Raw genomic sequence first — 72,089 nt, 5'->3', positions numbered from 1 at the left:
CGAGTTGCAAATCAGGCAACATCGACTGATTGCAACTGTCACTAAAAGACGGAACTTTATGAAATTAGCCACTGTTACTTTCGGTTTACTCTAGATCTTGATTATTTGGTACAAGTTTAGATATATACACAAAGTGTGCGGAATTTTAGTAATAGTATGAGATTAACCTGTAATATATCGCCAACGTTGATAACGAGAGCACCATGGATGGGTGGAACCTCGATCCATTCTTCATTTCCTGGTGACAATATTTCACCTTTTTTCACGTATAGTCCACCAATGTCATCTTGTAGAAGCACTGTTAGCATGCCAATATCAGAGTGCCTCTTTACGCCTACGGTTAGCTCGGGGTTTGGACAGGTCGGGTAGAAGTTCATGATGACTGCTCTTGAGCCTATAAGTGTATCAAGTCTTGAATCATCAAGTTTCACACCCAGGTCTGCGATTAGTGCATGTAGTAGCTTTTTCACCGTCTCCGTTGAAGATTTTATGTACTCCAGCGCTACTTCTCTACAAATTAAAATTACCAGTACACAGAAATAATAATCACTGCTAGCTACTAGCTAGCTAGCCTTTTGACCTTTAGCATTAACAGATTATTTAATAATTACGACTAATTTGAGGTGGGTTCTTACTTGCATTCATTAGGCCAAAACTCAAGGGCATCAGCATCATTGGTGTATGTCATTCTAAGAAAGTCTCTCCACCGCAAAACCTCATCTATCTCCGGAAGAAAGCTCGTCCCATACATGACCACTGGTGTAGGGCTCACCCCCTGAAGATACGCTGCCTTCTTTTCAGCTGGTTGCCCGAAAAACTGATGTGCTGCAGCTTTAAGCGACCCCAGAAGTTCCAACGGCACACCATGGTTCACAACCTGAAAGAACCCTAGAGTTTCAGCAGCATGGGCGATGGTCTTTGCCACTTGAGCATGGTTAGGACCATCGAGCTCTGATAGATCAATGGTCATCATTTCAGTTGATGATGCTGTTTGTTGCTTGTCGATTCGCAGGTGGAGTGGTTGGATGTACAGACTTGGTACCTCTGTGAGCCCAGAATCCACCAGACCTTTGATACCGTTGCCTTCCTTCACGACGAAGTTGAAGAGGGAATTATCATCATTGAGCTTTGGAGCCATTAGTGAGTCGTAAATGTACTTATCTCTTTGCACTTGACTAATTATTAACTAAGTACCTCAAGCATGCCAGTTATAAATAGTCTAGCAAGGTAGCTTGCATTGTAGAGATTTGGTGGTGAAAAACCTTTTTAATAAATTTTGGGTTTTTGAATAATAAAAAAGTTTCACAAATATTCATATATAAATGGGGAACTTTTTAGAAATCTTATTTATTTGTCCTACTAATATCTATTTAAAAAAATAAATAAATAATATTAAAAATGTGAAAATTTTGTATTTATCGAACTTGTAAATTTACAAGCAATATAAAGAAACCTTTGGAATAAAAAATGCTTATGCCACTAAAATTTGAGCCATCATATTCTATTTGACGCTAATATTCAACCAATAAGCAAAGTATTATCAACGAATTATAGATCAATGGACGTTTTCCTTGAGAATGTTAGGTCGTATAGTATATATATACCGTTGGTGATTTTAGTGTCACCATGTCATTTTAAGTAACTGGAACTAACATGTGAGCTAAGGAGCTTCAAAATTTGTATTTTATTATATGTACCGGGTTGTGCGGAGTGCACGCATGTATAAGATCGAATTAGAAGACGGTTCAACGACTAGTCGGGGGTCCGGGGGCAGCGCCCCCGGGTCCGGGGTTTCCAAAGGGGCAGCGCCCCTTTGGCGGGGTTTAGGGGCAGCGCCCCTAGCGGGGTCCAAGGGGCAGAGCCCCTGGCTGGGGTCCCGCTAAATCCTCATTCAATCCGGATTAATATTACTTGCTTCCAAAGCAACTAATGACGGCCCAACCTGATAAAATCCTAATATCGTTTATTATATAAACGACTCTTCTTTTCAGAATAGGGTGACGATCTTAAGCTCTCGTTTTTCATCATACTTTCACAGAATCCTCTAGCATTTTGACTTACGATTTCTGTGCCTAGAATCGTAAGTGTTCACTTGGATTATCCTACGCTGAATTTCTTGTAACCTAGACATAGGGTAGAAATATCAGTTCGTAAAGTGATATCACGATCCAAGTCGGTATCCAGATCTCCACCACAAACCCTAATTTTTCCCAACATATACAAGTCATGAGAAACTCGTGGTCAAATGGAAGGTGCACCATGGTCGTTGTGGCATCCCCATTTTTCACAGCAAAAAAAAACCGATTTTGTTTATGCTTTATAAAAAATCAGAGTACCCCTTTTAATAAAAATGTTGCGGAATTTGTTCCCAGAAAAACACGATAAATACGTTATCAAAGCATTTCCAAAGAAATGTATTTTTATCCATTTTAAAACATTTGGGATGTCATCGGCAATACAGAAACATAAGCATAAACAGAACTTACATTCATTTACACTAGTGCTCTACATCTCTTTTAAATCTCTCAGTTTAAAGTAGCTTCATATCGACACCTGTGATACAAATAAGCTTGAGTGGGTCAGGTTAGGAAACCTGGTGAGTACATAGGGTTTTCAACCTACAATAATGTAATTATTATGTTTAAACATCAAACAATCAACCCAATTACCCATCCCCGCTATCTTCTTTACTCGTAAGGATCTATCCTAAGAATCAGTTATTCATCGTTCATTCATTCCTAAAGATTATCCTAAGGAATAGGCACGAAGGCCATCGTTGCCAATGACACAGTTGTCAAGCACGACTGCTAATATTATCATTTAGGCGCAGCTGCCATAATTGTGACATTCTCTATGAGGCGCAACTGCCGGTATTGTCCTTTAGGCGCAACTGTCATGGTTATGATGTTCTCTATTAGGCACAATTGCCGATACTATCATTAGAGCGCAGCTGCTAGGATGTTTAGAGTACATCGTAGATTATAAACATCTACATGTTGTGGCGCAGCTGCCAATGCTCGTCAATAGGGTACTAAGTCCATTGTTGCCAATGTTCACATATAGGGCACTATGTCCATACTGCTAATATTCCTCTATATTAGCTTTCATCATTAACCTACATTTTAAATCATTAAAAACATGTATAAAATTGTTCATCCAACGTAGATAACAAGTATACAGATAATATGCACACATAACATGTAATTTATATAAAATACTTCATATCTATGTGTAAGATGAAAGTAACTATGCACTCACTTGATAAGGTGGTGACTCGGTACACGGACAACGCTTCGTTTACTTTAAAATAATTTCCTTCGACGAAACCTAGTATTATTACCACTAGATTTTAGTCTAATATTTACCGTGACTAATTATTAGTCTTATTATTATTATTATATAAGCGTTTAAACAATACTTTCCAACCACTATGTACAGACAGGGGCCAGACATAAAACACCGGATGGCAGGACCATTTTGGCATATAGCACTTCGGAAATCCAACAACCCTATGCGGCCTTTTAAACCAGATTCCCCATACCGCGAGTAGTTAAAAAGATATTATAACGACACTTATATAAGTCATAATAATAACTCAAATATTTATTATAAGTTCATAATAACAATACTAATTTTAAATATAAGCTATATTAAAATAGGTAAGCATAACTTAATTACAAGGGGGTTTTATCTAGGAGTCGGGCTCTGCAGGGACAGAACTTCGTCGCTGAATCTTTCTAAGAAAGATTCGTGCAGCGCTTCAGCGCTCACCTTACTATACTAAAACTACAGAAAGAGAAGTCGAATCACGAGGGACCGAAATGCTCGGAGGATAAGAAGAGAAAGACTCTTGAATCAAGAGAATGGTGCAAGAAATATGAGAGCCCAAGTCTCTTATTTATAGTAATTGAATTTACAAAAACTACCCTCCATAATTACTTAATGACCTTATAGTTATATAAACGACTAAACACCCCTTCATAATACTATTTTAAATAGATTTAACGATATTTTTACTAAACTAATGTCGAAAGTACTCAAAACTAGTCTTATAATAACCGCATCGTCGATACCTTTCTAATGATATATACATTTGTATATATATGTGTACGTATATATGATTTATACTTTATTTTAATACGTAAATATGCTATTATAATTTGTAACTCGTTCATACGAACTCCATTTTTGACGTTCTTTATATCCACGCGTTGGTATTTACGAGTACTACAACTTTCATTTAGACGCCGTCAGCTAATTCTCATTCTATCTCAGATTTACAAAACTGTATCGAATTTATCGCGCTCGAAGAGTAGGGACCAAGTTTCGTCCATATCTTTAACATACGAGCTCTACTCTCGACATTCTTTATATCCACGCGTAGGTAAAAACAAGATATACAACTTTCATTTAGAATCTGTCGGCTAATTCTCGACCGATCTTATATTTAATAGTAGGAGGAGATTATACTGTTAAATGTCCGCGTAAAATTCATAACTTCTACATACGGACTCCGTTTTCGTCTGTCTTTTTACCGTTGAGTTCCTATTAATGAGATCTTCAACTCTCATTTAGGTCGCGTAAGCCAAAAACTGCTCGAACTCAAATTCGAGTTTCGGGTCGTGCATTGCTCTGCCAAATCTTAGAAAATTCATAACTTCCTCATACGAAGTCAGATTTAGGCGTTCTTTTTTTTGTATGTTCTCAATTTAACATATACTACAAATTTTGTTTAGATCACTAAGGCTAAAAATTCTTCTACCGTAAATTCACTATTTACGTCTCCCGATGTCGTGTCGGTTTTGCCGTAAAACTTCGACGGGCCATAACTTCTTCGTTATAACTCGGATTTCGGCGTTCTTTATATGTACGGAACCCTTGTAACATATACTACAACTTGGTTAAGATTAATCCTTCTAAATAATCTTCCATAAAAAACTCATTTTTGATGCTCATCGTCTCTAAATTGACTAGCCCGTATCTGCGGGCGTTACAGTCGTGCACACCATCCCTGGTTCCACGACCGTGGTGGTTCATAAAGAATGAAACGATACTACTAGAAAATTGGTGTAATAGCTACAACACAATCCGTAGCTATTCCGTAGCTATAAGCAGATAGCTACAAAATTGATACGGAAAAATGTTTGTAGCATAATGGCCTGTGGCTAAATTATAGCTACGGATTAGCTACAGAATTGTTACAGAATAGCTATGGAATTTTCCGTAGCTACCATAGCTACGGAATAGCTATAGAAATAAATAGCTACAGATTTACTACGGATTACCCACGGGAGTCATGTTTGACTAAAATTGACTATTTCCTACGGAATAGCTACGAAATTAAATAACTACGGAAAGAAATAGCTACAAAATAGCTATGGAATAGCTACGGATTGAAAGAGTGACAGATATTGCCAACGGATTTCCACAGAACCTGTTACCTATGGAAATTCCGTCACTAATCTGTCACCAAAATGAGTAAAAAAAAAATTTTAAAATCCAATTTTTCTGCCTAATATGGTGCAATAGCTACTCGCGAGTGGCAACAAACGAATATGAGAAGAGCTAATAGTTTCTAGTGCATTGAGCCAATCTGCTTCTACCTCTCTCCTCTTTCCATGTCAAGGTTGTGTGTGCTTGAAGTTCATATCAATTTATATCCACATATTAAGGTATTCTTTCTTTATAAAGATATTGCAATGCATATAAGGTGTTTGATAAAAACCGTGAAAGAGTTCTTTGTTGAAATCTAGTATTTTAATTTCTTTCTTTATTTTTTTATTGAAATTGATGGTGTGTTGTGGTTGGTACACCAAGGTCAATGTGGTGTGGTAGTGGTGATGAGTTGATGCTTAGGTGGTGGTATTTGTCATATGGTCATTTTGTGAGTATACCTCATAGTCTTAGCAACGAACTAATATTTTCATTGCAATCAATTGCTAATTTGTAACATTATCGACGACTATGCGACCAATGTGTGCGGAAATTTGTTTATGCCAATATTATGTCTCTAAGTCCTATTAAATAAAAAAAAATATTTTATTTTGCAAAAATGAGTTTTTGATTATTTACATTCTATGTTTTTTTCACCCCCCCCCCCCCCCCTCTTTTTATCTCCCTTGTTGTGTTCCTTCACAAACATAAACACAGAGACGTCATCTCCTTAGAATTGGCTCTTCACGCCCACAATACCATCTTTGGTATATTCCTCTCCCTAAATCCTCCCTTGGTATTTTTCCCATTTTCATGCCCTTTCATTCGCTATATCCATTTTCCAAGTATTTTAGAAAAGTTTGCATGATGTCTCATTTTTAGTTTTCAGTTTCAATCATTTTAATTTTCAATTGTGATTTGGGTTTGATTTTTCTGTAGGAAGGTTTGGAATGAAGAATGGGATCTATTGGATTTGGGTTTCACTTGGGACTTGGGCTTTGGTTTTAATAAGTTTATTAAAAGGTAATATGTTATGTTGGTCCCTAACCAACAAATTCAACAAGCAGTAATGATATGAATAAAAGCACTAACAAGAGAAATATTGAAATCAAAATATATATTGATTGATAGTTTTCAATGAACAAGAGGTAATCAGAGAACATACTCTGATTACATACACACTCTTAATCGATAACCCCTTACATAAAAAGGTATCGATATATATAACAAAAGACTAAAAGATATATCCTAACATACATGATAGATAAACATCGAAGCGCAATCACATAAAAAGTGAGAGTCTTCTGTTATGGTAACCAGATCTTCAAAACAATCCTTGACAAATATGGATGTTATCTTCACTCTTCAGGGCTTGGACATATACGGATCTTCAAGAAGCTTCCTGATGTCATCAGGGGATGTAACCTCTGACGCCCATCAGTGGTACAGATGCAATCAATGACAAACAATAATTGACTTATCAAATCAAACAATGGTCCTAACAATCTCCCTTTATTTTATATTGTCAATACTAACTACTAACTATAGTACTTCTTTATAATGTACATAAACTAAGTATACACATATACAAAACTTAAATATCTGGAGCAATGCAGAGATAATGATTAACTTTACACTTCATCAGTGTTTGAATACCACCAAATTTCAGTGGATGCTCCCCTTCAGATAAACAACCATAAAATTCTGCAATGCTCCCCCTTACATAGGAGATTCTCCCCCTTGTTGACATTATCAGCAAAAAAGGAGGACAAGTTACTGTCTAAAACAATAGTTCTTTGTCAATTACTTTTAGTATAAAGGGATGATATGTTATAAGTCATACATTAGTCTATGGTGATAATAAAAGAAGTCAAGGACTTCATGTGAAATGTAGTCTCACATCACCTATGTTTTAATAGGGAGATCATTAACAAGGAGTTACAGTTTAGAACATAAGTTCTCCATCAGTTCATTTGGTACAAGGGAAGGTTGTTCGATGTCTCACAGTGACTAAGTTAGCAATAATAAAGATCACTGTCATCTAGGGTGTGTCTCACATAACATATGTCTTTATAAGAGATTTCTGACACAAAGTTACTATCTAGAACAATTCGTTCTCCATCAGTGCAAGGTATAAATGTCAATGAATGAGCAATTTCGTCGGTGAATCTTGTCATTGATGTATGTTTCAGTTTAGAACAAATGGTTCTCCGTTAATTCATACAATTCGGGAATAGATTGTGTAGTTTCATAACTCAATCAATGGTATCAATAGATGAGATCTACGAAACCAAGTGCAATTTTGTATCATATCCAATTTATGGTAATAATAGATTGGGTCAAGGGTACTAAATTTCATTGTAGAACAATTGTTCTCCATCAATATCCTTGGTAGAGTTCATCAGTTGTCAAGATGACTCATATTTATGAATGAAACACTGATGTAGTTGCAAACTAGAAGAATTTTTTCGCCGTCAATTCATAAATTATACCATCAGCGAATAAAATTTAACCATCAGGGGATGATCCACTGATGCTCACCTTTTAAGAACATGTCATTTCATTTGCAGAGGAGAATCTTTTCAGAACATGTGATATAATTTTTAGGGTTACCTTTCAAAGAAAAGTTGTTGGGATTTTGAGTATTTTCAAGAAAAAACGGTTGGGCCTTTGTGTCTAAAAAGGAAATATGGGGTTTTTGAAAACCCATAACTCTTTTTTCAAGTGTATTTTACAGCAAGTAACTTTTAGATAATCAGGGAAGAAGATGGAGTATGAGATTGGAGACCGGGTTGAAGTGGTGAAGAAGGAAATAAACTTGAAGGGTTCACATTATGCAGCATAAGTCATTGACAAGACAAATGGAAGATATAGGGTTCAGTATGAGACTAGGATAGATGGAAGAGGAAGACCATTGTTAGAGGAAAGTTTATCACAGAGAAAACTTCGACCCTATCCTTCAATAATATAGATTGATGGATGTATAGAAGGATGAAGGATGGTGGGTTACAAGGTTCCTCTGGTGACTGGGTGATCGACATTTTGTTGAGTTTGAGGATGAAAGGGGATCACATGAGTACCCAAGAGAGAAGATGAGGATTCATCTGGAGTGAAAGTTATGCCCTTTTTAAGAAATCAAATCAGTTATATAACTGAGTTTTCTGTAAATGAACGTTGAATCGATTCGTTGGGTTAGTTACGCATCTCCAGGGCCGGTCCAAAGATATAATGGGCCCAATGTGAAAAAAATGGCCCCCAAGTCATAAATATAATAAAATTAAAACGAAAACAGACACACCATTATAAAATTCGCTATTAATATTAAAAACACAAATATGGTCACTACATTACAAAAACAACTAATTTAAAGAAAAATACTTTTCCTAGCAGTTATTAATTTTTTTTCTCTAAATATGTATAACATATACTCTAGGAATTTTGGACCCCTTAGAAATATGGGCCCTGGGCGACCGCTCGGTTTTCCCACCGTTTGGGTCAGGTCTGGTTATAGATAATTAATGAATAACCCTTTTTTTAAAGTACATCAAATCTTTTTTGGAAGAAGTTTAATCATGAATTCCATTTCTACAAAACACGATATTGGTGACAAAAATTAGCATCATAATTAAAATGTTGGTAAACGAAGATGGATTAACGGCGTATATTCCACAAGCATCGATTCTCGATTTTTTTTAAATACATTTTAGACGAATTCTGAAATTAGTGATGGATTCATGAAGATTTAAATTACATGGGTAATATGAGGATAACCACATAAACCACACATCTATTACTATTAGGGTTGTAAAAAATATATCACTAACACCAACCAACAAGTTACCAACCAAACCAAAAAAGTTGATAGCAAATATGTTTGATTGCCAACATATTTGGTTGGTAGTACCTTACCAGTTAATTAATCTTGATATGATAATGGTATACAATTTTAAATATCATGGTACTAACGTACCAACCAATTTATTTCTTATATATATATATATATATATATATATATATATATATATATATATATATATATATATATATATATCCCTTTCTAATAAATGAATAGGGTTAATCTCATTCTGCCACATGTCATGTCATGTTTCAAACTATTAAATCAATATTATGTCATGTGTCGTTGTCTTGCTTCTTCAATTTGAATTTCATTTGATGCGTCTGCGTTTTTAACTAAGATCTATCCCATAAAATCAGTAATATCTTCATCACAATCCCAATAAATCAGGATGAAAATCGATTGAGATATACCTCCAATTTCTCTTTTTGAAAACCCTAAAAGTCATTCAACACTCTTTGCAATCGTTGCTTTTGATGGCTGCTGCCTTCACCTCCACAACCACCATCGGCTATTTCCTCCCCCTTTCTCTCTACCCCCAGGTTTCTATCTTTCTCAATCCAAAGATCTCAGGTAGTCGCAACTTCATTTTCACCATTTTCGCAAGTTTACACAACGAGTGAAGGTTCATCAGTATATTTAACTCCCACACGAAATGATTGGATACAAGTCAAGTTTGTTTTTTTTTTTTCGGGTTAATGGTTATATGTAATCCAATTAAAGGTTTTGTTTTGGCATCGGTGAATGGTTAGAGAAAGTATGATTGAGATCGATTGAAGCACATTTTTTCTGTTATAATTTTTTTTCTACTTTTTCGTTTAGTGTAAATGGGTTTTACATAGTTATTTTCCATTCTTATTTCATTGCTTTATTCAATATTCCAGTTACTTTTATCAATATATATGGGTCTGTGAAATTACTAGATTTTGGGTTTGCGATTTTTACTATTTTTCTAATGATGTATAGATTCGGTGGGTGATTTCACTGAAGCTATTGTCAAGTATGCATCGTATTTGAAAATAAAATTGGCATGGAAAGATGTATGTGAAAGGACAGTATATAAAGGTATCATAATTTGATTTTTAAAGAATATATAAATCATCATCTCATCTCTCAACTATCTATTGTAAATTTATAACTATTGTTTTTGATGAATTTGTACCTATGATGGAATTGTAGCTAAGATTGGATATTTAGAACATCCAAGATTTAGAGGTTCAACTTTTTGTATGATTATCTATCAACTAATTTCTATGCTTTGTATATATAACTTACACAAGTAAATCGCAGGTTGAAAAATGATATCAAACGCTTTCTTGACTAAGACCTTTATATTGTACTGTTTGTAGTGGGTCTCACATGAGAATATCGAACAAAAAGGTAAAAATATTTGATAATACCGTTAACTTGCACTACTTATGAACTTTTAGTATATGATATTCTACACTGTTTTAGCCAACATTATTTCATTGGATTGAAATTTAATCCCTTACACACCTTTTCAATAAAATAAAATAAAAATCTATTTATGTAGGTTCTGGATGCACCAGAGATTCTGGTAGTCCTGGGAACATTATTTCATTGGTGAGTTTATGATACTCCATTTTAATTTTTTAGTTTTGATTTCATTGATTTGCAAGCAATTCATCTACAATGATTTCGTTGAGTTAGAAAGATGAAAACTTAGGGGTTGTAATGTACAACAAAATAATTATTTTTATTTCAGTGTAGCTACTATATATGATGAGTGGAATCTTCATTTCAAGATTAGTAAAGTAGCATGTGTTATGGAAACCAATCGTTGAGATGCAGAGATTCTTTATCAACCAACTATTTATTAAGCAATGAATTTCTTGCTCAATTGAATTCAGCTGCTCTCTTATGTTATCAAGGTTTTAGTCTCTAAGCAACATTAAGTTATGCTTTCATTTTCCTGAGTTCAAGACTGTTACCATTGGATGTAATTTTAAGATAAACTTGTCTTAACTCATACATATGTCTGTGATGGTTATTTTCTGTTCACATGTACAAGGCTCATGTTATTTTTAAGATAAAGTTTTCTTTATCTGCTTCATTGATAACTCAACCATGTTCATGAAAATGTGATTCACTTGTTTTAATATCAAGTGGTACATGTGATCATTTATGAGATCTGCTAATCTCTTTTGTAGTTTGATTGCTAATTTTTACCATATTTAATATCTTTTTATCTTAGACCAACTGGATCACTGTTATTTTTAGACGATGGAACATACATGAAGCAAAAGTAAAAGGCTAAAATCACAATAAATGAAATTACCTACTTCCTCCAATTAAATTAAAAGAAATTTTCAATAAATAGAAATACAATATTATTAGTTAGATTATGGTTATTTATGATTAAAACTATGTTTTTTTATAGTATCTGTGTTACTTAAATTTATCACCAGTGTAGTACACGGGTTATATCCTAGTGTGTGTGTATATATATATATATATATATATATATATATATATATATATATATATAAAGCTAGGTTCAAATGTGGATTGACATTTATTGTGCGGACGGGTGGATAGTCAGGGGGGACGCAGGATTTTACAGTAGGGGTTGCACGGGAGAGTTAACAGTAGTAGAAAAAATAAAATTTTCGAAAATTTTTCCCCTGTGGCCGGAAAAGTTAGGGGTTGCCGGTGCCACCGTGGACCACCCCTAGGTCCACCCCTGTGGATAGTGCAATTCAGTGAGAATGACAAAGAAAATATGTTGTTTGATAATATGAATACGTTCAATCTTACATAACTATTGTCATTATCACACATTCTCACTAATTAAATCATCTATAAGGTTATTATAGACTTTTTATTATTATTCTCATTCTATCAGGATGTTCTCAGAATGTTTATTGAGTAATATTCTGTAAGAATGAAAATAAGTGAAAAAAGATGTTTGAGAACAAAAATGAATAAGAATTAGTAAGAATGCATGAAAATAACGATATTTGTATGAAGTTAAACGTATTCGCAATACTAAACAACTTATTCTCTGAGTAATTCTCATAGAATAACACTCTCCACACGTCCGCACAATAGTTGTCCATCCACATTATAACCTAGTCCTATATATATATATATATATATATATATATATATATATATATATATATATATATATATATATATATATATATATATATATATATATATATATATATATATATATATATATCAAGGTTGTAAAAATCGTTCGGCGGTCGAATGGGGTCAAGCGATTAATCGGTTTGGCGGGGATTAATCGAAGAATTAATTGGGGACCATAAATTACTAATAAAACTATTTTAAAACTTAATATATCCTAAGAAAAAAATAGTATTTGAAAATTTAAAATTTTTAAATTTTGAAATATTTGGTATAATATTTGAATATTTAAAAATTTAAAATTTTGAAGTTTTGTAAATTTTGGTGTAATATTTGAAATTTTGAAATTTTGAATTTTTTAAAATCTTCCTGCCAAGGACCGCCGAGGACCGTCTTGTCCGAGTTTGACCGATATTGACCAATTTCCGCCAAGCACCCCTAATCGTAATCAGTTGCTGACCGCCTAGCGCCTACGCCGATATTTACAACACTGATATATATATATATATATATATATATATATATATATATATATATATATATATATATATATATATATATATATATATATATATATATTTTAAGAGCTTGATACAAGACATTTAGTATTATTAACACAATTATTAACACGTTAAATTTTAAAATTTTAAAAGTTATGTCAATAGAATTCTTTTAGTAAATTTAAAGACTTACGTAACTAGTTTCTTTACAAAGCATGAAAATCATCGATGTCCATGTTGTCTTTAAATCTTACAATAGATTATTAGAAAAAAAATTGGTATATACTATTATCAATTTGTACTAATCTAAATTGTCGGCAGCCAAAAGAAGTTGGTATCAAGTATATATTTGTTATACTACTGGTAACAAAACATTTGTACCAACAATAATTTGTACTCTACGTGGTTTGAGAAAAGAAATAATCGGTATGATACTCTGTTTACCTTTAATCACTAGTCCATTCACTATTAAAACCAATATGTCTTGTCACAAATTCGTGACAATTATATGGCTATTTGGTTGGTTTTGAAGTTCGAGGTAAACACAATGTATAATATTGATGACGGCTTCTCCCATTGATGAATTTAAAAAGAAATATATATGTCATTAAACTTGTGCCATGTTGTTTTATGCGGCAGATTTGGATCCGTCGCTAAACCCCATCAGACACGAGACGTACACATATTCACAATGGATTTGATTTTGTGGCTGATAAATAATATTCTAGGAATTGAAGTTCCATTTTGTCTACTTACTTACATAAAATCAGGAAACTATATATAGCTTGTTGAAAAAAAAATTATTAAATCATTATGTTTTTTTCGAACATTAGGCCAACCCTAAAATTGAAACTTGTAGAACTCAAACCTTAGTCAACTCCATTTTGGAGTGATCACACTTGACCACCTTCGTAGTGATTTGAATTTTATTCTACCTACGTACCTCAAGTTTTCAAGAGATTTAAACAGTAAAGTTTAATTTCAGTTCCAATTATTACTTTTTTTTTTTTGGCAACGTTCACTATCACTATATGTCACCTAACTATACAACAAACTAACCTAAATCCAATAATCAATATGTAAATCTGAAAACCAAAAATTATCTTCAATCAAAATCAAACCAAAAATTAATGGAGTTTCAAACAACCAACAAGAAACAAAATGTATATCTAATTCAAATCGATGTTTGGCTCTTTAGAAATGAATGTCCTTTTGCTTATAGTTTACATCATCCAAAATGGATTAAAAGACAAAATATCCAACTACTTACAAACACAAACACGACATCTATGGAGAGTCGGAGATAACACGCATGATGACTGAAAGATTGCCCCAACATTTTAATTTTAAAGAATACGTCTTCTTTGTGGGTTTTGCTCTTGATTATTTGTTCTATGGTTTCTCTCGCTAGAAATTAAAAAAGAGGGAGTGTGTTTTCTGTAGATGGAGATTGCATTTTTGTGATGATGTGTACTATTGTTTCTCTAAGATCAAATGAAAGACAAAGGAAACAGTTAATAGTAAGGTAATTTGGAGACTGCCATAAATTCTACCGATAAATAGTTTTACCAATGAAGGAGTGTGGGAAGTCGATGGATGGCAATGATTAATCTCTCACACAAGTTTCATATGAGTGTTGATTGGGGATCATGAAGCTACCATCCTTTTTATTAGGGCTCATGTTGGAGTTTTGGGGTTCGGGGGAAGATTGCACTACAAGAAATTAGGCCATTAGCGGCGACACTAGGTGTTGCTAAAGGCTTTAGTGATGACTTGTCACCGCCATTTCCTCATAGCTGGTACTTAAGGAACATCGTTAATGTTGTTGTCACTAATACAACACAATCGTTGCGAATGTCGTCGCCGCTAACAGTGTTGTTGGAGTTGACATGCCGACTTTGACGTCGTCGCTGCCGTTGACCATGTCGTTGCTCGTACATTTTGTCGCCTCATAACAGTGGACGCTCCAATAACAGTGGACCATCAGGATCATCTGTAACCTCTTGAAAATCAAAATATTGGTACAAAAAAATTACAAAATTAAAAAATCAATCAAAATTCAACGTATAAAATATAATTATATAAATAATTTACCTGAAAATGCTCGAACATTACATTCTTTTCAACGTCAGACACTGCTTTCCAGCAATGTCTATCGAAAATGACGTCCTGTCACAAATAGTTGGCAACCTCATGAGTGGAGTATACTGACGGCCCGGTCCTTTCAAACACAAATTTTTAAGGTTGCTTCTTGTTTGCGTCATACACCTTGTGGAGTTTAAGGCTTTTAGCGTTCCCTCTTCTTTTTGGTACATCTACATTAAAAAATATTAGTTATGATAATATATTATCAAAAATATATATATATATAGTAAATAAATAAATCTTAATTACCATCTAACTCATGGGCATCACGATTTCTACCGAATGAATGTGGTGTATCATAATCAAGATTGTCCTCATCATAATCAATCTCGTCCTCAGACACATCATTAACAATACCCATTCACGGACTAACTTTAATGTCATCAACCGATTACAGACTTTGAAAGTACTAGCTGAAGTCGATTACAAGTCTGTAGTTGGAAGAATAGTTGTTAACAATGTCGACTTTATCAATAGAGCCATTGTCGACACTTTCGACAGGATCATTATGGATATCGTTCATTGGTAGATCTCTAATTCTTCATTGATAGATCTCTAATTCTTCTATGATTAACATTCTCAAAACCCACCAATGGTTGTTATTTTGTTCTCTTTAAGAAGGTTCTCAGATGAAGAATACTTGTTTGACATGTGAAGCAAATATGAATTGATCTGTTTTTAACACTCGTGTTGCGTGTCAATACCGGTACAGTATTCAGATAACATAGAGTATTTACATGGGTAGGCTTCAAAACCCACTTTTTGAATATATTACCTCATATGTAAATATGTATTACACGATTGGTCGTTTAAGAAAAAACTGATAGTATTTTCCCTTACCTCCCAAGTATATATAGAAATATATACCCGATGAACAAAGAGAAAATGACAACCGAATTTTTCTTAAACAATAAATCATGTAATACGCATTCACGTCCTAAATAAGATAAAGTATTTAAAAATTATTCCAAAAAACGCGGACAACTTGAAATTAATTTCTAAATCAATTTTTGACTGGTATTTATAGACTTTTGATGATTAAAACAAAGACACTTATACTAAAAATCGATGATTCAACGCAAAGACGGCTCAACCAATTTAGGGGCTCTAAGCGAACTATAATTTTGGGGCCCTTTGGTCATTACTATTTGATTAATAACAACAATCACCAAAACAACTATAAATGAACAATCATAAACTAGAAGTAACAGATTATATAATGAAATACCTGAGAATAGAAGATAATGGAGAAGGAAGAATAGAGAAGGGACTGAAGGAAGAACAATAAAACAAAGGTTGTGTATATCGATCGTGTTTTGTGGAAATTGAAGCGTCGACGGTTTCTCTTGTTGATTGTGGTGTCAAGCGTGCATATTGTTGCTCTTGTTGATTATGCGTAAGAGGTTGCATACTATCACCGATTTTTAAAACTGGGGCCCTTTACAATTAGGGGCCCTAAGCCATTGCTTAATTTTTTACATTGTAAGGCCGGCCCTGATTCAACGTACTTTCATTCTTTTGTGAATTATAGCATTCCTACATTCGTTTCTTCTACTATAGCATTATATTAAAAATATGTAATATCATGGTTCAAATGTAAAGAATTAGCATCGTATATTTATGGACTTTGTTTTTTTTCCGGTTATATTATAGCATTCTACTTTTGTTTTTTTATTATTTTTTGAGTGAACCTCGAATATTATATTAATATATGGGATCTTTGGTGAGAAATGTTTGTTTATCGAATTAAGTCGTTACTTTATAGATTATCTAATTATGTTATTAAACACATCAAACCACAAATGCATTAACCAAAATAAGAAACATCATATACATAGTATAAATGTAATTAAGTCGTATCTAATTTAGGATTTATTTAATCATATAATTTATGGCTTATCTAATTAATTCCTTAACTATTAAGTCAAAACAAAAACATTTTAAGGGTTATCTCACATGTAAGCTTTTACATTGTAATGTGATCGTATATTGCATATATTATCTTGTATGTCTTTTAATTTGATTAAAGTAAGAGATTTTATCAAATATTTTGTTTTAAGACAAAACCTCATAAATTGTAACACTCCAAAAATCACAATAAATTTAAAATTTTCAAAACCAACCATGAATCAATATTGTTTACAAAAAATGTCATTGTCAAAAGTATTATTTCAAATCATAGTTTTCCCAAGACCCGGTGACATAAAACATGAAGTTATGTACGATCACGCATTTGTCTTCCCACGATCCTCTGAAGTACCTGAAACGATAAACTAAAAATTGTAAGCTAAAGCTTAGTGAGTTCCCCCAAAGTACCAGCACACCTCATAACAAACAAGCATACAATATGAGCAGTCAGCCTGACTGGACCGCCTCACAGGGCCTACAACCTATCTGGATCGCTCTACGACCCTTCGGCATGATTGGACCGCCTCGCAGGGCTTACAGCCTATCCAGACCGCTCCACGGGTCGCCGTCCTGACTGAACTTCCTCATAGGGCCTACAGCATATCTCATTGTCCCCTGGTGTCTTGGCCTACAACACAAAGTAGGGCTGCCTCAACCCAACACAACATGTCGACATATGCAACAAATAAACAAAAACACAGAGCTAGCAAATACAGGTAATCATACGGATCTACTGAACAACTACAAACTACCATAACAGTATCCTAACCATGATAAATAATCTAGTAGGCCGGCATTGGTGCCTTCGACCCACGGGTACAGTAAGGAAAACTCACCTCTCATTCTGAATGCAAGCTGAATAAATCTTGGTCCCAAAAATCGGCTCAACGATCACCTAACCAAGACTAAGGACCTAATCTCAATTAATCAGCTCAAAATACCTAAAATACCCCTAGGTCAAACTTGGTCAAATGTTAAGGTCAACGAGTCAACTCAGCCCATTCAGCTGAGTACGTGGGGCGTACTCAACTCCTACGTTGGGTGTACTCAGACTTTGATCGGAGTTGGGCGGTTGACCCCGTACGCACGACATACGCTGGGTTACGCACGGTGTACACACAAGAACCCTCTTTCCTCAATAAGAGCTTAATGCATTAAGCTCTCATGTCCCAATTTCAGATCCAAGGCCAAAATACCACTAAGAGTCATAAAGTTTCCAACTTTATGACTTTGCATGCCCATTAAGTGCTTAATACACAAAATCCCAACTTCTTAACACCTTAAGACCTTCTAGAGCATGCACGGGGAAGAACTAAGCATCAAGAACACATTTTTATGACTCAATACCCCTCATTAGGTCTGAAAGGACGACCTATTTGATTAAGAGCATGCCACGCTCAAGAATCACCATAGCTGGGACCAAAAATGCCCTAAATGAAGAAATGGCTAGATCTAAAAGATAAGATGATCAAGCTAGGAGCTTTTGACCTCCTGGAGATTGCTAGCAAGGAGAGAATCCCATATCCAAGTTGCTTCCAAGCTCCAAAGTCCTTCTACCACCTTCTTCTTCTTCTTCAAGAATACCACAAAAACACAGAAATGAGCTCAAAATGCACTCTTCTCACTTAGGGTTAGTTAGAGGGATGAGCTTTGGATTGAGGTTGATTAGGGTGAAGGTCTTGGGGCCATAAATAAGTTTAAATATGGTCTAAACCCTAGATTTTAGGGTTTGAAACCCTCGCATGTATGCCCTGCGTATGCAATGTACGCCCAGCGTACAAGGCCCCGCGCATGTCTGCCCTGCGTATGAAGCGTACGCCCAACATACTAAGTCCTTGGCCAAAATTACCAAAATGCCATTATAGGCCATTTTGCACACCTCCTCATGCACAAGGGCCAAAAATGCAATATTCTTCACATAAAGGGGTTTAATTCGAAGTTACCTCATCATTGGGATGTTACATAAATGGTCCATATGGTTTCCCAAAAATTTGAGATATAGTCTACTCTAAGTTTAAAAACTTCATAGATGGTCCCTATGGTTTCAAAACTTTTAACAAATAGTTCTCGTGGTTTCAAAACTTTTAACTAATAGTCCATCACCCACATAAAAAGACTTATTTACCCATTTTAATATATATTTTGATTTTCTTCATTTAAATCTATTTTAAACAAAAAGGAAAAAGAAAATAAACAACTTGGGCCCATAACTATTTCTCTCTCTAACATTCTAGTGATAAAGATTGATTAGGAGGAGCTGGACAGAACATCGTTACCATCTTCAGTATGGTTGCAAATGGGTCGGGGATTACCCGCTACCCCTGAAGACCTTCCCCGAATGACGTGAGGATTCCCCGCCTCCATGGATAATGTATCGGGGATGGTGTTTGGTTTTCTTACCCGAATCAAAGATGGGGAGGGGATGGGTATAGTGGTATCCGCCTAGTTTAAGACCCGATTATATCATATATATATATATATATATATATATATATATATATATATATATATATATATATATATATATATATATATATATATATGTGTGTATGTGTGTGTGTTACATATATAATATTTATCATTTATCACATAGTTTATAAGAAATTGTTATATAATTCATATGTTGTGATGTCGTCTAATAAATATCCTCAAGTTACGAGCCAAGAGTTATTGAAAAGTGTAGGGATTTAGCCTCAAGGGCATGCCGCATGCGTATGTTCTGCAATAACTCTTCAGTTAAGTTATTCTGCAACTCTGCGAGAATAAGACTGCAAGCAACTGAATCACCAAAGTATTCTACCTTTAAATATGATGCCTAATGTGTTTTTGAACTCCCATTCTACCTTCGATCATCCACAAAATCGACGTTTAAGAATCAGTAAGCTAGTACTCAGGCTTGTACGTTGGTGTCGTTGATTTGGTGTTGCCTTCTCCACTCTCGATTTGGATCAAGAACCTGCAACAATCAAGCATATTAATGGAAGTTCCTACACATAAATCCTATCGAGTAAGTTTATTTGATTGATTTTCCGATTTTGAATCTTCTATTTGTCACGATTTTGTCAATATGAGTATCATCTAAAATCGATTTTTTTGAATGTATTACATTATTAATGAATCGATTTTTGTTAAATCTTTAATATTGGATTTCTGAAACCATAATCGATATTCTAAAACTATAATCGTACAAATGTTTTCTTAATCTTGATTTTGTACAAACCTGTGTTTATTCTCTTAATCAGATTTTAATACTTTTTGGACTCAATCTGATTTAAACCTTCATAATCTTGAAATCGGTTTTATGCAATATGTTTATGCAGTTCTATGTTTATGTATATATACAAATATTTTCTTAAGCTTAACTTTGTACAAATATCAGTTTTATGTAATCTGTTTATGAACTTCTGTATGAACTTCTACTATATTCATGTATGAAACTTTTGATATTTGTATACATGCAGTTCTATGTAATATGTTTATGAACTTCTATGTTTATGTAGTTCTGATTGTCAATGTTCAATGTTTTTTTAGTGAGACTCAAGAACAAATTCAGCAGCCCCCACAACCAGACCATGTTGTTGCTGGAACAACGAATGTAGAGCTTGTAGGTAGGTACAGGAGTTGCACAAACTACATAAGTTGTTGGAACTAATAATGCTACATCTTTTGGTACAACTAACGCACATGCTGAAGGTACATATAGAAGACTGACTTCTGATGTTTGGAATTACTTCAAAAGGAGAAAGGTTGAAGGTCAAGATAAGGCTGTTTGCAACTACTATGGGAAAAAGCTAAGTGGAAAAAACAAGAATGAAACCACACACTTGCATGATCACTACAACATTTGCATGTCAAGAAAGAATCAAGACATCAGGCAATCAATCTTGAATCCATGCCAAGAGACAAAAGATAGACATGTTTCACTTAGTACACATACCTTTGATCAAAATGTGTCAAGGAAAGAACTTGTGAAGATGATAGTGCTCTATGAGTATCCACTTAAAATAGTGGAACATATTGGATTTCGAAGCTTTGTTAACTCAGTTAACCCATTGTTTAAACATGTGTCACAAACAACCATTAAGAGTGATATAAAGGACATTTTCGGCATTCAAAAGATGAAGATAAAAAAGAATTTGAGTGCTAATAAATGTATAGTGGTGGTGACAACTGATATGTGGACAACCTCCAACCAAAAAAGAGGCTACATGGTGGTCGCTGCACATTACATTGACGATTCGTGGAAGATGTGTAATAAGATTCTAAGGTAATTTACTACTTATTTATTTTATCATAATATAATCTAGATTACTTGTGTACTAATTAGTTTTTTTTTAATTGTAGATTTATGTATGTTCCTGCCCCTCATAATGCTAAAACGCTAACTAAAGCATTAATGGAGTGTTTGGTTTCATGGTCAATTGATTGCAAGTTGTCTGCCTTGACATTAGATAACTGCAATGTTAATCTCTCTATGATTGAAAAAATTAAAGAAAAGTTGAGACCTGATAATCTGCTTCTGAAAGGGGAATTGCTTCATATGAAATGTTGTGCTCATATCTTGACCTTAACACCTTAACCCTCCAGCCTTATTGCTACATCCAACCATCATCTTCTCCATCCACAACACCTTCAAATATATCCAATACTCATCATCTTCACCACCACCCAATACCACCCCTATTCCTTCATTACAGCCACTGTTCACCCACCTCTATAAACCTTCAATAATCAACATCCATGTTACCATAAAATCAAATTGATTACTTTTATCTCCATCCCCTGTTCTCATTTACTACACCAACAAAAAATAAAAAACAAAAAGAAACGAAACCTTAATCTCATTTTATTGTTGCATTACATATCGATCAAGGAGAAGGGGGTGGGTCTCGATTTTTCATTCTTCTCAACAACTAAATGCACTTACACAAAGAACTGATTCTTCTAGAGTTGGAGGGGTGAATGCGATGGTCGGCGAAAAAGCCCTCTCCGGTGACCTCTGAGTACAACTACGACTGAAGAAGAAGCCCTCTCCAGTTTCCATGCTTTCGACACTCATCTTTCCATCTCCGATCTGTTTGATTTCTTTGACATCATACCTATAAACATGTTCATAGATTCCACCATTAATGTCGGGTTTGCTGCTTGACCTGCTGAAGAAAATATATATGTTTTTTGTTCTTTATCCAGAATCCTGAAATCGAAATCCATCTCGAAAATCAGAAAATGGAAACCTACCTTAAAATATATAGGTTTCCATTTCAATGTTATTAACAATACCCATTTGTGACATCCCCATTTTCACGGCCAGAAAATACCGATTTGTTTATGCTTTATTTTAAAAATCAGAGTATCCTTTTAAAGAAAAGTGTTGTGGAATTTGTTCCCAGAAAAACATGATAAACATATTATCAAAGCATTTCCGAAGAAATGTATTTTGTTTATATTAAAATTTTGGGATGTCATTGTCAATACAGAAACATAAGCATAAACAGACCTTACATTCATTTACACTAGTGATCTACATCTCTTTTAATCTCTTAGTGTAATGTAGCTTCGTACCGACACCTGTGATACAAATAAGCTGAGTGGTTTTGGGATGTCATTGTCAATACAGAAACATAAGCATAAACAGACCTTACATTCATTTACACTAGTGATCTACATCTCTTTTAATCTCTCAGTGTAATGTAGCTTCGTGCCGACACCTGTGATACAAATAAGTTGAGTGGGTCAGGTTGGGAAACCTGGTGAGCACATAGAGTTTTCAACCCACAATAATATAATTATTATTTTTAATCATAAAACAATCAACCCAATTACCCATCCCCTTATCTTATTTATTCTTAAGGATCTACCCTAAGAATCATCTATCATTCACTTTTTCATTCCTAAGGAATAAGCACGAAGTCCATCGTTGCCTATGGCAGAGCTGCCAATGCTATCTATTAGGCACTAAGTCCATAGCTATCAGGGTTTTCAGAATACATCCAGTGAACACGTAGTTCAAAAGTTAGGCATAGTTGCCAATATTATCCTTTAGGCGCAGCTGCCAGGATTATGTTATATCTATTAGGCACAACTGTCAATAATATCCATTAGGCGCAGCTGCCAGGATATTTAGATTACATATGGTGAACACGTAAATCAAAAACACATATGGGTTATGGCGCAGCTGCCAATATTCATCTATTTCATCTTTCATCCCTCATTATTTATCTACCCATGTTCTACCCAACATATTCGTATATATAAAATACATACACAATTTAAATCATTTAAAACATGTATAAATCATTCATCCAATATAGATATCAGGAACACAAATAATATGCACACATAACACGTAATTTATATTAAATACTTCATATCTATGTGTAAGATGAAAGTAACTATGCACTCTCCTTAGTAACGTGATTTGATAGAATCCAACTAGAAACAGTCAGCGGTTCGTGATCGGCGGGCTTAGGATGCGGAATGCCTTCAGCAAACGAGAGAGAGAGAGAGAGAGAGAGAGAGAGAGAGAGAGAAAAAAAAACAATTTGGTGTAAGGAATGAAAGGTTCGAACTTGCTATTTATAGGCTGCCCAAAACATGTCCACGTCGTGGACTTATATATCCACGTCGTGAAGCATAGTTGCATCACCTCGTAGACTTGTCATTTGAGTCCTAGCTTCGGAAGGTGTCGAGATACTGACTTCACGTCGTGACCTTTATGTACACATCGTGGAATCTTAACACATCACTCCCGTAGACTTGCCATCTGCATTCTATCCTTGAGAATTTTCCTAGATCACATTCACGTTGTGGACTTAATGTTCACGTCATGGACATAAGGCGGCTACGGTTTCTGCTACATGTCATGCCCTCAGACAGCTACATCTTCGGAAGCTCATAACTTTTGCATACGAGCTCCGTTTTTGATGTTCTTTATATCCACGCATAGGTGGAGACATACTCTACAACTTTCGTTTAGATCACTAAGGCTAAAAGTACTTTATCGTAAACTCACTTTTTACGATTCCGGGTGTCGTGCCGGTTTTGTCGTGAAACTTCGACAAGTCATAACTTCTTCGTTATAACTCGGATTTCAGCATTCTTTATATGTACGGAATCCTTGTGACATATACAATAACTTAGTTAAGACTATTTATTATAAATAATCTTCCATCAAAAAGTCATTTTTGACGCTTATTGGCTCTAAATTGGCTAGACCAAATCTGCGGGCGTTACACCATTGACAGGCTAACTTCAATGTCATCAACCGATTACAGACTTTGAAAGTTCTGGTTGAAGTCGATTACAAGTTTGTAGTTGGAAGAATAGTTATTATGAACAATGTCGACTTTATCAATAGAGCCATTGTCGACATTTTTGACAGGATCATTGTGACATCGTTCATTGGTAGATCTCAAATTCTTTTATGATTAACATTCTCAAAAACCACGAATGGTTGTTATTTTGTTCTCTTCAAGAAGGTTCTCAGATGTAGAACACTTGTTTGACATGCGTAGCAAATATGAATTGATCCTTTTTTAACACTCACGTTGCGTGTCATTACTGGTAGAGTGTTCGGATAACAGATAGAGTATTTACAATGGGCATCCTTCTAAACCCACTTTTTGAATACCTTACCTTATATGTGAATGTGTATTACATGATTGGTCATTTAGGAAAAATTTTATAGTATTTCCCCTTTACCTCCCAAGTATATATAAAAATATATACCCGAGGAACAAAGAGAAAATAACAACCGAATTTTTTTAAACAATAAATCATGTAATACACATTCACATCCTAAATGAAACCCACCTCGAAATTTTCTTAAACCTGAAATCGAAACCCACCTCGAAAATCAGAAATGGAAACCAACTTGAAAATATATAGGTTTCCATTTCTGATTTTTGAGGTGGGTTCGATTTCAGGTTTCTGGGTAAAGAACAAAGAACATATATATTTTCTTCAGCAGGTCAAGCACCAAACCCAACATCAATGACGAAATCGATGAACATGTTCACAAGTATGATGTCCAGGAAATCAAATAGATTGGATGTGGAAAGAGGAGTGTCGAAAGCATGGAAACTGGAGAGGGCTTATTCACCGGTCGGAGTTGTAATCAGAGGTTACCGTAGAGGGCTTCTTCGCCGACCATCACACTCACCCCTTCGTCTCTAGAATAATCATTTCTCTATGTAAATGCGTTCGGTTGTAGAGAAGAGTTAAAAAATCTAGACCCACCCCTTTTCCTTGATCGATATACAATGCATCAATAAAATGTGAACATGGCCTCGTTTCTTTTTCTTTTTTGATTTTTTTTTTCCGATGTAGTAAGCGAGAACAGGGGATGGAGATAAAGGTAATCAATTTTATTTTATGGTAACAAGGATGTTGATTATTGAAGGTTTATGGAGGTAGGTGAATAGTGGTTACAATGGAGGGATATGGCAGGTATTGGGTGGTGGTGAAGATGATGATTATTGAAGATGGAAATTGGTGAGGCTTGATGGTGTTGTGAGTGGAGAAGACGATGGTTGAATGGAGCAATAAGGCTGGAGAGTTAAGGTATTAAGATCAAGATTGGAATGAGTTAGGTGAAGATGGTAACAATATTCCGTCCAGTTCCTCCCGGTTAATTACTGGAATGTTAGAGATAGTGATGTGGGCCCAAGTTATTTATTTTCTTTTTTCTTTTTGTTTTAAAAAAGATTTAAATAAACAAAATAAAAAATATTATAAAGGGTAATAAGTCTTTTTATGTAGGTGAGAGACTATTTGTTAAAAGTTTTGAAACCATATGGACTATTTGTTAAAAGTTTTAAAACCATATGGAGCATCTATATAGTTTTTTAAACTTATGAACTGTATCCTAAATTTGGAGAAACACAAGGATCATTTATATAAGGCTGTGTCAATATAATATGATAGTCCTTTCGAAGAGGACCATTTTTGAAAGACTAATAGATATACTTAGTTTTTGTATATGTATTATGGATTATACATTTAACAAATGTTTTTGCGGACCGTATTTTGTATTTAAATACAAAAAGACCGGAGTGTTACAAATCACCTATATAACAAAATACAAAAGCGAAGTAAAGTTGTGAATTTTTTGAAACTATATGGATTATTTCTGTAATTTTGAATATTTATAAGAGAGGAGGGAGTCATTCCCTCCCAACCCACTGAACCCACAGTCACATCAGTTTTTGTCTCTCTTTTTTCTTCATCTTTCCCAACCCACAACACACGGAAATCCTATCTTTCTCAACCCACTCAACTCACTCAATTAAAAAAAAGTCAAAATTGCAAAAATGGTCCATGTGCTTGGCAAAATTATGTGACTTTGGTCCAAAACGATACCTTGGTGCACCACTGGTCCAAAATTTGATATTTCTAATTTTGGTCCCTCATACTAACTTCTGTCCATATGTTCCGTTACCTACAATATAAACGAGGATATTTTCGTATTTCCACCTTTATGTCATCAATTACCGCCATATCGAAGGATACACACAGTTAATGACCCTTCACTCTCTACCCACTAAACCCAATTTGTTGATCAAAAACACTAATCGTTCCTTGAAATCCTGCATTTGATCATCAACTTCAATCGTAAGTTCGAATCCACGAGTATGCTCCAAATGTGGGAAATCAGGCCAAGAAATCAGTGTTTTGATGCAATCCGGATTTACGGTAACGTACTCTGTTTATTACATATTTCTTTGAAACAAAAAAAAGCTTTTACAATCTGTATAAAGTAATGTTTTTTTGGTTTGGTTCATGATTTTTACAGAAGGATATCCCACGATGTTCACTATTGAGCTCCATCATGGAGGGAGGTGTCACAAAATTCCGGGGATAAGCTACATTGAAGGAAAATTAGACCACGTCAACCTGGTATACATGGATGAGTTCTCTATGCATGAGTTGGACGAGGTGATGCTAAAGCTTGGTTATGAGGTACCACCAGTCATTTACTACCACTATCAACTGCTAAATGGAGATTTGGACTTTGGTCTTAGAGCTCTAGGGAATGATGTTGATGTACTTAGTCTTGCACAGTACATTGAACATCATAAGATCATCAAGGTATACACTGAACATAATGAATCTAAGTTACTTACATACTTTATGTCTCCAAGAGTTAAACCTAGGGTCATAATTGAGGAGATAGCAGATGATGTGCCCTTACCAAAATCAAATTCAGCAGTGGTTGATTTGCATCCAGTAAACTAAAACCAAGAAGATGTCCCAAATCTTGAATTGTGTTTGGTAAGGTATGAGACACCATAATACAATAAGAATATGAGATTGAGGTTAGTTGAAGGGAGTCAATCATGTAGTAAGAAATTGTGTTTCAACTTGGAACACACTGCAGCTGTTGGTGATCAAGATGCACATGTTGAAATTGGTAATGAAGGTGTAACTATTGGTGATCAAGGTACAGAAATTCATTATCAAGGTGCACCTGTTAGTGATCAAGATACATAAGTTCATGATCAAGGTGCAGGATCAGATATATTGCTCAACAATTTGTGTGAGGTTTTCAACAGTAAGCTTATTCATGGTAGGAATAAGCCCATCATAAGTTGTCTTGAGTACATCAAGAAGTACCTTATGAAAAGGATCTGCAATGTGAAGAAAGTGATGTCCAAAGCTCCAGGTCCACTCACTCCAACAACATCAAAGTTACTTGAGAGAAATAGGGAAGCTTCAGTCCAATATAGGGCTAGATGGAATGGGACTGCAAAGTATGAAGTTTATGGTCCTTGGCATGACCAGCATGTAGTTGCCATGACAAATATGTCATGTACATGCAGAAGGTGGGAGTTGAATGGGATTCCATGCAGACATGCCATAACTACAATACATGAAATGGCTGATAGTGGAGACAAAGTTGGGGAGCTTTACACTTATGTCAACAAAGTGTATTAGCTTCAAACTTGGAATGAGGCTTACTCTTACATTGTGGACCCTATAAAGGGTAGAGCCATGTGGCCAAAAAGTACCTATCCATTTCAATTAACACCACCACCACACCACATTCAACCTGGGAGACCAAAGACCAAGAGAAAGAGAAGTACATATGAAAAATATGATAGTCAGATGCATAAGCATGGTGCAAGTGAACCTGAAAAACTTACCAGATAGTTTGTTAGTGTCAAGTGTGGGAAATGCAACAATAGGGGTCATAACTCCAGGACTTGCAAGGGTGAAGGAGGGAATGCATGAAGCAATCAAGGAAGGAATGCATGAAGCAGTCAAGGAGGGAATGGAGGTGGCAGTCAATGCAGGAATTTTTTGGTTTTGTTTAAAAACTTATCATTTGGTTTAGCACCACTTTTGTGCATTTGGATGTAATGGGTTTAGAAGTAGTTTGTTGTCATGGTTTTATTTTGGTCTTTTAGCCCTTTTGGTCAAGAAACTAATGTCAACCTTTTGTGATTGTTAAAGAATGATGTTTGTGGTTTATAACAACTTTGTGATTATTAAAGAATGATGCTTATGGTTTATAACAACTTTGTTTTCATGTTTATGGAACACATTTATGGTTATAACAACTTTGTTCTGAAACAATAAATAAACATTAACATTAGGTGATAACTGCATTACATTGTCATTACAATCATGAAAAGGGTACCTATTTCTGAAGTTGGACCAAAATAACCCTAAATTGATATTACAATATCAAATAGCAAAAAACTACCACATTCCCCCGTTACAATTTCATAAGACAAAAACACCCAAAATTACATGCAACTACAGGGGTCCCTAATTCCTTAATCCTAAATGAAAAACACCCAAACCACCACAAATAGTAACCAACTTGCAAACAAACACATTTTCAATCTTGCCACTTGATAGTTTGCATTGTTGATATTCCTCAATAATCCGGGTATTATCAACATAGATCTTGCACACATTGGAGGATCAATCCATCCTAAGAATCTGCATCTGGAACCCTTCACGTAAAAAAAACCTTAAACATGAGGGTAATTTTCCAAAATGAGGGTAAAATAGCAAAATGGAACACTTACCTGTTGAGGGCAGGAAAGAAACCTCCGACCAGGGTTTGCTGATGTCCAAGAGGTGCGAACCACCGCGTCCCTACCACAGAAACACATCACCATTTGAATTTATGATGTCTAAGAAGTTGCGAACATAGAGTAGGAAGAATATGAAGCTTTAATGAAATTGAAGATGGAAGAGTGATGTAGCTCCTGCTTTTATTTTGAATAAGGTTGCAAAAAAGGTCCCTGTAGGTGGAAAGACGAAAATACACTCGTATTTATTGCAGCTAACGACACAAATGGATGGAGGTTAGTGTGAGGGAGCAAAATCAATAGAAAGATCCATTTTTGGACCAGTGGGGCATCAAGGTAGCGTTTTGGACCAAAGTCGCATAATTTTGCCAAGCACAAGGACCATTTTTGCAATTTTGTCTAAAAAAATACAATACAACTAAGGTACAAGTCTGAAAACACATGGTACAAGAGAAAATAAGAGAGAGAAAGTAGAGAGAGGGAGAGGATGAAGTGAGTTAGTAAAACCAATTAAACAACTCGTTGAAGAGGAAATGGTACCGGCGATAACTCTATTGTTAATTAAGATTTTACCTTAATTGTTTTTTATTTTTTTTAATTGAATGGGTTGAGTAGGTTGAAAAAGATAGGGTTTCCGTATGTTGTGGGTTGAGAAATATGAAGAAAAATAAAAGAAAAAACTAATGTGGATTGAGTGGGTTGGGAGAGAATGACTCCCTCCTCGCTAAGGTAAAAAAACAGTTATTATGAATAACTAGAAAGGTTACCCTCGCTACGCGGGGGCCAAAAGCTTTCAATGTTGTTTCCGAATTGATAAATATGACAGACATAGAAAGTGCAAGGATGAAAAGTCCGGGCTTTGCCCCGGACAAAAAATGTAAAAGTTTTGACTGCAAGGACCAAAAGTGTGAAAATGGCTAAAGAATTAAAGGGGTAGGAATTAGCAACTTTTTAGAAAATGGATCAAAGTTGTCAAACCGTTAAAGTTTTGTGGCCAAACTTTAAATTTTAAAAGGTTCCAAAAAAGTGTAAAAATATTGATTGCAAGGACCAAAAATGTCAAAATGGGTAAAAAATAATGAGCAAAGTTGTCAAAAAAAACATCCAAATTTAGTATTCCTAACTTCCAACAATAATACAGGGACCAATTCTGCCCAAAAAATGGAAAGTTGAATGGAATACAAACAAAAGGACATGAATAAATTAATTAAAGAAGTACAAGGACCGGATATGTAAATCAAGGGGCCAAAGCTGAACAAAGTATGCCAACTTTACTATTCATTTCTTCCACAACTTTAATATATATATAATAATTAGATATACACTTCAAAGTATAAAACTAGAAATATGTCATAATTTGATTATTAGATTAAAGTAAAAAGATTAAAATCATCTTTTGATAAAAAAAAAAGTGGAAGTAACTTGTAGATTTCTCTTTCCCATCTACAATCTTCTTTCACTACGATTAACTTCATGTTTGATTTTTCTTTCTTGCACTTTTTTACTTTCTTTATTTGCTTTTTGTGCATCCCGAGGTCAATCAATCAATGGGGGGCATTGCACGAACATAAACAAAAAACAAGTCCAAGATTCTCCCTCTCTCCCCAATTTCCATCAGCTTATTTCTTCATTTGATGAGCCAGAAAAACCAGTAATTTCAGTTTCAGTTTCAAATTGCAATCAAGATTGCGTGGGGCAATCGATCAATCAAAAGGGGCGTGATTGTGGGTTAATTTGGGTGAGAAATGACGAGAATGCCAGTGGGCATCGCGTCGTCGTCATCGATGAAGATGATTGATCTGTGGTCATCGGCAGATTGGTGGGAGTCGATAAACGAATCAAGAAAGTGGCAAGATGGAATCTTTTTCGCTCTTTCTGCTTCGTATGGCCTCGTTTCCGTCATTGCTCTTGTAAGCTATTTCTTCATGTCATTCACACAAACGCACACTTATTTAAGCTCATTAACTTGTGGTTGATTAGACAAATCATCAATATTCAATGGAACTTGTACTTGAATCTCGATTTGGCTATTGTAACTCCCCTAAATTAGGTTTACCTAAAACTTAGGGGTTTTCATTTGAAGAGCTTATCTTCTAGAAATTGTTGAAATGAGGTGCTCTTATGCTATTATCTGTTAGTCGCAATAATCAAATTTGAATGTTTGGGTAAAAGTGATTATGACCATGGTCTTTTTATTATTTAGGTCAAAACAACTAGATAAAGTTGATTATTGAGAAACATGTGGAATTGACATGCATATCCTTAATGGGTTATCATTTATCAATCAAAATATGGATTGAATTTTTAATGTAACATTTGTTTCAACTTCAACCATGGCTCTACATAATTGCAGATTCAGTTAATTAGGATTGAACTAAGAGTACCTGAGTATGGTTGGACAACACAAAAAGTTTTCCACCTCATGAATTTCATCGTTAATGGAGGTATTACAATTATATTAATCATTAATTAAATAATTTTGTCTTAAAAAGTTTGTAGTAACAAATATACATCTCTTGGATTCTTGCAGTTCGTTCCATTGTCTTTGGGTTTCATTTACAGGTGTTCGCTTTGCATCCCAAGGTGAGTATACCCTTTCAAATTACTTTTTCAAAGAACATATAAAAATTCAAGACAAAATGGAGAATCTATAATGAGGACAATGAGGGCATTTATGTCTTTTACATAGACAAGAGATCGGGAACGAGTCTTTGTCTCGCCTTTTTGGGCCGGACAGATAATTTCAATTTTTGTCCCATTGACAACATGTCAGTCCAATGTATGCCAAACACAGTACAACATGTCTTGTCATGTTCTGCAAACATGCCTCAAGGGGCCTCATGTCATTTGACTCATTTCTATTACAAAACTTATAAATTATAATTTTGCTTATTAGGTTTGCATTTGGATGCTATTGGAAGTTCCCGGTTTACTATTTTTCTCAACATATACTCTTCTTGTCCTATTTTGGGCTGAGATATATCACCAGGTAAGTAAAATCCACCTACCCATCTTTGATCATATTTATTTATTTATTATTATTGTCCATCTTCATATCTTATTGTTTTTCTTATATGATGAATAGGCTAAAAGTTTACCAACAGATAAACTCAGGATTGTTTATGTATCGGTTAATGCAGGAGTTTACTTGATACAAGTAAGTTACTTATATTCTTGCCCAATAAGTCCTCACTTATTACAAATTTGCCATCTTTTTTGAAAATATTATTTTTAAATCAGTTATTGAATATTGATTGAGACAAGTTGTTTGCTTTAGGGTTGTCTTTGGATATACCTTTGGTTGGATGATAGCAGCATGGTGCGATTCCTTGGAAAGATTTTTGTTGCAGGTAAAAAAGAATTTAAATTCAGAAGGAAAAAAAAAAAAAAAAAAAAAAAAAACATTTATTGTTCTTTCAACATATGATTAAATAAAAAGTCAAGAAAAAACAATCTTTTTTTTTTTTTTTAAAGGAAAAGCACTCCCTGGCTCCCTCCATGCCATGAAAGTTGTAATGTTTGACACATTGTTGTACCGGATTGCTTGACTATTTTTCAAATGTCTAAAATACCCTTGACAAAATAATGGAATCTTATTTTACATTTATTGTGCAGTTGTATCCCTTATGGCATCCATAGGCTTTCTGACATATGGAGGAAAGTAAGACTTTCTAGAACCTTTTGGCTGAAACTTGAATTTTGCATTTTTTTTCTTCCCACTTTCTTAAATTGTTGTATTAAATGTTTTTAGGTTATTTGTCATGCTACGAAAGTTTCCTATTGAATCTAAAGGGAGACAAAAGAAACTTCATGAGGTCAGTGATTACTGAGATAAATGTGAAATTACCTAACTACCCCTAGCTTTAATCAACCGATTATCTAATCTATGCTAAATGTTGCAGGTTGGATCCGTGACAGGAATATGCTTTACATGTTTTCTTATAAGATGCTTTGTGGTAAGATTTAATCTATCTTTTTAGAGTATGCATTCATTTATTTGCAATCTTTGACTTTATATGCAAGTGTTTGACAATCAATCAAATGTCTAAAACACCCTTATGTATTTGAACTTGATTTGTTGAATTGCAGGATGTTTTATCTGCTTTTGATTCACAAGCTTCATTAGATGTACTCGATCATCCGGTTCTAAACTTGATTTTCTACATGGTACTTCACTTTTTGTACATTTTTTTATTATTATTTTTGCATACTTGTGACTTGTTTATTTATATATATTTTTTGGATGTGAACAGCTAGTTGAGATTCTCCCCTCAGGTCTTGTGCTTTACATTCTCAGAAAGTTGCCTCCCAAGAGAGTATCTGCACAATACCACCCGATTCGTTAACCATTATTCACTTTTGACATAAAAGTTTATGATCGATTTAGTGTTTGATGAATATTGGATTCAAGATGTGCAGATTTATGATGCTATCTTGCTTCTTGATGTAGAATTAACAGTTGATTGGGGAAATGTTTTGATCGATTTCTTCATGGGGGATTTGTGGATTGAATATTTGGAACAAAAAATGGTGTCATTCCATTTGGTTTCTGGCTTGTTTTGATAAATGTCAGAATGAGTAATGTTAGACAAATTTGATTATTTGACGATAACTATGATAATCTTAATCGCTTGACGTTTGTTTTGTTATATTTCACTTTTATTTTTACGTTATAATGAGTATAATAGTTAAGTTCTGAGTGTGTGAAAACTAGGCAATAAGCCAGTAACTATATTTTGACTTTTTTTTTTTGTTTTGTGATTTAACCACTATAATTTATTTTGAACAATACCTGTTTCAAATAAATTACAGTTGTGACCCTCTATGAATTAACGGAGAGGGTCATGTGATAAATAACAATTTAACACCTACATCGGTTTACCAGATGTTAACATAGACATTGCTTCTTATATTTACCTATATATGGCAGTATATATACTTTATGAAATAGCATTTTATTTGGAAGAGAAATTAAATTGATTCCTACTTTTTATGCCTACAAATGTTCCTACCCAATAAAATTATGACAAGTGTCATCATTCCATATTTTTTAACTAACTCTTTAAGGTTATATTAGGAATATATCAAATAAAATTAAATCGAATGATAATTTGTCATAATTTTAATGGGTAGGAATAATTGTAGGCATAAAAGTTAGGAGGTAATTTAATTTCTCTATTTGGAATAGCTTCCCATTTACCGTTTTAAGGGCATCTCCATCCCTACCCCATATCTCATTTTCACACTAAAACAGTAAAATGGTGTAAATTTATCCCCAATCCCACTCTATTTTTTACACCATTTTGGTGTAAAGGAACATTATAACACTAAGTTTGGTGTTATGTAATTCTTTTGCACCAAAATGGTATCCAACTTTCTAATGTCACTTTTAGTCCCCTATGCAAAATGAAAAAAACATGAAAAACGTGCAATGAAAAACAAACCACGTTTATTAAACTGGAAATAGTCAAATAGGGGGTCACAATGGTTGAAATGTAATATATATATTTTTTTAACAAGGATAGTTTCCATTAACCGAAATTTTGTTTGAGAAATAACCCGGATGAATGGTATCACAAATCGATTATTGTATTATTAATGATAGTTTGTGTATTTATATTTAATACAAAATCAAAAAAATTGACCAAAAAATGTTTTGATGTGTTAACATAACACGTTTTGATGTCTTAAACATTTAGACATAAACCTGTTTTTATCCATTATAAAACCTGCTAAAAGAAATACAAAACGAAATGGAACAAGGATAAATGATAAATCTGTGACTGAAAATGCCTCATTTACCTAACCTTCTCTATTAAGTTATTCTTTTGATTATATAAAAAGACTCTGATACATAGCTTATCTTACGATATATTAAATCAATTTAGTCAAAAGCAAACAACCACCTAACGATTAAATTTTTTTTTTTTCTCTTCACACTAAATCCACAAAATAAAGAAAATTCAAAAAGAATAATACGAATATACTACTACTAAATCTCAATATTTCTTCTTTACACAAACAACTTACAAAACATCAAGTTATGTGCAATTTGAGAAGTATAAAGCTAACATATTACCATATAGCACCTCTAGTAAAAAAGAAGAAAAAAACATTTAATATCTTGCTTGATCATCTTCTCATTTCTTCAACGGGTGGTGCTGCAAATCTCACTTCTTGAGGTCGTGCTACCACAACCGCCTCGTCAGCAAATAGTGTCTTGATGAACGAAGGCGTTTTTAAAGGTCGGCGTCCCGTCATTTTTGGATACACATCTTCTAGAAAATAGTACGCGTGACCAGCAATCATTCCCTGATAATTTTTCAGACAGTTCATTCAGTCAAAAAAGAAAAGTGTCTTTATGTGTTGTACAACACTTAATACATCTTTTACTTTATCTGTACAATTACTTTGGTAGTACGGATCCCATGTTCTTTCCAACTTGTTTGTACTTTTAGTACAATATTTACCTAATTATTTTTCTATTTTTACTTTCAGCTTTATTGTTCGTATCAAATTTGGATATATTCAAAAAATAATCAAGCACTTGATTGAGGTGAAAATACCACCTAACTACAAGAGAAGTTTACAATAAATAGTAAAAACTTACAAGTAGATCGACCCAAGCACTAGCTCCAACAAGAACAGAGAAGCCTAATAAAACCTGCAAAAAACAAGAAAGATGTCGTAATTTTATATTTTATACCATTTTTCGATATTTACCACTTAATAAATTAGCGAATTTTAGAGATACTATAGATGTACAAATCAACAAGAACTCACCCATGGTAAGTAAGCTGCTGTGAAGGTAAAGAGACCCAAGAAGCTCATATGAATGAATGGGTTTTGCTTGCTCCAAACATAAACCTACAAACAAAAAGAATGGGAAGAAAATCAAGACATTTTAAATGTAGAAATAGAATAAAATGGGTTTATTACTAACTCAATAAAATGAAAATAGGATGCTATGTTTCTATTTTGTTTCAATTAGCCTTAGAATGTTTTAAATCATTTGTATATATAAAGAAATTAACTAATTACCATCATAAAAGTCAGTGAATTGCTCAAGAAAATTATTTTGGCAAAAGATTCCGACACGTATGGTATCATCCCTCCAACAAGTACAATAGTGGTCAAAACAGTCGCACCAAATAAGAGCATATAAAAGAAATCAGCAGTCTTTCCCCTGAAAGAATTTTCTTCTAGAAGTTTGCAGTATCGAGCCAGAAAGAACATATGAAACAGAAAGTCCAAATCTGTCAAACAAAGATGTTAATCATTACTTTATTCCAAGAAAATGAAAGATAAACATTTTGTAAAGTCAATATAAGCTTCTATATGATGATTTTGGCTTGAAATGTCAAAATTAGGTGTAAGAATGCTTACCCATCTTGCGAAAATAGAGGAAATTGGTGATCAATCGCCAGATTTGATACTGCTTAACAACAAGTCTGGGATTCAAGTACAAGTTGTAAGGTGAAATGATCTGCAAAATATAATAAATAACCAGGTTTAATCACTAGTTTACTACCCTCAACTGAATATAATTATGATTTTTTGAGTCACAATAACCACTTTATAGTACTAGCTGAATAAACCTATAAAGAAACAGTACATGAGATTCTTTACCCTATACAGACGCCCAGAAAGCAGTGGGAGATAAAAAAAAAATTGTTTAATTTTGGAAAAACAAACAACATGAATGGGAATCAATCCTTCAAAGGAGCCCTTTTAGTTTTTGATGTAATTTAAATCTTTAATCCAATGCACAATAGCAACCTCAAAACGAATTTATCTTAAACAATCCAATTGGGAAATCAAGCATACGATCGAACACTTCAATTTCACGTAACCGATCCCTTTCACCAAAATGTGAAAGATTCAAATTATTGTAACAAAATAGGCCTGGATTCTTCGTCTTTGATCCATTTACATAATCAAATAATCCAATTGGGGAAAATTCACATGTTCTATCTTATAATACAGACAAGAATAAACAAACAATCAAACCCTTTTAAACTCATCAACACCATCATTTAACCATTTCGATAAGCTATAAGAAATCGAAAGAAAAAAAATACCTCAAGAGAACAACCGATTGTTGTAACAATTGCAGCTGTGAGATACGAACGAGTGATAATAGGCATCTGTTTGTACCAATCCTCCACAGCTTGCGCCATTTTTAACCCTGATTTCTTCAAGAAAACACTAAACCAAGCTTCAACAACTTCTAATCTCGACAATCAGCGATCTGGTGTATATAAGAACTCGAAGAATCTAGAGAGAGAAACAGACGGATCTGGGAAATTTTAGAGAGAGGGACGTACAAGTAGAGATGCACAACGTACTGCAAGATTAAAAGCTTTCAAAGAAAGTGTCTATTACAATCGTTAACTAGTTATTCCTAATTTAGTATCTCTCACCAAAGACAGAGCGCGTGAAAGATACGTACCAATCAGAGATCGCTGTGACCTGTCACAACCAATCACAGGATTTAAGTTTAAGATAATGATCTCCTATGGACTTGTATATTATTTATAACTAGGTGTAATACCCGTGTTATACGGGTTTCTTGAAATAAATAATATAAAATTTTGAACATCAACCAATTATTAAAATAATACAACACATATAAATGAAGAGTTTATTGAATAAGTATGTAATTGAATCCAAAATACAAAAAAAAATCATTAATGAAATATTCTAAATAATTTTTACAAATCACAAATTTCCAAATACTTCTTTGAATACAACATTAGATGTCTTATTGGTAGGGTTTCCTTCGTTGTCTAAAATTAATATTTTCAATCCGTCTCTGCTTTTAACTCTAGACAATGCAACATACAACTGTCCATGAGTAAATACTGGTTGTCTCAAAAACAAACCAACCTTTGATAGCGACTGTCCTTGACTTTTGTTTATTGTCATCACAAAGCATACAGCAAGTGAAAATTGTCTTCGCTGAAATGTGAAAGGAATCCTTTTATCCGACGGGGTCAGTGACATTCTTGGAATAAACGTACGTTTTCCTATATTACTTCCAGAAATAATCTCTGCTTCTATAACACGCTTACCCAATGCTATAACTCGCAGCCTTGTTCCATTACACAAACCGTATTTCTGGTCAATATTCCTCAATAACATAACTGGAACACCGACTTTTAATACCAATTTATGAATTGGCATACCTGAAGGTCTAAGGCCGTTTAGAACATCAGGAGAGTATAAAGATTCGTCAAAGTCATCGTGTACAAACTCCGATTGACAAAGACTGTCTGAACTTAAGTATTCTTTTTCATCTCCAGGAAATAATTTTAACAAACGATTGTTTATTTCTTGAACAACTTCATTTTTCGGTGCAAGGATTGCTCTTTCTTGAAAAAACATCGGATTATTGGCATTTTCAACAATAGAAGGATAGACAAATGTAATTAATGAACCAATAGGATCCGATGAATCTGTAATGAGAATATCATCTGGTATATCAACATTTGCCTCGCCGTCGTTTAAGCCACCAACCTTTCCTTCACCTATATTCAAAATCCAGTTTGCAAATGTGGTTGTTTCTTCAATATTAGATGTATGAAGACTTAACCTCATGTTTTTTTGTTAATCTTAAGACCTTGCAATTTGACCAAATATAGGAGGAACTTATTGAAGCATTGACGATGTCTTGTCTACTTCCATTAGGAACAACAGGTAGAATTTGTCTAAAATCACCTCCAAAAACAATTGCTTTTCCTCCAAATGGCAATTTTGAGTTGCTACGAAGATGACAACCCAATATATCCTTCAAAGATCTATCCAAAGCTTCAAATGCATGCTTATGAATCATGGGTGCCTCGTCCCATATAATCAATGATGTTTTTTTTAATAATTCAGCAACATCACTTTCCGGCGTTATAGAACAAAACGAATCCTCGGTAAGATTTAAAGGGATTATAAATCGAGAGTGCGCTGTCCTACCTCCTGTCAATAATAAGGAAGCAATACCACTTGAAGCAACATTTAACACGATTTCACCCTCCGATCTTAAAGCATCAGATAATGTTTTCTAGAGAAATGTTTTCCCTGTACCTCCGTAACCGTAAACAAAAAAGACACCTCCTTTCTTTTTTTTAACATTTGTGATAATATCGTCGAAAACACCTCTTTGTTCATCTGTTAATGAACCAAGTAGCTGATAAAACTCTTGTAATAGAGTCGTCCTGTCAAAATCTAGCTCCTCCGTAATCAATCGATTATTTGAAGAAGATATAGACTCATGATCAGGGTAAGGCATCCCATCAAAATCTTTGAGGCTTGAATTGTTTTGGAGTAAAATTTTTTCAATCTCATAAAGTGTCAAGTTCTTAACTTGATCCTCATCAAGCGATAAACCTGTAGAAATTTGCAAGTTAATTTTTATAGATATATAACTATATAAAATTAAAACTTAACGATAATAATAAGGTTAATAAGTTTTAGTTAAATATATAAAAATATATAATAAATTTTATTCAATAAATATAATATATTATGTAAGAATTATTAAGTAAAACATTAATTTAAATAATGAAAAATAACATATTACCTGGTGCCTTTAATCTTAGTTGTTGATTGTAGAGAATTCCATCTGATAAGTATTGCCATGTTTTTTCCCAGACAAAGTACGGTATCGACAAACTATTAGACTTCAGCATAGTTGCAAATAAATAACGCAAATAATATCCAGAACCTGAATGACTTGCTTCCTCAATTGCATCAATATATTCCCTATCATCTTCCAAAAGTCCAAGAGCATAACACGCCTCTCTAAAAGTAGCACACACATGTCCATTAACCGTACGAATGTCTGCAAAACATTTCGGACCTTTGACTTTATTTAAAAGGATTCTTAAAAAATATGCTTCACCAACATTAGGAGAGACGGTGTGAATTCGACCGATAGAAAATCCTTTTTCTCTTGGCTTCCAACAACGATCCTTCAATTTCCAAACAAACTTGGTAGGAAATTCAACATAAGAAAGCTTACGTGCTTCCTTATTATGTTCATTACACTCCATCCAAGCTAAGAACATCGAAGAAGAAACAGACTATTTATTGAGGACATCTTCAATATCATCGTCAGCACCGTATACAACATTTTGTTGTCCAAGAAGATGAAAAGGAAGCCTCACAACAGAAGGAGTCCTGAAATGAACATCAAATTTGAATATACGCCACGAAGCTTCACATGCAGACAAATATCTACAATCGTAGTAGTTTTTTATTTCGTCAACTACATCGTCATTATCATATGCGTTGTTGTTTGGTACAACCGCAACAGTAGCCCTATCAGGACCCTTGTTAATATATTTGAACAAATATTTGATGGAAGCACCCTGATTGCACCACTCAACATTAATGTGAGCTTGGTATCTTTTCAAAAGCAGTTTGTGATATGGAACCACACTTCTATTGTCTAACTTAACACAAGACTTTTCAACAAAAGATCCATCATTACGTCTCTTATATATTGGATAACCATTTTCATCAACCGAAGTATGCTCTGTGAATGTCTTTGGGAAGTTTTTTGAACACTTGTTATCAATCATGCATGGGCATTTAGGATTATCACTACCACAAGGACCATGCATCATGAACTCGCTGACAAGTGCATACAATTCTGGATCGTCGTCTTTGTTTGGAATTTCAGCAGAAATAACACGATCAATATGTTCAACGGTTGGGAGCTTGTAATCAGAGTGCATGAATAGACATATATGAGCATGAGGTAGGCCGCGCTTTTGAAACTCCACCGTATAAACAGCTGACAAATTATTTACATAGAGACGTATTATAAGATTTTGAAAAAAATAAAAAAACATATTAACAAAATATATAAAAACACTTTAACAATGCATTATTAATATAAATTATCTGCTTCGACCGAACCCAATAATGAATTTTTCTTTAAGTCTTTAATCAATGAATCTAGCTTCATTTTGAACAACCTAGATAGGATATCTGGTCTGTCTTCGGGTTTGAGGTTTGTGTCAGCAATAAACCTTTGAATCTCGGGCCACTTTGGATTGCATGTTACAGTTATGAAATAATCTGGGTAGCCAAACCACTTACAAAGTGACATGGCATCTAAATAGTTTTGCATCATGTAGCGTGCACCACCAGTAAAAGAAGAAGGCAATATCACACGCTGTCCAATATTCGAAATATCTGTATTTCCATTGTTTTTCACGCTGCGTAATGTTTCATAGGACTCGCATCGAAGAACTTTTTGTTGGTTTCGTATGTAATATAGCCTCTCGCTTTCAATCATCGTATAAGCATCAACCAGAAATTGTTGAAAAAGCCTTCTTGAATTCAGAATTAATGAGAAAATATTAACTCTGTCTTGAATCCTATAAGAAAAGAATTCTCTCATTGTACAGTTACATCGTTTGTTATTCGTTGAACACGTAACACCTCTATGAGGGATGTCAACTCGATATCCATCATCCCCATAAGGAAAGAGCAGTGGGTATTGAAGAGCAAGGTAAGCAGGATGCAATTCATTTATACGTTGTAGACTGCCTGATTTAGTTTTTACGATGATATCTCTATTATCAATTGAATTACCAATGTCACCAACAATTAAAGCAGCAACCTCAGAAGCGGTAGGTAGGTTATATGTCCTTCCATCATGTTGTCTTCTTCCTATAAGACGTAACTTTAGATCTATATTAGGACTTGCATTAAAACAATCTCTTGCCATTCTATAACACTTAACCAACTCATTTGTTGAATCCAACATAACCTTCAAAAATCTTATGATTTCGATATCAAGTTGCTGAGAAGTTGAATTGCACCCATCTTTTTGTGTACTGTTAATAATGACGATTATATTTAATATTTAGTAGGTAAATAAGTATAATGAAAAAAAAGGATTGTTATAAAAAATAAACATGAAATATACCTGAAAGCGTGTTGTCTATTTGAAAGTTCGTTGTCGGTATCATATATGTATAGTTGAGAGAACTTTGGTTTTGATCCATCTATAGGTAGAAGGCTGCCCATACAATGGTAATTTTGACCACTAAGTCTGAAAATATATGGACCTTTGCCTTTGTTAACGGAAGAATCAACTTTTCCACCCATCGATGTAAATGAAAACATCGAATTGAACAGACGAATGTTGTTCAAAAAATGTTTCCCTTTGGGATGAATAGAACGATAAAGATTTTGGTAATCTTCAGGTGCTTCTTTTAATTCAGGAAGCTCGACCTTTCCGTTACCACAACACATTGAAAAAGATGTTTTGTTGACATCTTTATTGCCTTTAAGGGCTTCATTTTGCCATAATTTTGCATGACAACTCGTACACACAAAACTCTGATCACCATGGTCGAAATAATCTGTTTAAAAAAACTTGATTAAAGATATACATATATTATTCTTGAAATGAGTAATAGTTTAATATAATCATTAGTGTTACCTTTTGAGATACCCGAAATCAATTGAACATGATTATGCTGAACATTTAAGTGTTCATCTGATGTTAAGTCTATGGGTATATGAGATATATTTGAGATTTTCCTTTTTGACTTTTTGTTTCTCAAAGATAAACTGATAGAATTATCTCGAGTGACTGCTAACGAAGATGTGGCTGTCATATCATTAGACAATATAGAATATTGTCTATTTCCTGACACTGAAAGTATAAATGTTAGTATTGAATTTTGAAATAAAAATGATAATAGTATGATTTAAATTGTATAAAATACATACATAATATTTTTTGTAACTTATATAGTAGGAAAACTGATGTGAAAAGAAATTAGATATATCATTGGTAATGTTAGATAACGGTGTTGTTGTCGTATAATTGGAAGTAGATTTGAAACTTTGCTGAGCATACTCCATACACGCTACGAAATAAAAATATTTTAATTGATATAAAAAATAAAATAAACATAATAAACATTGGAATTTATTATTAGACAAATAATTATACATTAGATGGATGAGAAATAAATTATATAATATATAGCATATTACCGTTTGGTGTGGTGCAAGTCTGAATGGATCTTCTATTATCCAAATATTTTTTTCTTTGTTTTCGTTTATCTTTATAAACGTTTGGGTTGACATTTTGATTGTCACCGGTAACATTATTGAACTTGCTTGATGACAAGGTTTGACATTTGCTACTGTCATTAGTAAGCACTGAGAAAATTATATAAGAAAAAAGTTATTATAACCCTCAAAATATTTATAAGTTAACATATATAGGAAGAAAAAAAATATATGCATACTTATATCATCGAAAACGAAATATAAGAAATTTGTTTAAATAAAATATTAAAAAATGAAAACAATGTTGATCGTTATGACCATTACTTGTGAAATACTCAGAGTGTTATAAGGAAATATGCATTATTTATGTCGCAAAAGGTTAACACAAATAAAAACTAATAAACAAAATTAAAAATATTATGTAAAAAGAATACTCTCGTAGCAAACTAATTATAAAAGAATGATAGAAAAAAAATATACCATTTGGCGTGGTGGTCATATCTTTACATTTTTTGTTATCCAAATATAACTTTCTAAGTTTTCTTTTATCTTTAGCATCATTGGATAATGAACTTGTAATATTAACATCCAAAGTAGATTGAAAAGTTGTATGCTGATATCCACCTGAAATATTTGAATTTATATTTTCATTGTTACCTGCAAGATATATAGAATAATTTGAAGTGGTTAGATGTTGATAAGGATAAATGATTTGTGTCCATATACTAAAAGTATAAATGTCAGTATTGAATTTTGAAATAAAAAGGATAATAGTATGATTTAAATTGTATACAATGCATAGATATTATTTTATGTAACTTATATAGTAGGATAACTGATATGAAAAGTTATTCGATATACCATTGGTAATATTAAATAACGGAGTTCTTGTCGTATAATTTGAAGTAGATTTGAAACATTGTTGAGCACACTCCATATAATCTATGAAATAAAAATATTTTAATTATTACAAAAAAATAAAACAAACATAATAAACAAATGAATATATTATTACACAATTAATTATACATTATATGGATGAAAGATAAATTATGTAATATATAGCATATTACCGATTGGTGTGGTGCAAGTCTGAATGGATCTTCTATTATCCAAATAATCTTTTATTTATTTTCGTTTATATTTATAAATGTTTGGGTTGACATTTTGATTGTCCCCGGCAACATTATTGAAGATGGTTGATGGCATGGTTTGACTTTTGCTAATGTCATTAGTAAGCACTGAGAAAAATATATAAGAAAAAAGTTATTAAGACCCTCAAAACATTTATAATTAACATATATACGAAGAAAAAAAATATATGCATATTTAATTCATCGAAAACGAAATATAAGAAATTTATTTAAATAAAATATTAAAAAATCAAAACAATGTTGATCGGAAAAATTGTTGCTTGTGAAATACTAAGAATGTTATAAGGGAATATGCATTATTTATGTCGCAAACGATTAATAGAAAATAAAAACTAATCAACAAAATTAAAAATTTTATGTAAAAACAATACTCTGGTAACAAAGTAATTATAAATGCATGATAGAAAAAAAAAATATACCATTTGCCGTGGTGGTTTTATCTTTACATTTTTTGTTATCCAAATATAACTTTCTAAGTTTTTTTTTATCTTTAGCATCATTGGATAATGAACTTGTAATATTAAAAGGATATGTCAAAGTAGATTGAAAACTTGTATGTTGATATCCATCTGAAATATTTGAATTTATATTTTTATTGTTACCTGCAAGATATATAAAATAAAATGAAGTGGTTAGATTTTGATAATGATATGTTATATACGGTAAAGTAGTTATTTTTATAAGGAAAAACAACATTTAATATATAATACTCTACCGGATTAATAATATAATTTATTGATTATGTGTAATACAAATTTGAATAAGACTTAATCAATATTTTTATAAATTAAATTAAATAAAAGAGTAATGATAATAAAACAAAATGGACACGTTGAAAAATAATTACCAATTGAAGTGGTTGTCACGACATCGGATTTTTTTTATCTAAATTTAACTTTCTTTGTTTGCGCCGGTTTTTAGAATGATTTGAATCCATACGATGTTTATATAATAAAAAACAATAGATCCTGTAATAAAACTATAATAAACCAATGTTATATAAATTCATAGTATATATTATGAATTAGTAAAATTGACACATTATAAAAATACGTACGTGTAAAAAAATTGTTAATAAAAAAATTGTTAATTTAACATCTTTTGAAGCTTATATTTAATAAAAATAAATGGACGTGGACTTATTATAAAGAATTTATATTTATATATTTAAATTTAATATACATTAATGGATTATATAAAAAATGACTGTACATGAAGACAAACCTTATGTAGTTAATTGCAAAAAAAAAAAATAGATTTCGGTAGTTAAACAAGGAAAAAAATGAAATAAAAAAAAATAAACTATAGTGATTCTTATAGAAAGTTTATTTACTTCTTTTACTTTTGATTTTTTTTTGCTTAACAACGAATTCAAAAAAAATTTCACAGTTTTATTTTATCAAACAAATTTGAATATTAAACATTACTTATCTTAAATATAAAAAAAGGGTTTACGTAAAGATGAAGAAATCTTGAAAACAAATATGGAAAATGACGATTCTGCCCCTATAACTGCAAGGAGACATGTTCAGAGATCGCACTACAAAATGAACTACAAAAAAATGACCATTTTTCTGATTCTAAAGGGCCAAAGAAACGGAAGAATACTAAAGAGGCAAATGGTGAAGACTTGAATAAAAAACAGAAAGAAAGTGACTCCACTACCCCTGTAAGAAAAAGCGGTAATAAGGTAGATGTTGAGGGCAAAAATGGTACTTCAACACATAAGGGTTCTTCTGCAGCTGCTTCTGGTAATAAACATGGTGCTAAATCATCAAGTAAAAAACATGGTGACGCTGTCACTAAGGTATCTTCATAATTCTTGTAACAAAATACTATTTAATATTATTTACAAATATGGAAAATGACGATTCTGCCCCTAAAAATGCAAAGAGACATGTTCAGAGACTGGACTACAAAATGAACTAAAAAAATGACCATTTTTCTGATTCTGAAGGGCCAAAGAAACGGAAGAATACTAAAGAAGCAAATGGTGAAGACTTGAATAAAAACCAGAAAGAAAGTGACTCCACTACCCCTGTAAGAAAAAGCGGTAAGCGGTAAGAAGGTAGATGTTGAGGGCAAAAATGGTACTTCAGCACATAAGGGTTCTGCTGCAGCTGTTTCTGGTGATAAACATGGTGCTAAATCATCAAGTAAAAAACATGGTGAAGCTGTTAATAAGGTATCTTCATAATTCTTGTAACAAAATGAACTATAAAAAAATGACCATTTTGACCATTTTCCTCCTTTTTAGTGTCTGTATAGTTATATTTACAATCATTCTGGTATACATATTCAAATATAATCATATGTGGAAATACATTTAATAATGACAAAACGCATATACATAACAGAGGGATTTACATGGAGAATACATTTAATAATAAAAGGGAAAGCACAGATATGTTAACATATGGTTATATTTACAGTCATTGGTACACCCTATTTAAATACTAAAGAGGCAAAGGGTGAAGACTTGAATAAAAAAACATAAAGAAAGTGACTCCACTACCCCTGTAAGAAAAAACGGTAAGAAGGTAGATGTTGAGGGCAAAAATGGTACTTCAGCACATAAGGGTTCTTCTGCAGCTGCTTCTGTTGATAAAAGTGGTGCTAAATCACCAAGTAAAAAACTTGGTGAAGCTGTTACTAAGGTATCTTCATAATTCTTGTAACAAAATACTATTTAATATTATTTACAATCATATTTTTATATTTCAAACAAAGAAATTGAAATTGGCATTACATCGAACAGTTGGCGGACTGATTACAAATGGCCTTGTTACAATGTGTTAAAAAAAGAAGATAATTGAAAATAAAAGGAAATGCATCGTGCATATATAAATAGGCATAATACTAACCTTATGTAGTTGTTGGGATGGTAATGCGGATTCTTCAAGACAGTTGATTCCAGCGTGAAGAAGACGACCCGTGCATGTATAAACGAAATTGAAAGGAAACGACTCATAAATGTATTATGTATATAGATGTAATTGAAAGAAATTTTTGGAAATTATTACCTGCTATAAGTAAAAGACGAAGGATCACACATGATTGATGCGATTCTAAGTAGAAATCCAGTTAACATTCCATATAAGTACATTGTGAGTCCATACACAGAGAAGATTTGGTTAAAAAGAAAGCGATATGATTTTGAAATCGAATCCTTCAATCCACCGTGATTGAAGGCTAATCAGTTGGCAAACGTATCTTTGTTGCTCTGTATAAGGACTTAATTGAGGAAACATAAACATAACCATTACATATACGTGTCTTATTGAACAATTTATATGCATTCCATGTGGCATTCTAAGACATTTACATGTGGAATATTCACCAGAAGACTACTGGAAAAAGTCAAAGCTTCCTCATGCCACCATGTTAAACCACAACATCCGTATGAAAGCTGTTTACTTGAAACTAAGCGTGGGACTGCTTAGTATAAGTTGATGTATGTCGCTTATTGCTTTCCTTTATCCTAAATTAGTGTTGTGTGAAACGTCTACCCTATTATTTTAACATGCTTATAATAAGGGAGACCCAAAACAAAATAGGGTCAAATATTACTCACATTTCACTTTTGGTGGATTGCCACAACATATAATTTTATAATTGGGACCAGGTTATGTGATGACATGACATTGGTTACATACGTGTTTAACTGTTTATCAAACTTTTAGTTTTCATTAAGTTTATGTAATACTATTGTACGTTTACTAATTTAAGTAACTTGTTATAATTAAAATGTTGCATGTTTCTATTATAAAAAAAATATATGTACATTGATGAATCAATTTAATTCAAAGTTTTAAAAAATAATAAGATGTAATAAATAACAATTTAAAACTAAATAAATGACAACATTTAATAAAGAACTCAAAATCCATTCTTAACATAAAACGAAAGAAAACAGAATTTGTGAAACCAACAACGAAAGTATTCTTGACAAACCATAAAACCTAAAAATTGATGTTCGACTGGAATGATATATAAAAAACGAAAAACTGAAAATTGTTTGAAACGTTCATAAGATCTCACTTCTCGACTTTAGGAATCAATAGTTGGGTGGACACGACAGTTTCCTTGATTCCAATGGATTTTTTAGAAGGTTTTGTTGATGTCTCACAAACAGTATCTTCAAGATCGTAAACATCTACAAGTTTACGTTTCACATTGGTAGTTGGTGAAAGCAGGCTAGTGGTGTCATGGTTGGTTGATGGACTCATTGAAATGGTATTTGGAAAAGTAGAGATAGGAGTATTATCAGCAACGAAGGAAGCAGAACCCTTAAATGCAAGAATTGACATATGTTACTGATTGACATAGGAGTAATGTAAAAGGAGTGAAAAGAAAAAAAAGTAGGAAATTATACCTTAAAACCAACTGTATCCTGAGAGTTGAAATCTGAGACCACGACATTAACAGACTCAGTTTCAGTGTCCTATATATAACAGTTTGTAAAGTGTAATTTAGATTGGTAAATATCAAGTATATAAAACATAATTTGTAGACGGATTAAGACTTATTTGTAGTTAAACCTGTTCAATGTGGTTTGCTTTTTCAACCTTCTTGAGCGCATAAATTATGTCAACATCATCACTTATCTTTGATATGTTGTAACTACGGATGTATTTTCTGGTAAAGCCTCTAACTATAATTTTGAAAGCCATTTTTCTACCAATAAGTTCATTGATCTCAACAGGAAAAACAACAGTCTCACTCATCTAAAAAAAAGTAAATGAAACAAAATTAGACTTAAAATGTAGAAATGATTAGAATAAATTAGGAATTTTATATAATGGATTTTATAATATATACCTTTTCATATTTTTCTATCAAATCTGATGCTGAAATGTTTAGAATACTTCTAACATCCCGATCAAACAGAGTAAGTGTCACTACTCCTACCAAGCCTTGTACTCGAATTTTGAGCATAAAACTAAGGTATTTAAAAAACAAATAAAAACCATACAAATTAGATAAATACAATAATGAAAGAATATTAAATTTCTTATTATACCTTGGTTCAACAACTATGACTTGTTTTTTGCACTTCTCCTGTGTACATACCCAAGATTCATTCTCAGCTACATGGTCCAAAACATTGGCCTGTTCAATGGGCATTTTATGAACCTTTCTCTTACAGTTCTTGCAAGCCGGGTAGTACCATTGTTGATTATCTTCAAACATCTTAATTGTTCCAAGAATGATGGCATAACTCCCCTATTATTAGTAATAACCAATGATGTTGAATCAGGAAAATTAAGCATCACTAATTTAAGATTTAATAATGTAAATATACCTCATCTAATTCATGGATCATGGAAATCTGGTAGAATTTAGTATTTTTCAGAAAGTCATCATGTACAGTATACATGATAGAAGACGTTGTAGCACGAGAACATGAAGAAGCCGATCCACTTTTTTTTTCATTAAACCTGTTTACAAATAAAGTTTAAGTATAATATCAATAAAAAATATATTTAGTTTAATAGTAATATATAAAGGACTTGATTGAAACGTAATCAAACTTTTTTTTGAAATCAATAATTTCTTCAACTTGCTCATCAATGAATAGCTTTGTTGCTAAATATGTGTTATTCACATATACACGCCCTGAAAAGAAAATGAAAAAATATTGGATTAAATCATTTCTTATATAAACATTGAAAATGGTAAAGATAGAACATTGTATTAATAAAAGGACCTCGGTAATCCTTCCACCTAGCACATTGAATAATCATTACAAAATTCACCCGATGTTTGGATACATAGGAATCAATTTGTTCAGCGTAATCTCCCCACAAAGTAGCCAACACTTGTCGTCCCCTAAATGTATATGAATTAAAACAACAATTTTTAAACTAATAACACACAAGTTTTAAAAGAAACATACTCTAAATCTTCCAATTTCAATGTAATCCTTTTATCAAGTTTTTGGGTTGCAGGTTCCAGTGGATAGCATTGAAAAACATTACCGATCACATCTATAATATACATTATGTAAGATGTTAGTATATAATTAGTGTTAGGATGGACAAATAATATACAAATATTATAAGAGGTAAAATGTGAAATAAACGTTGTGAACTTTACCAAAAGAAACAGTTGAAGGGATCGCCTTATCGATAAGATCTTGGAAGTTTGCAAAAGCGAAAGAATTCAAGGGCCCATTAAAACCAATGCACTTGTTTACTCTAGTGGTATATTGAAAAAACAATTTGTTTTGAATGTCAACAAACTTCATGGCATCATCAACATATAAACCAAGTGTTGGCTTATGAATGTAAACATCAGCATATTCTTTAAGTGCTTTTCCCAGTATAACATATTGTTTCTCCACAGTGCATTCAATTTTATTGCCCTTAAAAAAAACGATTAAATAAATAAGACATAAACAACTATATGATTAACATAATAGTGTATAACTAATAATATGATAAGTTGAAATCATTAAATATGTTTAAAGCAATTAAGTTTAAATACCTCTTCATCCATTAAAATCATTCCGATGTCGTGTCTCATGTGGTTTCGACCAAGTTGTTTGTTTCCAAAGTCGGATAATTCGGACCTTAATTGTGTAGTTGTCATTTGAGAGACCCAGATCATTAATCATTGTAATTTCTGTTGGATCCATGAGCTGTAAGACAAAAATAAAACATTGATTATATAATGGACAAAATTGAGAATGATAAACAAATCAGATTTGAGAATAATAAGCAAAGTAATCAGGATACAATTTATTATTTATTTTCATGTTTAGATAATTGATTGTGTAAGAATGAAGTGACATCAGCTGAAGTTGTTAAAGAGTCTGTAGTATCTGAAAAAGATGAAGAAATATTGAAAACAAATATGGAAAATGACGATTCTGCCCCTATAACTGCAAGGAGACATGTTCAGAGATCGCACTACAAAATGAACTATAAAAAAATGACCATTTTTCTGATTCTGAAGGGCCAAAGAAACGGAAGAATACTAAAGAAGCAAATGGTGAAGACTTGAATAAAAAACAGAAAGAAAGTGACTCCACTACCCCTGTAAGAAAAAGCGGTAATAAGGTAGATGTTGAGGGCAAAAATGGTACTTTAGCACATAAGGGTTCTTCTGCAGCTGCTTCTGGTGATAAACATGGTGCTAAATCATCAAGTAAAAAACATGGTGACACTGTCACTAAGGTATCTTCATAATTCTTGTAACAAAATACTATTTAATATTATTTACAAATATGGAAAATGACGATTCTGCCCCTATAAATGCAAAGAGACATGTTCAGAGACTGGACTACAAAATGAACTAAAAAAATGACCATTTTTCTGATTCTGAAGGGCCAAAGAAACGGAAGAATACTAAAGAAGCAAATGGTGAAGACTTGAATAAAAAACAGAAAGAAAGTGACTCCACTACCCATGTAAGAAAAAGCGGTAAGAAGGTAGATGTTGAGGGCAAAAATGGTACTTCAGCACATAAGGGTTCTTCTGCAGCTGTATCTAGTGATAAACATGGTGCTAAATCATCAAGTAAAAAACATGGTGAAGCTGTTAATAAGGTATCTTCATAATTCTTGTAACAAAATGAACTATAAAAAAATGACCATTTTGACCATTTTCCCCATTTTTAGTGTCTGTATAGTTATATTTACAATCATTCTGGTATACATATTCAAATATAATCATATGTGGAAATACATTTAATAATGACAAAACGCATATACATAATAGAAAGAAAGTGACTCCACTACCCCTGTAAGAAAAAACGGTAAGAAGGTAGATGTTGAGGGCAAAAATGGTACTTCAGCACATAAGGGTTCTTATGCAGCTGCTTCTGTTGATAAAAGTGGTGCTAAATCACCAAGTAAAAAACTTGGTGAAGCTGTTACTAAGGTATCTTCATAATTCTTGTAACAAAATACTATTTACTATTATTTACAATCATATTTTTATATTTCAAACAAAGAAATTGAAATTGGCATTACATCGAACAGTTGGCAGACTGATTACAAATGGCTTTGTTACAATGTGTTAAAAAAAAGAAGATAATTGAAAATAAAAGGAAATGCATCGTGCATATATAAATAGGCATAATACTAACCTTATGTAGTTGTTGGGATGATATGCAGATTCTTCAAGACAGTTGAATCATGCGTGAAGAAGACGACTCGTGCATGTATAAACGAAATTGAAAAGAAATGACTCATAAATGTATTATGTATATAGATGTAATTGAAAGAAATTTTTGGAAATTATTACCTGCTATAAGTAAAAGACGAAGGATCACGCATGATTGATGCGATTCTAAGTAGAAATCCAGTTAACATTCCATATAAGTACATTGTGAGTCCATACACAGAGAAGATTTGGTTAAAAAGAAAGCGATATGATTTTGAAATCGAATCCTTCAATCCACCGTGATTGAAGGCTAATCAGTTGGCAAACGTATCTTTGTTGCTCTGTATAAGGACTTAATTGAGGAAACATAAACATAACCATTACATATACGTGTCTTATTGAACAATTTATATGCATTCCATGTGGCATTCTAAGACATTTACATGTGGAATATTAGAAAATTAAAAAACCAAGAAAATGTCATTTGTATAAACGCATAAGAATTTGCCAAATGTCAAAAAGATGTTTATTTATTGGGGGAGATAAATCGAGAAAATAACTGATAATATAGTTTTGGTTATATACCTAGTCTTTATTATTTTTATATATAATCAATTACTTCATGTTAAGTTTAGAAAATAACTGATAATATAGTTTTGGTTATATACTTAGTCTTTATTATTTTTATATATAATCAATTACTTCATGTTAAGTTTTCAGTTTTTACATATTTTGTTCTTAATATTTTTTTTGCATTATTTATAATAAATCGAGAAAATAACTCAACAAGGTAATATAGTTTTCGTTATGTACGTTTAGTCTTTATTGTTTTTATATATACAGTTTTATGATCAATTACTTCAGGTTAAGTTTTCAGTTTTTTCACATTTGTTCTTAATATTTTTTTTTTGCAAAATAAATCAATGTTTTTTTGTATACATTTGGTCCTTATGATAAGTTTCTTCAGTTTTGCTCACATGGTATCTGATATAGGACAATCATTAATGAGACGTTTTCATACATGGGTCGTAATGATACTTTTGATATTAGTAACTATTATAGTATAATATCAAATGTATTTAATATTAATACCAACTATATTACATCAGGTGAAGAAAATACATTATTCATAATGATTTCAGTTGTTGGAAATAATATTCACGTTCATACCAGTTGGTAATTTCACTATTAATATTAGAGTCCTTTTGGATTACACACAATGAGAAATTTAAGCAATTATTGACATGAGAACTTATCGGAGATCCAATTTGTTAATTTATTAGTGATTAATAAATTAATGGAAGTCTGTGACGCATCTCCTTGATCCTCGCGACAAAACCCCAAACGATTTAGGGTTTTACTAGTATTTTGCGATGCAAGGTGGTTGAGACAGGAAATCTTCTCTTTAGCAGCTGCAAGCTCATCTTCAAAATTTGGGGTCAGTCTAAAATAAACAAAAAACACATTTACTGAAAAATGGTCAAAATCGACATAACAAGGAGTTAGGGAAGACACTAAACTTTTTTTTCATAGTGTTATTTTTTCTTGGAAATGCAAATTCGAGTTGGGAGAAAGCAATCATAAATAATCTCATTGTCTGCTATGAAGACAGATGAAACTGAAACCAAAGACATCTTATTCTTGGAGAATACTCTGGCCGAAAATATCCTCTCACTCTCTCCTCTTGTCTTCTAGTTCTAGGTTTGGGTGTGAGCCATTAGAGACATCATCATTTTGGTGCTAAGCTTTCCAAGACCTACACTATAAGGAAATTCAAGTGATTTGCTTACTACAACAAATCAAAAGGTATGTACCTATGTACTTGGTAATTTCGAATTACACTAGGGTTATGCTAAGTTGAGTTGTTCATTGTATGTTGCTATCAAGGTGTATAACATAGATCTTTTATAGGATGCATGTACCCTATTAATTGTTAATTGTTTTCCGCATTGTACAATTTTGTTTCCTATAAAACCCATCAGTGGTATCAATGCTTAGGTTTGTCACACATTGATTGCACATGAGATGAATTGGAAAAACCTGTTTTTCGCAAAAACCTTTTTACACGACATGACAGTGCTCCTGGCATGACATAGCAAACAATTTTCTTGTCTTTCGGTAATTATCTGCCTAATTTGATTTATGGTATTATTTTTGGTAATTATCATGTATTAATTCTGTTTGATTCTAAATTTTGAATGCCTTGTGTGATATTAGGATATGTCCTTATTTGATAATTTTTAATTAGTTATATTGAATTGAATTATCCTTATGAATCTAATATTTAATCTAATTGTAATGTAATTAAAAGATAATTGTAAATTCATTAGATGTTTAAATTGATTAACTAATTATATGATAATCTAGATAATTAATATTTGAACCTCGCATTTTGAAAAGATTTAAAATACACCTTATACTATATATGATTAAAAGTTTAATATATTATATGTATAAGACAAGTCAGTCAAATCAATAGTAGGCCTCATTCATGAAGCCATACTCTAAGGGGGTATAAGGAAACGACCTATAAAATGACCGTTATTGGGTGTCCACTCATACACACCGCCCCTTTGTATGGTGGATGGTTGTTAGCCGAACGGGTTTGATAGGACATAACATCTAAAAGTATGATACTATAAAGTAAATAAACCTTTTATAAGTCTCACTCTAGTTACTTTAGGAAAAATGTGAAATTGTATGCTAATTCATGAAAACACACATCACTCTTTATATGTCGTTAGTGGAGCGTGTGTGGTTAACCGACACACTAATCCGGGACTATAAAGTTGAGGTGATGGAAAAATAGAAAATTATCATTATTGATGGAGCGTGTGTGGTTAACCGGCACATCAATTCGAGATGATAAATGACCTCGAGGTTGTCAAGTGGGTTTGTATGGTTATTCACATCTTAATTGTGATCCTTGATATCCCATTCACAATTGGTAAGAGCATAATGTAGATTAAACATGACATTGATACGATTTAATGAATCTTAAAAGATCTAGGAGTTTCATGTGATTGAAATTGGTGAGATGACTCTACATACCTAAAATAGATTCGAATTTGATTATGGCATCCCTCTTCAAAGGTCGAATCGAAAATATGGATTCTAGCCTTAATTTAAGTTATGGGTTAAGAATTAAGGATTAAAATCAACTAACTTGAATTCTCTCTTCTCCCAAATTTTAGATAATAATGATATTCCTCGTTCTTTTGGAAATGTTTTTCCTCATTCTTCTAGAGATGGTCTTCCACATTCAAGTCAAGGTGAAAAACGTTTTCCCTTCCTTAGGAAATATGGAACTGAACATCATCTTTATTCAACTCTTCCTCCTCCTCCTCCTCCTGTGACTCTCCCAACATCACATTTTCCTCAAGTTGAAAGATACGAGACTACTTTTGCCTTATTGACATGTAAACATGAATATAGAAATCTTGTGTGTGCGAACGTTCTAAAAATGAAGTCGTACATTAACAAATTGGAAAGAATGGGTATCGTATTCCCAACGGAGCAAGCCATTGATTTGGTTCTTCTTTCTCTTCATGGGTTATATGGTTAGTTCGTTAAGAAATTTCATACGAGGAATCTCGATGTGACCCTAATTGATTTGACTGATATGTTGATAGTTGCTGGAGCAGAAATGCTTAAGAACACAATTGAAGTAGAAACGTTTATAGGGTCTAATCCCAAAGTTTCCATGGACATTGACAATGGTGACATTTGTGATCAAGAAATGGTTTCTCTTCCTAATGGAAATGGGTCTGCCAATGTCAAATTATTTGATCGTATGGTAAAGAGAAAGACTCATTCTCAGATCATTCCAAATGTTGATCCCAATTAGTCCATTTGTATCTACTGTCCATTGAAGGGACATTAGAAATGAATTTGCCCTAAGTACCTGAAGGATCTCAAAGATGGAAAAGTCAATTGATGTGGCTTTACTTCAGGTAGATCCATTATCTAACTCCAATTTTAAGTTCCTATTCATAGACTCTTGATACATAATGTGACGATCACATTTTGATGGTATTATAGGATCTAAAAGAAAGAAGGAAGCTTGAGCAAAGTGAGCTAAATATGATCATGAGAGATGAACATTTGTCCCATGATTCGATGGTCAGAATTTGGAGCTACTTATAGGAAGTCAGGATAAATTAATAGATTGATATTAATTTTTAGAGATGTCTAAAAATATAGTTTTTTATTTTATGCATTTTAAGGACAAGTTCTAATTTTCTTTTTAGCAATAAAATTGAATTTTTGGTTTATGCAGTTGTCTTATCTTATATTTCCTTGCATTGACATTAATGAAAAGTGTTGGTTATGTTTCTAATAATAGCAATATTAATAGTGGATATTGATTCATCAAGAACGTGCTTGTGGTATTATCATAATTAACCAAGTGAAAAGAAATCTCATCACCAACTGGACAGATACTTGGTGTTGTACAAGTCGAATTGTATAATATATGAGAATCTTGTTCATTGAAAAATTATGACTTAATTCATTGTTCAAACGCTTATGGGAGGTAAGTGGAGGACAAATGGATCTGGTACATGTAATATGGAATATTCAAATCCACCACAAGGGATAATAACGTTATTTGTCATGATTTATTGATGTTTCAGTAAATATGATTATGTTTATAAGATTAAGCATAATTCTGATACTTTTGAAAGGATTTGAGGAGTAACAGAACGAATAGAAGAATCTATCAGGCAGAAAGATAAAAGATTCTCCAATCTGAAAAGAAAGGAGAATGCTTTAGTATCATGTTTTATATTCATCTTAGTAATTGTGAAATTGTATCACAATTGGCTCCTCCAAGAACATCTTAGTGTAATTGTATGACTAAGAAGAGGAATCGAACATTGTTGGAAATGGTTCGATCATAGATGAGTCATACTTTGTTCCAATCAAATTTTAGAGTCATACTCCAATAATTACAAATTGTATCTTGAAACTCATTTCATACTAAGAAGGTTGATAACATCTTGAAATATGTGGAGTACAAATGTTTTCCTACTCTAGCACATATAGAATTGGAGTTGTGATATTTTCGTTAATCGAGAAATAGAGGATGAACTGAGACCTATTCTATGAAGTGTTTTCTTGTTAAGAATTCACATGAACTTTTGAATATTTGTTTTGGTTCGTCAATGAATGCTCCTTGAGAGAAAATTCTTATGTCAAGAAGTCAGTGGGAGTCGTATTGATAGTTACAAGAGTCTATCGAGAATAAACCTTTTAGTTATCACTAGCATGCAACGTGAGGTTAATAACCTATTGTTTTTTTCAAATTGACATATTCATATTTTTGTGCACTTCCAATTGAGTTGGCAATGCTTATGAGTTTTATGCTCTACATTAACTACAAAAGCAAAAGCGTGTTGGTTAGTGAAAGTACACTGGTCAATACGGGTGAGCTACTAACAACATGGAAGCACTGGTAGGCCCTTGAGCTGCTAGAAGGAAATAAATTTAGATTAGCGAAGTTCAGTCTATGAAGGAGACCTAAATGTGATATTGGTTTGTCCTAAACCTTGTCTTATAACTGTAGGTTGAAAACGAAAGTTTTACATGGACGGGAACGTATGCACCTTCAAATCTAGGTGACAAAAGGGTTTCACTCTAATTCATGAAAATGGTTATGAGGAAACACTTTCGCCAATAAATTTTAAGGATCTGATAAAGATCAAAATGTATAATTGCATTCTCAAATTTATAATATGGTTACGGATCCCTCTTCATATTTTGAATTGTGAGGAATTAGAATGAATTGTTTAAACTTTTAAGAGATATGTTTATCACGTCTTGAAAGAGTTTGAACACATACACTATCCAGATAAAGTGCATAAGTTTAAGAAGCCTAATTAGAGGCTTGACGAAGCATCGCAACATAGGAATCTGCACTTCCATGAGAAAGTCAAAAGGTATTGATTTCTAGAAGTCCAAATGATATCCGAGTACGTGTCAAAGCTAGCGGGGGCATAATTGTTATAATGGTATTACATGTTGACAATACTATCTACAAAAGTTGGGAACTGCTCCGCTATAAGTGGACATAAGGGAGAGGACACTCATACTTCGATACAAATCTAAAGGTTTAGATTGTATGGTTTAATAGAACTTAGCCAAAGACATATATGATGGGTTTTGAGCATAACAAACAAAAACCTATGTGTGCATGCAACCCTAATTTAAGATCTATGTTTTCTCTAATTGAACATACAACATTTGAACATCTATTGGGAAACCCTAGGAATCCTATACTATTTTCGAAATTAGCATCTAGGATTAGAAAACATACCTTAATTGTTATATAGCAATAACAATGAAACCTAGTCTTCTTGAAACCTTGAGAGCAAGCGTTACAAGTGTCATGCCTCTAGTGGTTCACACCCAATACAAGCAAGAGAATGAGAGAGGAGAGAGGAGAGGAGTGCTAGGAATTTCGGCTATTCCATTAGGGTTTTTTTACTAAAATATATATTTTTATAGATATCTATTGAAAACAAATATAGTTCAATACATATCGATGGACGGCAAACAGGAAACAAGCTGCGCCGCTAGCCGTTTCTGGATGGCAAAACTAATTCAAATTGGTAAATAACTAGCTCCTTATTTATCCACATGGGATAATCTAGAAACCCTAGATTATCTATATAGATTTCCTCCACCTCCTTCCCTAGGAAGGTTCTGGAACCTCTTGCTTAACTATTGAACAACTGCACTTTAGCCCCTACACTTTTAATTAATTTTTTTAATCCCAAAATTAATTCCAATTAATTTCTGATTAAATGTTAATTAAATATTACTATTTCTAATTAATATATTATTCTCATAATATATTAACAAATCATTTATTTCAATTTATTAATCAAATAGTAAATTCAACCTCTCTCTCTAAAAGTCATTCTATCTAGTTGCTAGTTTTGAGGACAACCCAAAAGGATTGTGCTATTATCAATTCAAGTATATACCAATTATAGTTATGAGCTTAGACCCCTAATCCAACAATATATGAATAGCATGTTGAAATGTTTCAACATAGGAGATTCCATATATAGAAATATTATAGCAAGGAATTGAACATATATTAGACCCTTGTAATAATGATCGAGTCCCATATGCTTCGGATATAGGATCGATTATATATGTTATAATATTCGATTATTCTATTTTTAAAATGATTTTAGCATTGCATGAAAAGGGTTAAAATTGCATGTGACTGAAGTTGTCAAACAACTGTCAAGAACGTTCTAAGGTTTTATCGAATAATTGGTTGCTTGTGGACAGTAGGAGCATGCTATTGTTAAGACGGACCATAGTGACACATTCTGGATTGAGATGATTTTTTGTGAGAATGTTGGTCATATGAAGTATGGAAATGTTTCCATAACGGGAGAATCTTATAGAATCTACATGTGAGTTGGAACCTTTAATGCAAGAAAAGTATTCAAGAAGTGTATCTTGAATGTGAGACTTCACTACCATGTAATTGTTCTGAATAACAAGTTATAGCGGAACATTCTATAATATCATAGGTTCAGTCTCTGTGACTTTAGAATCTCGATATCACAGAAAGACAATGCATGTAAAGATGAAATCCCACTACATCTTAGATAAAGGTTAAAATTTTGGAATTGTGAATTATGCACCATTGGAATAGTGTCCAGTGGATCTATTACCAAAGGAATAACCATAGAGAGGTATAGTATGTATGTTCATAACATAGGTATGACTGATGTTATCTAATTCAAGTGGTTAGTTGATTATTGAAAACATTATACAATGAATAAATTCATTATTACTATGGTGATTAAATAATAGGAATTATTTATATTCAGTAAGTTTGAAACCATAGTTAATTAATTTATTATTGTGTTTCACTTTGCATGTTTACTTCCCTGAGTAATTTTGATATTATTCAAAATTCCACAGTCGCTCATACTTTTGGAAGTAAGTAGTGATTTAAGACTGTCATGAGTTGATTGTAGATTGTCGATTGAGGTTAAGACATTGCAATTGGAATTGCTACAATTTTCATGAGTACTTTGAAAATATAGATTTTAAGTATTAGATAAACCCACACTTAGAGATTACTTCATAGATTTTATCACGAGTAATTCTAAGATGATAATATCTACTATTCTTAAGTGGAGATATATAGTTCGTGGTTTACGAATCGGTTGTGCATTGGTTTACCCAAACGCATCTCATAATTAGGTGTTATAAAGAGTAATTACATGCATGATTTGATTAGTAAAATGTATGACTATATAGTCAAATTTATTCGTTCCTTTTTCCTTAACAGGAAAAACGAGATCTTTGGGCCCCTCGATGATTTGTTGCCGAAATCTAAAGTGCTTGGCCGAGCCTGGACTAAATTGTTGTTTTCAATTAGTAGTCTGAATTCAATCATCATAAATCAGGAAACCGAGAAATGAAATCTTGGACTATGAGATTGATTCTACTCCGTGTCTCACGTGCATACAATATCTTGTAGAATGAAAGAATAACTGCTCACTTATCTTAGGCCAACGTTTGATTTGAATCAGAGTTCGGCAGTGGCTTTGGAAAACACGCTTTGCTGTTTAGTTTAAGGTCTATACTTGCCATTGTAGTTACAGACTTATCCAAGTGGATGACTGTTGAATAAGCTGTCTAAGCTAGTAACTAAATTGGTATTTTTTGTAATTGGAAGCAAAGTCCTTTTTAGGTTGCCCTCATAAGTAGAACTTGATTAGAATGACATTTATAGAGAGAATACGATTTACTAGATTATTATATGATTAATAAACTAATTGGAAATTGTGAGGAAATGATTTGTTAATATATTATGATTAATATATTAATTGGAAATAAATGATTGATTCATTAATATATATGATTAATAAATTAATGTGAAATTAATAAGAATTAATTAATTATTTATCAGAATTAATCTGGAATTAATTCGGGATTAATTGGAATTAATTAAAGATCCAAGGGTTGAATTGTAATTGTTCATAATTGAGCAATGAATGAAGATTATAGAACCCATATAGGGGTGAACGAAATTAGGAGGGATTCTAAGGTTTCCAGAAGCCTCCTGGTGGTAAATAAGGAAATGATTTAAATTTGGATTGAATCTATTATTTAATCATTTAAATCTTGCTTTGCCCCTAAGTTACCTGAACTATAAAGAGGACCCCAAGGCCTATTATTTTCGTTTATAAGATTCTCTAAAGAATATTGTGGCCGAAAATATCCTCTCCCTCTCTCCTCTTGTCTTCTAGTTCTAGGGTTCGAGTATGAAATCCTTAGACTTTTGACATTTTGAAACAATCCATTGTACTCAAAATGTTGTAATATACTGAGATTTTTCGCAAATAATGATATTATAAATTATTAAAACATAAAGAAAAAATTGGTTCCGAAAAATAAAAGATGTCACATTAAAGACTTCTTTTACACAAAAATAAATAAATAAATAAATAAATAAATAAATAAATAAAGACTAAACGTGTCCATAACAAAAACTATGATACCTAAGGTCATTTTCCCTAATAAATATTCAGAATTGTTTATATCTTACAAAACAGGTAATTTGGATCGAAAATGTACTATTTATATAATATTTTCTATGAACAATGAAATAAGTAATTTATAAGATTAAACTTTAAAATGAGCAAAACGTTTTAAAAGTTGTTTACTATATATTAATGTATTATATTATTTTAACTTGTTTTTGGTTTACACGGTCCATTGGTCTTTTAAAATTGGGGTTGGGAAAATGACTTACTAAGGTAATTAATTTTTCGGTATTGTTCACATCTGGGTAACTATTTTTTTGTACACATCTAGGTAACAAACTTGTTGGAAGTGTTCACTTATGACTATTATGACCGGCTGTAGCAGGTCACATCCTAGATGTGAACACTTTCAACAAGTTCGTTACCTTGATGTGTACAAAAAAAAATAGTTACCCAAGTATGAACAAAACGAAAAGTAAGAGTAAATTACACGAATGGTCCCTGTGGTTTGGGGGAATTTGTGTTTTTGGTCCCTTACTTTTTTTTAACTCGGATTGTCCATATTGTTTATTTTTGTTGCGCGTTTGGTTCTTGTCTTACCTAAAAAGACTATTGTGCCCTTATTAATTTATTTTTTAATTAAATTTCTTATTTATGTATTTATTTTTTATATATTTAAAAAAATTAATAGACCCCACATATCTGTATCTCCTCACCGTAAACCTAAAACCACATTTGAGAAATTTAATTTGAGTCTCACCGGTCACCATCCCATCTCTCATACTCCTCAACTTCTATTTCTTTTCCATCTTTAGTGACATTGACGTCTTCACCATTTTTCTTTTTTTGGTTCTTCAAATGTTGTAACATCCGGATTTCCAGGTATAATATTTTAAGTATTTATTTTGAGATATGTGGAGTGACTCAACGAGTTGGTGTCTCAACTCGTCGAGTAGAGTCGCGACTGGTGACGTGGATTAATGAGTGGACTCGACGAGTCCGTGAGCCGACTCGCCGAGTTAGCGCTGCTGAGGGAAACCCTAATTTCTCGGGCTTGTGGCCTATTTAAAGGCCCTTATGGCCTCCCTTTGCAGCCACCTTCCCCAAAAAGAAACCCTAACCTGCCCTTTTTGTTGTATAGAGAAAGAGACCATCTTGAGCATTCTTGAGCTTTTTGGAGGAAAGATTGGAAGAATTGGTGGATCTAATCAAGAGAAGGCTGTGGATCTTGCATTCTTCTATCATTAGCTGCTATTCAGAGGTATAAAGCTCTCATCTTGACCTCTTGTTTGTTAGATCCCATTTTTGGGAGCTTTTAGGGTTTTCTCTTAAGCATATTGTGTTCTTGAGCTATTTGGGCATGGTTTGAGGTTAGAGCCTCAGATCTGGACTAGAAAGGACCTTGAGGGTCCAAAGATTCGAACTTTATTGAGTTAGAGGCAGGTCCCCATGCATTTGACCTTCCTTGGAGCTTGTGATGGCATTATGGAGCATTTATGCCATGCATGGTCATCAAGACAGAACCTTTACGTGACTTTTGGGTATTAAGAGGCTAGATCTAGAGGTTGGAGTTGCAGATCTGACCTCAGACATCCAGATGAGTCAACTCGCCGAGTCTATGAGATGACTCGACGAGTCAGATCGGGTTACCCCAGCGATTCGTGACCCAGTGATAACCCGTCGAGTTAGGGGTTAACTCGACGAGATGTGTGAGACCCTTGGAAGAATTCAGAGGATACGAGTGGACTCGGCGAGTCACATGGGTGCACTCGGCGAGTCAGGTCAACTTTGACTGTTGACTCATAGTGACTTCTGTTGACTTCATGAGTGGGTTAATTAGGAACATTGAGACCATGGAGGGGTAAAATGGTCTTTTACCCATTCAAGAAAGTAGAAAGAGAAAAGAGGACTTTAGGTGTAAATTCGGAAATGAGGGATACTGATTGAAATGTTTGTCTAATGCGTTAGGCGGAGGTTAGTTCGGGATTCTCGAGTGTGTGTCTATTTCCTGCTAGCTGCGAGGTGAGTTTTCTCACTATACTTTACCTAGAGTGGTGACTATGCATGACCAGAGGGTCTTATGTGTTTACATGAGTTATGTAGTATTATGTTTTTGTTTATGTGATATGTATATGCTATATCCTGATGCTTACAAAGCTAGGACCGGAAGGTCTACAGAGTTAGGACCGGAAGGTCATCATGGCTAGGACCGGAAGGTCCATTAGAGTTGTGGGACCGGAAGGTCCTACTGAGACACATTGACCGGAAGGTCTTATAGAGCTATAGCCTCGAGTGGCTAATTATTTGTGCGCGGTATTTTGGGGAACTCACTAAGCATGCGTGCTTACCTTGTTATGTGTTGTGTGTTTCAGGTACCTCAGAGGATCGCGGGAAGGCACCGGCATGATTGTACACACGCTATGGAGTTGGAGTTATATTTTGTGGATCCTGGATTGTGAATAAATGTTTTTGAATACTATGTTGAATATTGGTATTTGGAGTTTTTGAGAAACGTGACATGTGTTTTTGTGACAATTAAAAAAAATGAAAAATTGGTTTAAAATTTACGTCGTCAACACCATAACCCACTGTCTCTTCATCTTTAGTGGGTTGTGGTGTTGATTCGACGGAGTTGAAGGACCGAAAAAAGAAGTGATGGTGAAGATGTCGATATCATTAAAGATGGAGGATGAAGGATTGGATGGTGAGGAGATACAAATATGTGAGGAGATACAAATATGGGATGGGAGGAGGATGAAAGATGAGATGGTGAGGAGATACAAATATATGGAGTCTATTAATTTTTTTAAATATATAAAAAATATACATAAATAAGAAAATTAATTAAAAAATAAGTTAATAAGGGCACAATAGTCTTTTTAGGTAAGATAAGGATCAAACGCACAACAAAAATAAACAATAGGGACCATCCGAGTTAAAAAATAAGTTAAGGACCAAAAATACAAATTCCCCCAAACCACAGGGACCATTCGTGTAATTTACTCTTACTTTTTGTTTTGTGTATATTTGGGTAACTATTTTTTTTGTACACATCTAGGTAACGAACTTGTTGAAAGTGTTCACATCTAGGATGTGACCTGCTGCAGCCGATCATAATGGTCATATGTGAACACTTCCACCAAGTTTGTTACCTAGATGTGTACAAAAAAAAGATAGCTACATATATGTGAACATACCGAAAAGTTAATTACCTTAGCAAGTCATTTTCCCTTTAAAACTGTGTATGTAGTATTTTGGCCTAATTTTATTGTGGATTTAATTCTAGCACCATTTATTTGGTTTCTTAAAGCATCCTTCATTTACCATTTCATGCAAAATTTCATATTTTCTATAAAATTATTTTTATTTGTAACTAAAGTTAGGTGGACCCCACTTAGGCCTCTCCTCACTTTAGTTGAACCACCACTCACGCCAACGACGCATCCAAGACAACCCATGAGGGGTGCGGGAGATGCGTGAAAAGAAAAAGAAAGGGGGTGGAAATGCCAATATTCAAATTTGAGCGGGGTAAAACTAACATTTTACAAAGAAAGGGGGTGGAAAGTGGCATTCGATAAAGTAACATGGTGGGAAGTACGAGCATACAAAAGTGTAGAGACCAAATCTGTCAACATAAGAAAATTTTATGGACAAAATCTAAAATAAGAAAGTTTTTTAGCCAAAGTCTAAAATAAAAAACTTTAGTAGCCAGAGTCTAAAACTTTAAAACAATATTTTATGCCAAAATTTAAAATAAGGAACTTTTGTGGTCAAAGTCTAAAACCATAAAACTATACTATTCATAGGCAAATTTGTTTTAATATATATAATAAAATTAGATGTCAAAAGTGTACAACGAAAAGAAGGGACATTGGTGGAGAAAATCCAAAAATGTTGTGGCAATAATGTTAAAGTTGTAAAAGTTTGGAAAATATGGTGGCAAAATTTTAAAGGAAGTTTTCTGTGTTTTTTATGTCAAAATGTAAAAGTTTTGACTACAATGACGAAAAGTGTCAAATTCATTAAAGATTTGTGGCAAAAACACCAAAATGTAAAACCTTTGACTGCAAGGACTAAAAGTGTCAAAGTCATTAAAGATTTGTGGCAAAAACCTTAAGGCACAAAAACTTAATTAAAAGGCAAAAATGTAAAAAATTTGACTTTAGGGACTAAAAGTGTCAAATTCAGTAAACTTTTGTGGCAAAAACCTAAAGCCTAAAAAGGTACTATTCCTAAACTCCTTTGGATTTAATATATATATATATATATATATATATATATATATATATATAATAATAATAATAATAATAATAATAATAAGTGTAAATTACACGAATGATCCCTATGGTTTTGGGTAATTTGTGCGCTTGGTCCCTAACTTATTTTTTTATCTCGGAAGGTCCGTGCTGTTTGTTTTTGTTACGCGCTTGGTCTCTACTGTTTGTTTTTGTTACGCGCTTGGTCCTTGTCTTACATAAAAAGACTATTATTTAAATAGGGAAAATGGTGGGGTAAGTAAGGTGAGGTGAGGGTGAGTGAGGTTGGGGTGTGTTTATTTAAATAAATTAAATAATCAAGGGAAAATAGTCTTTTTAGGTAAGACATGGACCAAACGTATAACAAAAACAAACAGTAGGGACCTTTTGAGTTAAAAAAATAAGTTAGGGACCAAACGCGCAAATTATCATAAACCACAGGGACCATTCGTGTAGTTTACTCTAATAATAAGTTTCTTATAACATATTTAAAGTTCAAAATGTCTAACCCGGATTCATAGGTGATACGACTTTATACTCTATGTGGCTACCATAGTCTTAAAGTCTTACTTAGAGTTCACAATGTCACAAAATAAATTAATGGATTAGTAATGATATCTATTGAGAACGATATATCAGAAAGTATTGATTATAAAGAGTTTGTGAACAACTTTATTTTCAACTAGATGGTAACCCGCGCGTTGCACGGGACGGAAGGTGTCGGTTTTCTGTTATAGCATTATACTTTTGAAGTACAATGCTATAATTAGGAAAACTTTTAGTTATTTCAAAAAATATTTCATGCTTACAAAATGTTGAGACGGCGTGCTTTAAAATAACATTAGAAATGATCAGTGCCTAAAAAACATAAATGACAACAATTTCAAAAAATTGCATAATAGTACAACAAAAAATCACCATACATCAATCTGGTGTATGCTGATTCCAACTTCAAAATTTGAATTCCTTCTGGTTTCCATCTTAATGAAATAAGGGAGTGACCTTCGTATGAAATTGTGATCTGCAAAACCCAACTAACAAATTTGAATGTATCAATATCAACAAAGGTCAGAAAAATGGCAAATTTTTAGTATTTTTATATAAATAAAATCAATTTTTATAGTTTTAGGAATATATTCCCCTGAATAATGTTTTAATGTAAAAAAAAACAATTTTTACATTTTTAGGACCATATTGCCCCTGCACACTTTTTATATTAATAAAATTAACCTGATTAATTTGATGTAACTTTTTTTTTTTTGGAAAAAACTTCTGATTGCGTGTTGACAATTTTGTGATGGTGACAGTCAACAATCTACTAATAATCTGCTGCTTTGTATCTAACCTACAACCAAATATTAAAATAAAATAATAAAACCTGCATAAATCATTTTTTTACTGACCGTTTGGTTTTGTAGAACCTTTCTTTTTCCCCTTTTGTTTATCATTCCTGAATCGGTTGTCGGGTACTCTTCATTCTCCGGTGGTGGCCACATCTAACAGATGACGCAAGAATCAAATAATTAACTATCAAGTGTTTAACATAAAGATAGTATATTAAAGGGAAATTTTGAAAAGAATCCAAAATATATAATAAAAAAAGATATATGTTGCAAACTGCCCAGAGTTACCTGAATATGAAGAAAATATAAACATAATCAAATTTCATGAATATAGACAATGGATGAAACTTGTTTGCAAATTGAAACAATATATCCCCAAGAACTAACTGCAATATTTTCTTTTAAGTGGTTCATATAAACATAAGAGACTTAATCTGATAAGCTATATATTGGTGCTTTGTTTTTACCTAATACATATAAAAGCGAATTAATAGAGAAAGGCACTACCCTTAGATATGCTACCAAAAAAAAGTATTAACATTGAGGAAAAGTGTTACATTAACCTTAGATATTGCTTTTGATGATCAAATAAGGGGGAATTGAAGTCATACCTCAACTACCCTTCTTGCTACTTCATGTTTAAGCATTGCTTCCTCTGGCTCTCGAATCAAACATTTCATCGAACACATGGCATGCAAAACGAAATAAAATTCTAATTCATAAGAAAATCTTTAAATAGAAAAAACAATACAATGAAAATCTTTCAAATTCTTCAGATCTTTAATATATATGGATTCATATGATGAACAGCCGCGAGCCGGTACTCTTATTTAGAAATACCAAAATATGAAATTAAAAAGAATCATTTGAACACCATACAATGAAGAAACACAGGCATATGAAATAATTGTGATTGAATTTAACAGCTTTAGATCAATGCAGGGGTTCCCGATGTGAATGCTTCCTTTTTCTGTGTGAAAAAATTAAAAACCGATAAGACATAATAGATAATTAACATTCAAGAAAATTATCAAAACGTACAACTATTCGCTTCCTATGATCTTCAAGCTTGAATAACTGTTACATGGGGATATCATTCATACCACCACGACCAACCACCACGGCCAACCACCAGTCACCACCACCATCATCTACCTTAAATACTGCTTCTGATTATTTGTCTAATTTGATCTATAATCAATAACCACCAGCATGCCTATAAGAACAGTTTAAACTTTAAAGTAACAAAACAAAATCAAGACTACAATTCTCAAATTATTTTTCTAAAATCTATAGTCTTTATGATGTTACCCTGATCTTGTTAGGCTATAAAATTTTCTAATATCTAGACTTTCTTGAATAATTTAATTATTTTTTCCTCATTTGCAATATAAACAACTACTCCATGCTCAATAAGATCTTACCGGCAACTATATTGGATGCTTAGGATCATAAAGGAAGACAGTAAACTCTCCATTCCACACAAGGTCACATCCCTCTTCATTAGCACCTGTCGTAAAAAGAAACAGGACACATATATATGGACACCTTGTATGTAATGTAAGGTTTGTATCACTGATACTAAAATATTTAACATCCACAATTCGTTAATGTCAAAACTCAAAAAGAATCCATCCAAAAAAATAAAAGAAATCGCAGCAACAATTTGAAAAAAAAAATTATTTGCTGAGAAAATGAGAAGATGACAGAGAAGAAGGTGAAATCGATAATACCTAATGATGCTGAGAAGATGAAATTGTTTCTTCAATCCTTTCGGATAGAGACTCCACCGCCACCGATGAAGTTAGGTATGAACTCCGACAGAAAGCAGTGGTTTTTAATATCTGGTGTCAATCACTGGTTCCGGTGGCCTGGTGGTAATAATCACCATAGAATACGAAATGAAATCAAATGGAAGTAGAAACAGATTGAACCCTAATCAGAATCAGAATCAGAAGAACAGTTAAATTAAAGGTTCGATTTGATTTGTACCTGAAATAGCTGATACCCAAAAGCCTTTGCGCCAACAGATGGTAGTTAACGAAGAAGGAACATAGACAGAAGTCCTCGACTGCGGATGGAAGCAGCAGAAGCATCGTCGACGGCGACGCAGGTAGAAGAAGGAGACTTACCCGAAACTCCTTCTCCGAGGAGACTGCGAGCTACACGACGCTCAATCGAGGAAGTGGGAAGCGAAAGACTTACATCGTCTGAAGAACACACTGAAATCCCCCGACCCCGACTCCGATCCCGACTCAGAGTCAATATCGGAAGCCGATCGATCGTCGTCTTCATCGCCCGTCGTGATTTCGTTCTGGACCGACAACAGCGACTAATAAATTAAAGTAATGGAATGGAAGACAAACAAAAGGATATGATATAAATTAATTAAAGAAGTAGAGGGACCAAATATGTAAATCAAGGGACCAAAGGTGGACAAAGTATGCCAATTTTACTGTTCTTTTCCTCCACAACTTTAATATATATATAATAATAATGTTAGGATATCCTGGATATTCATGTAACTATATATATATATATATATATATATATATATATATATATATATATATATATATATATTGTATTATTATTCATTTATTTTTATTGTTTTCATAACATTTATTCAATTATCGTAGTATTAATAAATTTTGCTTATATATAAAATAAGACAAAATTGAAAAAATGGTATCTGTGGTCGTCAAAATTATGTGGTTTTTGTCCAAAAAAGTTTGTTGGTGCATTATTGGTCCAATTTTGAATACCTTGTGTGATTTAGTCCCTATGGTTGGCATTTTTTGTGGTTTTGGTCCATTTCCAACTTAAAATGACGAATTTGCCCTTAGATAAATCTCTTTTAATTTCATTAAATTAATTTTTATTTATTTTAATTAAAAATCCAAAAATAATCATACCCACCTCACCCGTCCCTTCTAACCACCACCCCTTACGGCTTACTCTTAGAGAAATTTATCCCATATCTCTCTCTCTCTCTCTCTCTCTCTCTCTCTCTCCCTCTCCCGAACCACCACCATCATAGGACTACCACTGTCGCTGCTGAAGAAAATCATTTGCCAGACATTAGCACATGTCAGACACCACCACCTGTCATGGAAGAAAAGCATAGCGCGACCATCAGAAAAATAGGATCTACCATGGAAAGCTAAAAAACAGGATTTGCCACGGTAGAAACCCCACCACCATCATCACCTACCCAAATCTCCTTCATCGCCGTTGCCCGTCATCTTTCAGCGATGAGGATTTCTGATCGCCACCACCACCTTCTTCATCGTTTTTAGATTTTCTAGCATTGCCACCCTTTTGATTTTCTAAAACCCTAGCGCGGCCACGTTTCTCATATGGATGAGGGTTTTGGTTCAAGCTCTGGCTAGGGTTTTCCATAGGGATGGTGATGATATCATTAGAGATTGCTGAAACCCTAGCGACATTATTCTTCCGGTGGAGATTGTTGAAGCCGTATGGTGGCGTAGACAGAGGTAAAGACGACGATGGAGAACGGCTAGGGTTTATGTTTATCTGATTTAGATATATGACGACGGTGGTCCGATGACGTTTGGGAAAGATGTCGATAACTCCGACGTGCAGGGCGGCAGACATACATACATTTTTAGATGGGGGTTGGGTTTTGATTCATTAACCTTGAAGAAGAGAGGTTGAGATAGGTGTTGTAGAGGAGAGAGAGGACGGTGGGATGGGGTTAAATTTTAAAATGTCTTTAAAATATTTAAGTATTGTAAGAATTAAAAAAATGGAAAAAAATTAATTATAAGGGTATAAAAGTAATTTCAAGTGTATAGGGACCAAATCACTAAAAAGATTCAAAATTAGACCACTAATGCACCATCAAACATTTTTGGACTAAAACCACATAATTTTGACAACCATATGAACCATTTTTGCAATTTTGATATAAAATAATATATATATTTAGGAACTTATTTTTATTTTTCTTACTGGGATCTCAAAATCCACAGGACGCCGTTGGACACACATAATTTTGACGCCATTGGACACACCCTCCCTTCAATTCTTCCACCCACCACAATGAATATTATTTAAAAAACTAAATGTTCAAGAAATGTCATGCCTTTTCACAATCCCTATACAACTTCATCCTGAATACCCAAAAGAGAGCTCATTTGCAACATCCTGCCATTGTCGGGTAAAGAAGGATTTGTGTAAATATTCAATTTCAAGAAACTCAAAATCATAAGCATTCGATTCTTCACAATCCATCCCAACATAGAAAACACCAAATAATTATTCATTCAATGAATCAAACCCCAAGTAGTCGCATGTCCCATCATAATCCTCGACAATGTTCTAAAAGGTCCGCCATGGCGGCGCCAAGGTGCACTGTGAAGTGGCTCGGCCGCCACGAAAATACCCTTGACGTCATTTTTAGGTGTGATGCACGCTATGGCTTGTCTAGGTGTACAATGACACAAGTTTTTTCAAGGAAATTTTGTTTTTTTTTTCTAATTTTTTTTTTTCAATTGGGATGGAGCATTTTTTTCAATTGGGATGGAGTCGTTCAATTTTTTTTCTGTTATAATGTATTGATTTTTAAGGATTCTTATCCAAACACTTACACTTAGCTTATTGTAGTGGAAATAAGCAATAAACAATAAACACCCTCTTTT

General features: G+C 33.2%; 6 protein-coding genes across 6 annotated transcripts in view; 1 reads left to right on the top strand and 5 right to left on the bottom strand.

The window, feature by feature from the left end:
- The window catches only part of LOC145124880 (scopoletin 8-hydroxylase-like), a 1,598-nt gene extending 416 nt beyond the window's left edge, over positions 1-1,182 (bottom strand). The window contains exons 1-2 of the mRNA XM_079060361.1: positions 636-1,182; positions 168-510 (exon numbers count right to left, since the gene is read on the bottom strand). Coding sequence (XP_078916487.1) covers positions 168-510; positions 636-1,138 — 846 coding nt within the window. The 5' untranslated portion in view covers positions 1,139-1,182. The remainder of the gene's footprint in view (positions 1-167; positions 511-635) is intronic.
- A 29,294-nt stretch (positions 1,183-30,476) lies between these two features.
- Positions 30,477-33,560, top strand: LOC145124567 (tobamovirus multiplication protein 1-like). Its single transcript, XM_079059969.1, has 11 exons — positions 30,477-30,913; positions 31,357-31,447; positions 31,534-31,586; positions 31,900-31,992; positions 32,089-32,160; positions 32,281-32,353; positions 32,619-32,664; positions 32,755-32,818; positions 32,906-32,959; positions 33,093-33,170; positions 33,257-33,560. Exons 1-11 carry the CDS (start codon positions 30,749-30,751, stop codon positions 33,347-33,349), a joined length of 882 nt encoding a protein of 293 aa, XP_078916095.1. The 5' UTR covers positions 30,477-30,748; the 3' UTR covers positions 33,350-33,560.
- A 1,405-nt stretch (positions 33,561-34,965) lies between these two features.
- LOC145126290 (derlin-2.2) lies at positions 34,966-37,375 on the bottom strand. The gene is made up of 6 exons (XM_079061687.1): positions 37,085-37,375; positions 36,390-36,489; positions 36,045-36,259; positions 35,787-35,870; positions 35,614-35,667; positions 34,966-35,315 (listed from the first exon to the last, which is right to left on the bottom strand). Exons 1-6 carry the CDS (start codon positions 37,181-37,183, stop codon positions 35,136-35,138), a joined length of 732 nt encoding a protein of 243 aa, XP_078917813.1. The 5' UTR covers positions 37,184-37,375; the 3' UTR covers positions 34,966-35,135.
- Positions 37,376-37,724: 349 nt separating this feature from the next.
- On the bottom strand, positions 37,725-40,048 carry LOC145126518 (uncharacterized). Its single transcript, XM_079061875.1, has 4 exons — positions 39,577-40,048; positions 39,081-39,383; positions 38,655-38,972; positions 37,725-38,569 (listed from the first exon to the last, which is right to left on the bottom strand). The coding sequence occupies exons 1-4, from the start codon at positions 40,046-40,048 to the stop codon at positions 37,725-37,727; spliced, it is 1,938 nt and encodes a 645-aa protein (XP_078918001.1).
- Positions 40,049-40,078: 30 nt separating this feature from the next.
- On the bottom strand, positions 40,079-42,634 carry LOC145126516 (uncharacterized). The gene is made up of 4 exons (XM_079061874.1): positions 42,457-42,634; positions 41,938-42,376; positions 41,103-41,845; positions 40,079-40,794 (listed from the first exon to the last, which is right to left on the bottom strand). The coding sequence occupies exons 1-4, from the start codon at positions 42,632-42,634 to the stop codon at positions 40,079-40,081; spliced, it is 2,076 nt and encodes a 691-aa protein (XP_078918000.1).
- A 5,594-nt stretch (positions 42,635-48,228) lies between these two features.
- Positions 48,229-50,785, bottom strand: LOC145126515 (replication protein A 70 kDa DNA-binding subunit A-like). The gene is made up of 11 exons (XM_079061873.1): positions 50,681-50,785; positions 50,291-50,558; positions 50,091-50,181; positions 49,902-50,023; positions 49,726-49,810; positions 49,497-49,632; positions 49,215-49,417; positions 49,013-49,133; positions 48,733-48,918; positions 48,567-48,635; positions 48,229-48,480 (listed from the first exon to the last, which is right to left on the bottom strand). The coding sequence occupies exons 1-11, from the start codon at positions 50,783-50,785 to the stop codon at positions 48,229-48,231; spliced, it is 1,638 nt and encodes a 545-aa protein (XP_078917999.1).
- Positions 50,786-72,089: the final 21,304 nt, after the last annotated feature.

The sequence above is a fragment of the Lactuca virosa genome, chromosome 7 (assembly GCF_052849685.1).
Source record: "Lactuca virosa cultivar CGN04683 chromosome 7, Lactuca_virosa_CGN04683_v6, whole genome shotgun sequence".
Classification (NCBI taxonomy): domain Eukaryota; kingdom Viridiplantae; phylum Streptophyta; class Magnoliopsida; order Asterales; family Asteraceae; genus Lactuca; species Lactuca virosa.
The sequence above is the reverse complement of the archived record's forward strand: the minus strand, read 5'-3'. Positions and strand labels throughout refer to the sequence as shown.

Coding starts and splice junctions, on each gene's coding strand:
- LOC145124567 (XM_079059969.1), top strand. CDS start 30,749: ATGACGAGAATGCCAGTGGGCATCGCGTCGTCGTCATCGATGAAGATG. Junction 31,993..32,088: donor GGGCTGAGATATATCACCAG/GTAAGTAAAATC, acceptor TATGATGAATAG/GCTAAAAGTTTACCAACAGA. Junction 33,171..33,256: donor TAAACTTGATTTTCTACATG/GTACTTCACTTT, acceptor GGATGTGAACAG/CTAGTTGAGATTCTCCCCTC.
- LOC145126290 (XM_079061687.1), bottom strand. CDS start 37,183: ATGGCGCAAGCTGTGGAGGATTGGTACAAACAGATGCCTATTATCACT. Junction 36,260..36,389: donor CCTCTATTTTCGCAAGATGG/GTAAGCATTCTT, acceptor TTTGTTTGACAG/ATTTGGACTTTCTGTTTCAT. Junction 35,871..36,044: donor ATTCACTGACTTTTATGATG/GTAATTAGTTAA, acceptor TTTTGTTTGTAG/GTTTATGTTTGGAGCAAGCA.
- LOC145126518 (XM_079061875.1), bottom strand. CDS start 40,048: ATGGAGTGTAATGAACATAATAAGGAAGCACGTAAGCTTTCTTATGTT. Junction 39,384..39,576: donor ACTAAGATTAAAGGCACCAG/GTAATATGTTAT, acceptor AAATTTCTACAG/GTTTATCGCTTGATGAGGAT. Junction 38,570..38,654: donor CATCGTCAATGCTTCAATAA/GTTCCTCCTATA, acceptor CTAATATTGAAG/AAACAACCACATTTGCAAAC.
- LOC145126516 (XM_079061874.1), bottom strand. CDS start 42,634: ATGACAGCCACATCTTCGTTAGCAGTCACTCGAGATAATTCTATCAGT. Junction 41,846..41,937: donor AATAGACAACACGCTTTCAG/GTATATTTCATG, acceptor CATTATTAACAG/TACACAAAAAGATGGGTGCA. Junction 40,795..41,102: donor TTTAGATGCCATGTCACTTT/GTAAGTGGTTTG, acceptor ATAATTTGTCAG/CTGTTTATACGGTGGAGTTT.
- LOC145126515 (XM_079061873.1), bottom strand. CDS start 50,785: ATGACAACTACACAATTAAGGTCCGAATTATCCGACTTTGGAAACAAA. Junction 50,559..50,680: donor TGATTTTAATGGATGAAGAG/GTATTTAAACTT, acceptor GTTTTTTTTAAG/GGCAATAAAATTGAATGCAC. Junction 49,811..49,901: donor TAGGTGGAAGGATTACCGAG/GTCCTTTTATTA, acceptor TTTTCTTTTCAG/GGCGTGTATATGTGAATAAC.